Source organism: Ruditapes philippinarum, unplaced genomic scaffold (genome assembly GCF_026571515.1).
Source record: "Ruditapes philippinarum isolate M1 unplaced genomic scaffold, ASM2657151v2 ctg7284_1_1_1_1, whole genome shotgun sequence".
In the NCBI taxonomy this organism is placed as follows: domain Eukaryota; kingdom Metazoa; phylum Mollusca; class Bivalvia; order Venerida; family Veneridae; genus Ruditapes; species Ruditapes philippinarum.
In genome coordinates, this window is record NW_026862282.1 from 1 (window position 1) to 53489 (window position 53489).

The following is a 53489-nucleotide window of genomic DNA, read 5'->3' on the forward strand; positions in this document are numbered from 1 at the left end:
CATGTGTTCCAATAAAAATAAATATGATTAGTCCATCAAAATGATAATGCTCATACTTTTTCATTTTTTATAAAATAGAAAACTTGAATTGCACAGCTCCTGATACAGTTGAAAATGGTAGGTACGAGTGTGCGACGGGGACCACGCCCGGAAGCACATGTAAATACACGTGCAATGAAGGATACAAAATGACTGGAGACACACACGTCATGTGCATAATACAGGAATCGACATTTCCGGTTTGGTCAGGAAATCCAGCGTGTGAAGGTAAAAATGATAATACAAGTGCTAATGTTACTTTTTTCATTGCAAATTACAATCTTGATAAACAACAATGTTTGTTTTTCTCATAATGTTTATAACCTATAAATTTATGCATATGCATGCATTTAAAATAATAAAGCTACGTTGACATTTTTTTTCTCCCTTAAATGGATTCTTTCGTTAGATTTATAATCATCAGTATCTTCAATTCATTTATTTTCTCTATATATTGTATTCAATAAAGTGCATGAAAACTTCGTATCAATTGAAGTAAATCGATTTAATTAGTTTAGGTTGTTAAAATTCGGTCCGATGTTCAAGCTTTCCGATGATCCCTGGCCAAGTCATTTTTGCAATGAGAGCTTGATTTTTCTGATCAATTTAATGTTGGTGTTTTGATAAAAATGATAGAAGAACTTCTTTTACCATGTTGTAAGACAAAAAAATCTTTTATTTTGAACTTAATTTATTGACAAGCTGTCCTTTCTATGTGTGTTTCCACAACCTGTTTACACTTTAGAGGTCAATATTTTAGATATATTTATTTTTCGTGTCAATTCGACAATTACTTATCGTAGATCTAAATATACGGGTAAACGTTACGCACACTGTTTTTATGAGGCAAATACATAATCATGGCTGCGTCTGCTTCTTTCTAAAATATTGGTGATTTGATCGATTCAAATGTTTTTATAAAGCGTTTAATATCACTATTTGAACGCAGAAATTAATGCAAATTTACTGTTGATATATGTTTTATATATTATTAAATTGCATTTAACAGTCCCTTTAAGTCGGGTTTCTATAGGTCATTCTATAGGTCATTTTTGTTTTAGACAGGTTTTCAATCACATTTTCCCCGAACGAGAAATGTAAATATTTTTTCAAAATCCGAATTGGACATTTTCTCTGGTTAACTTTACATTTGCCGAAAAACAGTTCATATGTAAAAAAACAGGCCACCAATAGGACATATCTACAAAAGACCGTTATGGACATTTCAATTTCATGAATTCCCTATTTCATCTTCATGAATTCCCGATTTCAACTTCACGAATTCAACTTCGTGAACTCACGATTTCAACTTCATGAATTCACGATTTCAACTTCACGAATTCTCGATTTAAACTTCATGAATTTACGATTTCAGCTTCACGAATTCAATTACATGAATTCACGAAATCGTGAAGTTGAAAAGTTGAATTTATGAAGTTGAAATCGTGAATTCATGAACTTGAAATCGTAAATTTGTGAAGTTGATATCGTGAATTCGTGAATATGAAATCGGAAATTCTTAAAGCGAAAATCGTTAAGACGTGAATTCCGTTTGTTGGAAACGGGAATTCAGTAAAAACTGCGAATTCATGAAGATGAAATCGAGAATTCATGAAGTTGAAATGGCCCTACCGGTCTTTCGTAGATATCGGTACTCGTAAATACGTTTATATCGGTTCATTCAATAAAAAGTACCTTTTTAAAAATGACTCGGTGTAACTATATGTTGTATACATGCATTAAACGTATGTTGTGCCTTTTAGGTTACACAACTTAAATAACACTTAGTTACATAAATGATAACCCATAGCATGTGTAAACAAAAAATGCTGCTACCAAAGTAATGCTGCTGATTTGAAAGAAAATTACGGCTAGACTGACAATGCTCTTTTCTGATGGCAAAATTAAGTGAACTTAAGTCAATCTGTTTTAGCTAACAATAATAAGTTCAAACGATTAACTTTTATATCTGTATGCTGAAACATATATTGATTAATTTAAGTTTATATTAACTATATTTAAGGCCTCTAGAACTTACATGTAAGGTTGTATTACTGTACACAAATGGTTTATCTTACAATTAGTGTGATATGTAAATTGTGAACAATTCAAAGCTTATTATATATTTGCTGTTACATATGAATAAAAGACATGTGATAAAAATGTTTATATTTATTGTATATTTAATAACAAAGAAAAAATCAAAACAACACACACCCACGTTTTTTTTTTAATTTAAGCTATTCAGTGCGGCGAGCCAACTAAACCAATAAACGGAAATATATCTTGTTCAACGGAATCGTTCTCTTATCAGTCAGTGTGTAATATAACTTGTGAGACAGGATTTACAGCTGATGGACCTCTTATCATGATTTGTCAAGCTAATGGTTCATGGTCTAGACCTACATTTTGCACATGTAAGTAAAAAAAATATTTATCTTGTGCTATGGCATCAAACGCAGGCGCTCTAAAATATTTAGCATTTTTGATATAATTTAGAAACAAAATTGTTTTTTTTTTTGTCAGACAAGAGAAATTTCTTGATTCCGAAATCGAGCATACCATAAGAATGTTTATTAAGTAAAACAAAATTTGAAAAATCAATATTATAGATTTCGCACTTTATTACATAAGATTAGAAAAGAATATATTAAAATATTAAAGATATTTAAGTAGTTACATATTTTCAAAGACAATATGAATTTATATTTGATGTACTATTATCTTAACAGTTTATTGTTTATTTTTTGTTTCTTTTTTATCGTTTTGTTCATGTCGGGTTCAAGCTTAAAGCTTATGTTTTGTACTGTTAACCATAACCGTCTATCTCACTGTCTATCTGTTGAGACTTGGAATATCGCGATCGTAATTACAGCGACACGATGCGTTTCACTTTCTTTCTTGTTTTCGTTTATTTCTCTACACAAAAAAAACAACAACATATACTTGATACACATAAAAGCCTTTTCGAGTCCACATGGTTAAAAAATATTTTAATTAGTATCAAAATAAATACAATTTGACTTCTGATTGTTTTTAGGACACTTGCAGTTTGATATTAAGTTTCTGACCTTTTTTATGACTTATAAACACACTGCCATTTACGTATAAATCATATGTCCTGAATCGTGCTTTGTACAAATGGCCTTAAATAAACTAGTAGCCTGTAATAATTGACGTTTCGCACATTTTAGGCCTACACATAAACACATATAGGTATTACAGCTTCTTTCCTGATGCCATCTGTACAATAAACACATTGTAAAAGTATTGTTTGTCAATTTTCTTTAACGTTTAAAATGATTTCACCGTATCTTGTCAGTATGTTTCAATGGCGAAAAAAACTTAAAACTCAAAAATGAATATTTTACCAGGATTCCTGATATTTTTTCATTCTTTGTATAATTTTTTTTGGATAACACTGTAATGTATTTGTAAATCATGAAAAAAACAACTGTCTTAGGCAGGTATATCACATTAAGGATTCCTTAAATTCCCCTTTTGTATTATTTAGTTCCAGAACCCCTTGCAGTCCATTGTATTTCCCCTCAAGTTTTCTACACAAGTCCGCAGCAGACATCTGTACAAGTTCATTGGCAGGAACCGACATCATTTGCCTTAGATAGTAATCTAATGCAGATGCGTAAAATAAATGGTCCAATCCAGGGAGATATATTAGATGTAGGACTACACACGGTTACATATGAACTAACAAATGTTGTATCAAGAGAAACTGCAGAATGTGACTTACAGTTACATGTTAAAGGCATTTAAGTTTTAACCTTACGTCTATATATACCCACTTACCTCATTTTATATATGAAACATTAATACCACAGTTATGTAATTGTGTTAATCATTTTGTTTTTAATCTTAGAGAAAGTAGAAATATTGAAGACTTAATTTAAATTAAGCAGGTGCTGCTTTTAAATGTCTGTAAATGCGCTCTCTAAAATGTTTATGAGATGATTATTTTATTGTGTGTACAAGGATCTCCTCTTTTAGACATTTTTTTTAGATATTATAAAAAACTTATAAAATTAGTCATGAAAAATATCATATTAATTAATAATATGCTTCAGTTGTGTTGTGCGAAGAACCGTCAACATCATTGAATGACAGCTTTATGATACACCAATGTTCACTACCAACACTTATACTCGGCACAAACTGCATAATTTCATGTGAAAACGGCATGGAGTTGATTGGAAACTCTTCTGTTATATGTGCAGACAACGGTATGAAGAATGGCATTTGGGACTGGGGACACAGTGATAAACCATTCTGCAATAGTAAGTGATTAAACGTTATGTATCAATCTGAAAAAGTATTGACAAAAACATGTCTTATCTTCAATATTTTCTGTATATATTAATTTTTTATTAAACGGTAGGTTATTTTTTCACGTAAAGTTTTGTATTTATAAATATTTTCTGGTACCTCAGTACCAATAATTCTTGATCAACGAATTCTGTTTTGAACATTTTCAGATACAATTCAAAACTGCACACATAATATTAACGACCCAGGAAACGGTCAACTCGTTTACGGTGAGAACGACACGTTGCCAATTGTACAAGTTGTTTGTGATGCAGGATTCAGCTTACCGTTAGGATTTCCTAGAATCGTTTTCTGTTTGAAAGGGAAGTGGGAATATGACCAGATACCTAATTGTATTGGTAAATATCTTTAATATGCATACTACTCAAAAATAGATAAAACTCGAAAAGCAAAAAAAATCCCTTATGCACAGACTCAATCAAACCGAGTCTGCAATTTTCATGTATTTTTTATGCTTCCGAGTGATCACCTTTTCCATATATTTGAGGAATACATTTGAGACAAAAATAAATAAAAAATAAATTTCTACATAATTTTGCTTTCATTTCCCCAAAAAAGTATCTCAATACGCTTAACCAAAAAGGGAAATGATCAATTCAGCAATCCATCGGCGATTAGTTCGATCCTTGGGTGAGCGAAATGTTTCCATGTCATCGTGTCTTATGGTCATTTGTTTTTTCTCGAAAGTTAAAAAATCCTGTGTGATTAGGAATCGGTCATTTGCAGAGAAAGTGTTGTTATTAGTTCACTATCCGTGAAAAGGGTTAGGATGATAGACAACCGAAATATGGCCAAACATTGTAACATTATCGTCGGTGTTACGTTAAAAGAACAGAAAAGAACAAACAAGCAAACACTGATAATTATGTTTTCTTGATGTCATGAGCTAATTGAAATCACTCAATAAGCATAAAACAAAGAAAGCGGGTTTTAGAAATCACAGGAATCAATGTAAATGTATAAATATAGCTTCAATAAATCGCGCATCGATTGTTTCAATTACATAGTTTATATGTTAAAGCAATTTTAATGTTACTTTTTCAGCTGAGATGAAGCAAGATTACAAAATGAAAGTAGAGGTGACGTTTAATGGACAAGGATGCTCAGATAATGCGTTAATATACTTCGAGGAATACGAAGAAACATTTAAGTTGGAATTTGAAAACATTCTCATTCAGAATTGTTCAAGCGAAACATTATGCACTGTAAATGATGTACTCATAGAATGTTACAATAAATCAACTCAAAGCGCTGGTAAAGAAGGTAAAGTTGAATATGATGAATTATTCTTAACAAATTCATTTTATTTTTCAAGAAATCTGGTTCTCGAAAGCTTTTCCGTTTTACGTATACTTTTTAAATAAATTCCTAACGTATACTTTTCATATAAATTTCGTTACAATTTGTTAAATTTTGGCCAAAAATGTTGCAATCTTAGCGATGCATTTGAAGCCATTTTACGCAGGATTTAGAGACTATTATTGAGTGCGTTGCTGTAGAATAATACACGTCCGAGTTCAAATGCACAGGAACATACTCAAGTTTGCCGATAGGCTTGAGTGATTAATTCTAAAGCATTTGAACGATACACCTTTCATTAATGTGCTGCAACGTAGGAAAAGATATTTATTTTTATTTTGTAAATTGACGCCATATCTGGCGTCATATAAAGTGTAAGCATTCCTTTGTGATGCTGCATATTTATCTTGTAATAATGTACCACTTATTTAATCCCATATGTTTAATAAGGGATTAAATAAGTGAAAATATAAACTTTATAACATAAGAGATATTAAATTCTTAGCATTTAAAGAGAACATCAGAAAATTATCTATGATACTATTTTTATTTTTTCAGTTTCACATCTTGATGACTACAACCAGACGCTTACACAAATGGTTTTGCTTACTTTTACGCTAAGAGTTGAGGCCGCAGAAAATTTTTCAGACAATTTAGATATTGACATAGGAAATGTTGTTAAATCATTATGGGGGTATTATCCACAATGGGTTGAGTCTACCATTCTTGAGATGCTAGAGTTGTATGGCGACTTTGTATTTGAAAGTTGGAATATTGTCACTTTCACAATGCCGACATGCATTATGCAAGAACACCAATGCAGTAAGCATCAATTTTTACAAAGGACTAGGTCAACATTTCCGTAGAAGCACGGTTTACTTTATAATATGCCCGAAAGAATTTCGGACATATTATGTTATAACCCCTGACGTCCATCCGTCCGTTAGGAATTCGGTTGCGGAGCATAACTTAAGTTCCATTTGGCCCAAAATATTCAAACTCTATATGATGATAGTCTATACTTAGGAAAAGACTCCTATTGATTTTTGGGTCACATGGACAAAGGTTAAGGTCACATAACCTTTAAACTGATAACAGTTTCCGCTCAATAACTTAAGTCTAAATCAACCTACAGATGGTATTGTTTACGGTGTCCAATACATGACCTTTATTGATTTTAGGGTCATAAGGTCGATAGTCAGGGCCACAATGATCTTTATACACTGAAATGTGTGGTTTCTGGAGCATAATTAAAGTTCAATTTGGCCCACATTATTCAAACTTCATATGATGATTGTCAAAATTAACTTTAAGACCCCTATTAATTTTTGGGTCACAAGGTCAAAGTCAAGGTCACTATTACCTTAAAACTTTAAACGATTTTCGGTCAATAACTTAAATATTAATCACCCGACAGCTATAAAATTTTAAAGAATAAACAGCCATGTCCAATAAATACCCTATTGATTTTAGGGTCATAACGTCAAACGTCAGGGTCACAATGACCGTAACACTTAAAAGTGTGGTTTCTGGAGCATAACACAAGTTCAATTTGGCTTACAGAGTTCAACCTTCATAGGATGATTGCCTATATTGAATCAAATATCTATATCTATATTGGGGTCACAAGGGGTCAAAGGTCAATATCAAATGACCTTAATATTGTTAACAGTTTTACAAATGTAAAATTCATAGGATGATTACTTACGAGTATATTGAGTTCATTAATTATATGCCCTAAAAATTTGCTTATATTATGTTTTTCCTTGGCGTCTTTCCGTCCATCCATTGTAGCATTTTACTTAAAAGATAACGACTTTATTGTGATGCTTTGGAAACAGCAACTGTATATATATATTGTCATAACTACAATGGTGTAACCGATAGCTAGCCTTATTCAACAATTATAAGTTATAGTTATTAGATATTACATCTCAATATATATCTGATTGTAGAAATAATATTGAATAATTATACAGTAGCATATTAATAAACGTGGATTCTACATTCATATATCTTTTAAATAATGTTTGAAAGTAGTATAACTACCAATATAAAATCACTTTAATGTTATTCTCATTGAGCATGATTCGCCGTACACCGTGTTAATCGTGTTCGATTGACTTAACTTTGACTCTCGGTTCAATAATAAAGAAAAGAACGTCTTAATGTCTAATCAAATGAACAGACTCAATCAAACAAAGTCTGCAAATACCACCAAATGGTTTGTTATCATTGTTGTCGAAGAACATCCCCTTTCATCTCCAGCATTTTCAGAAATTTAAATTTGCACTTGTCTATCTAATAATCTAAAAAAGATCTTGAAACAAGTTCTGTTATACGGTCATTCGTAAATTTAGTATTTATGTTTAAGATCCTCTAAAAATATCTAGCTAAAATTTTATTCCATATTAAAGTTTGAAAAAGACTCCCTTTGTCACAAGAAAAGTAAAAGAGGTACTTAAATGTATATATTGTCTGCCAAATAAGCTTGCACAGACGTAATGTTTTCTCCTATAATGTATCAAATAATCAATATCCGATTGCTTCATACCAGAAGTTTTCAAATACGAATGCATCTAAGCACGTAAAATTTGATTTTTCATAGGTCTCACCCATTTTGTATTATTTTGTTCCTTTAAAGTTTTCAACGATAGTAAACTTTACAGTCTTCGAATCCAGTCTTTTAAGACATTTCATAGTATTTAAAGATATCCTTTGAAGTCATTGGAATATTGCATAAACGAGGTGTTTTGCGCTGAACAAATATTGAGCTGAGCTTTAGAAACAAGAAGAAGACACATCGGACAAGGTCAATTGAGTACAGAGGATGGGGAAGGAAAATGACATTTTCCTGCTTCTGAAAGTCTTACAATATTGAAGCCTTGTGCGATGGCGCGTTGTCATGCAACAATCAGAAGAGCCATGCCATCGGTCCTCGTTTACTTTTCGAAAACCTTGTGTCTCGAAAAAATATCGCATTAACATTTTGCCTTCAGAAACAGCAACCAGAATAACGGATTCCTGAGCTTGTTGTAAAGAAAACCTTCTTCTTACTGATGTTCCTTTCTTGCAATGATTGTTTTTTGCTAGAATTATTATCCAAAATCTTGAGCATTGTAATTTGGATACTATTTAAGCAACAACTCCTCTCATTGAACATGAGCCATTTTCTTTACCTATTTCGTTCAACATCTTGACAGACGTTGCTGTTTTAGGCCGGCATTGGGTGTATCTTCAGTCGAAATAAACGGATATTTAAAATTTTCAACGAATAAGAAAAACAAAATAAGAAAATATAGAATAGATTTTCAATTTGTTTACACCTTTTGCCAACAATTCTTAATTAAAAACCGTATTTCAATAGCATATTCTGATCTTCTATCAGACATTTTTGTTGAACACTATCCGAGAAGACAATGTGCAGCAAACTATAAACACAGCTAAAGTGACCGGATTTTAAATAATTTGGTATCACTGTAAAGCGAAGTCAACATGTAAAATTGTCTTCATTTTATTCCCTCGAGTTAAACGCAATATCGAACTATATAACGTTCCAGATGCATTTATTTTTATACACGTATCGTATTAAGAAATACCGGTTAGTTCGTATTCACGTTCAAAACCCACTACAGTAATATAATTATCTAATCTTAGTGTTTCCAAAAGACTAGTTCAAAAGCCATATTTATCCCTGGAGTCAATTTTTTTTCTGCATTTGAGTCAAGGTATTGACAGGAATTTTATACTCGGTAACTTAGTGATAAAGAGCATTGATGATTCACTTTCAGAAATTTGTATTACATTCTTCAAAGATTTATTATATTTTTTCTAGGATACAATAACACTGTTCTGAGCAATTGACTTGCAAGAAATCAGTCATTTACTTCTAAGTTTAAATTGTTTCTTTTCAGGAACTTGTTCTATTGGAACTTTTTTCAACGAAACACTCGGAATTTGTCAACCTTGTCCTTTAGGGTATTACAAAGATGAACCTGGCTTTAAACTCTGCATGCGATGTCCTTTTAGAACGTCAACAAAAAGCAAAGGTTCATATTCCATACAAGATTGTAAAGGTAAGGACATTTTTGTAAAACAGAGGTAACAAAAGGTTTAAAACTATGCAATTATGATCAAAGACCAATTTCCGTGTAATAGTTAAACTCTTAATGGATTTATTGGTGAATGATATTTTAGTAGTGAAACAATATATAATATTGGTACCATTCCTTGCATCATGTAATGCATGAGCTTGCATCTGACTGGAAGCACCAATTTCCTGCAAGCTTTTTTAAGTAACATCCGAATTAATATATAGGTTTTCTATTAATTTAAGAAATATGTCCACCTGGATCCTTCTCATCAAATGGCTTAATAAGTTGCCTTGTGTGTCAAAGAGGCTATTACCAGGACATGCATGGCCAAACTGAATGTAAAAAATGTCCAGAAGGAACTACGACAATTCTTCCTAACGGCACAAATGTAAATAATTGCACAGGTAATTTTAATTCTAAAGTACTCGAAAACAAAGGTTTCTCGGTCCCCCTTTTTATTTCCGTTTAAAATCAAATTTTAAATTTAATTGTATTTTACAATTAAGCGTGTCTGTCGTGACATTAACATGTATCAAACACACTATTTTTTCTACATTTCTCTTGCAGTTAAGCTTCCAAGCAGTCATAACTACTATTTTAATTAATTTATTAATATTGTATGATTGCATTTTTATAAAAGGTACAGGCGGATTCAAATAAGATATTGCAATTAATTTAAATTAAAGATAAGCACTTTTCAAAGACTAACATTTTGAAAACTGTTTAAATGTATATGTTTTCGTTTCTTATTTAATTTGTTACAGCCACAAATGAAAACAATAGATGCATAAGGTCTTCGTGCAATGGACATAGATGTATCAGCAGGAATGGGGAAAGGTTTTGTGTTTGTTCTGACGGTTGGTCAGGTGATTTATGTAATCATCCGCCGAATTATTGCTCTGATCATGCTTGTATGAATGGAGGCACATGTATTAATAACAATGATAGTTATATCTGTCATTGTCCTTCAAGTTTTAATGGTGTACTTTGTGAAGCTAAATCAGGTTGGTAAAATTTTGTCTTGAAATTTATCGCGGCTTTTTATTAAAATTGGCTGTACAAGATAATTAAACATTTCTTAAAGTGAGAATGGAACTGCCAGAGTCAATGATTTCCTAAAAAAATCCTCAATACACAAAACTTTAGAAGAGAGAGTCAGACCGCTATGAGCATCTGCATAACAAGCATTTTATATAAATTGGATTTGAAAGCAGGTTTGGAAATCCTTTTCAAAAGTTCTCGAATCGTCAAAAACGACGGTTAGAAAGTTCAAGGTGGAACCTGCAACCTAAAAATAGAAAAATAGCTTTAATCCCTTTTCAAATAGAGTAATTTATTATTTATTACCTAATTAACAAAACGAAAAAAGAAAATAAAAAGAAAACCAACTTTGTTTGCTGTTACAAAGTCTTGTTGATGACGGGAGGGTCACTTGTACATGTTGTAAATTAAACTGGATTACAATAAATAGTCGAAGTGATTTGTTTGCTTGTTTGGATTAAACGACACAACTGGTCATACCGCACTAAACACTATAAATGGCATTGTAGAAAGGGTTCACAAGGCTTAAAAAGTGCAAAAATATTATAGAATATTATTTAAAAATCAGTATGATTTAATAATCTCAAAGAAGCATAGTGTATAGAAAACGTAGTCAAACGTTATACTTTTCATATGAATCGGAAACAAGTAACTTTGAGCTCTCGGCATTTCAGCTTATAAAGATATAAATATATAACATATCGCAAGACATTAACAATTATGTTCAATAAAATTTGATCCCAAATTGATTGAATACATTTATTACCTATTAGTATCTTAAAGAAATGAATACTGCATAACTACAAATTATTTTTGATTATGGAAGTGGATTAAAAATATATACAAGAAACCAATCTCGTGAATAATTAATGAGGCATCACTTCCACCGTCAGAATACAAAATTTCTCGCAGTTTCAGTGCGAAACAAACGAATATTAAAAATGTTACAGCACTGTTATTGTGTATGGAATTCAGCTTTGTTAAAGTCGGGCTTTTGTGAAAATTGTTGAAAATTTCATGTCAATGTCAATTCTTAAATGTAGAAGGAGGAGGGTGGACAGAATGGTCAAGATGGACAGATTGCTCTGTAGCATGTGGCAATGGATCGAAGGTACGAACAAGACAATGCACGAATCCTTCGCCCTCGATGTCCGGAGACAAATGTGTTGGTATTTTGGCAGAAAACAAACTTTGTTTCATGGATATTTGCAAAGGTAGAAAAAACACATAGATGCATGAAACACATTGAAAGTACATTAAGTGAAAGTACATTAAGTTTATATTGAAATTGTTGAAATTATTTACGTTATTTTGTTTGATATTGTTGACTCTATTATCTAAAGTTGGGTTATTATTCTGATTTTTAAAATTAAACATAACAGGGCATCAAAATAAGAATGCAATGTCGTATTGATAAGTTTATCAATTCATATTAAATGATAAAGTGTATCATGTTTATGTACATGTAACATGTCGACATACGTGGCTTTTAAATTGCGTCATGTAATTACTTTAATTCAAATCAAGCTTAAGTATTAAATGTAAAATATTTTGTTTTAATACCTTAAAAAGCCCTTTTTGAATTTTGGTGTATTTAGACTATAGTTTCCTAAAATGTTATTGGCCAATCATCTTATTTGCTTATTGGCAGTTAGTACAGTTAAAGTGATTCAGGATTTTGTATAGAAATCAAATAACTAATAAATATACATTTTGCTACCTTTATGAAAATTATCGCCAATTTGCTACTTTCTTTGCGAGACAAGCATATTACATTGTCCAATACTATTACCTGAATGTTTAAGCCGTTCTATAGAAGTTTAAAGAAATAATATGTGTGCACAAAAACGTGAAGGTGAACAAAATATAATTTATACATACAATATTATTTAGAGGGTGATGAAATTCATATTTTCAACAACAGAATATAGTTAATAAATTTGAATTGATTTTAATTAATTAGAATGTTCGGCGCTCATCAACGGAATCAATTCCCTTTTCGAATGCAAAATTACCAAATCTGGATCGGAAAAGTGCCAAGCACGATGTAATGATAGTAATGTACTGGTATCAGCATTTAATGCGTTTTCAAGTCTTGAGTGTGGTTTGCAGACAGGCTGGCTATGGTTACCAGTGAATATTTCAGCTTCGTGTGTTGGTAAGTGTGACGAAAAGCTTGACTTCAAAGTTATGTAAAAAAAATGTTGTACACTTTGACTTTTTTGAGATAACGGCTTCAGAAGAACAAAATTCCTTTCACATGCGTAAAAATCACCATTGCCGTACTAAATGATAAAGTTTAGACAAATATCCTAAACGGTTACATGCAAAAATAATTCACGTTTTAGTAAGTGACTCAAGTTCCTTTTAAGCGGCGTCATTTCCTACGAGAGACATTGTAGCAGCAACGAGTCTAAGTGATTCCATTTGTTTGTCATTTTTTAAAAAAAATACTTTGGATCTCCTATAAAAAGCTTTTCTGATATTATGTTCAAAATGTGTGTATTAGCTTTAGTATTTTAAAAACACTAATTTCTACACCATACTTAAATAAAATATAGCCTCTTATTTCTACTTTTAACTTGTCTTCATACCTACCAATGTAAAAGATAAAACCCGATGTAACGTTCAAAAATTTGCTTTAAACATGTAACTCTTATTGTGTTTATATCGAATAATAAAAGATGACAGCGTTTCATGGATGTTCGTTGGTATCAATACGTTTTTAATAAATTAAATGTTTCAATCTTTTCAGCGAACAGCTAAATAATGATACTGGTACAAGATATCTTTCCAATAAAAGTAGTTTTCAACACAGTATGACATCGTCAACTAATAAAATTTTCTAATATGTTTACACTAGATGTTCTTGTAATGTTATTTTTATTATCATTTCAACAGAACCACATAATCCAGTGAGTCTTCATCTTGGATCTAGTATTGAATACGAAGAAAAGATACAGAATAAGTTTCACGAACATGCTACAAAGCAAGTTTTTAATAATTTACTTGCAAGTGACTGCTTCAAAACCCCGACTTGTGAGTTGAATGTGACGTTTCTAAATGACACTTCCCAAAATGCTGAAAATGTCGCTTTTGACAGATCTAAACTGTTAGTGTCTTTTGATAAATCTATACAGTATGAAGCTTGGAAGGTGACATTTGAAGATAATGGTATAAACTATTGATATTTTTACTACAACTGCAAACTGAAAATATTGTAGTCGCAAATGTATTTATATAACATATCAAAACAAACTAATTAGAAGAGTTCTCTAATAATATAAGTCTAAAAACGTCAAGGGAAAGTGTAAATTTATGATAAATATCACGCATTCTTTTCCTCTAAACTTTTTAAGACACTTCCGAAATTAATACCTAACATCATTTTCTGATAATATATTAAAACCACAAAGAAAAAAACCCGCTAAATGGAAAACTTCACCTTTAAAAGTATTTTAAAACCTTAAAATATTTTCGCTCTTTCTTTATATAATCTTGGTATTTAACTCGGATTAGATGACAAGAATATACATGTATATTTAAAGATAGATGCACAAATTGGTGTGTTTATACATAGCTCATTAAAAAGAGCTTTGTTTTCGGGAGCACATAATGCAGAAAACGGGTACGATAGTATTTTGGATATAGTATTTAACAAAATAAATAATATTGAAGTTAAAAGCACATAATTTTATTTTATTTCATAATTATATTGTCAAAAGCAAATGCCCTGGATAGTTGCCTACTTTCACATGGTCCTGGGGAAGTTGCCTTTTATAGTAAATATCATTGATTCTGTCTAAAAAATATTTTCAGGTACTACCTTTAAAGGAATGACAAGCCCCATTTTTTAAAATACAGATACCCCCGGAGAAAGCACCTTTTCCGGAAAATTGTCCCTTTATTAAGCATTATGAAACGTTGTTAACTATTCAACTCTCTTATACCTCTTATACAATCTTGGTAACTGTCCCAGGTATATATAGGCAGACGATTTTCTGCTGTTGAAATTAAAATTAATGTAATTTATTTCTAGATTCTATAAAAAAAATATTTTAACTATTTATTCAATGTCAGTTCTCTTGTTGTTTGTTTTTAACAATTTAAAAACGTTTTCAGTTAAATCACTTCAGATATAATGGTGTGTTTATTTTCTCCCATTGTGGCCAATTGAAAGGAAAAGAAAACATCACATGATTATTTTATTCAGTCTATACAATCCTACATATCATGTGATGCATGCATGACTCAGTGGAAAAAGAAATCATAGTGGTTCAAAATCTTTAAAAGACAATTGTCCTATTGGGGTAATATTCGGATATACCCTTTTATCAAGACATAAACAAGTTCATCGATAGAAACAAGTAAATATCAAAACGATTCATTTATAAGAACATCCCTCTACGCTAACTCCTTGATCCTTTAACATAACAAAGAATGAAAGAATGGAATGAATCATATATCAAAAAAGAACGAATCATCATTTTTTCAATACTGCAGTCATTTTACACATTATATTTGTATTATCCGAAGCAGCCAAAATAAGCCAATCTTTAATGTACTAGGAGAAAGTTATAATTAGAATATATCTTACTATTTTCATGTTTGAGTATTTATGTATCCTTAAGTTTTGTTCCACATTTTATGTGAATTTATACACAATATCTTAGTAGATTGATGCCATCACTTCGATGTAAATTTGTCGAAGAAGAACTTTATAAGAGTTCATATCTTTCTTTTTAATCCATTTTCACTATTGTATTATATTAAATGCATGTATATCATATACTTTGTATGATTTTGAATAAATACTAAGATTGGATATTATCTGAACTTTGCCCTCCCTTATTGACATGTGCACTCTTATCTCATCGGTAGCTTTGAGCTTATTTTTCTGATAAACGTTTCTTTATATTATATTATTATCAAACGCATTGACTTGTTACATTTTTAGTATTTGCTATATTTGAATAGGAATATAGATTTAAAATGGACCAATGCAAAACTGTTCCAAATGTATACGTTATGAATCATGTACTCAGTCAACATTTCTTTCAGAATATAAATTCCTGAATACAGTCACAGCGATAAGACGTATGGAAAGTACAGCAAAATACTTGATGGAAAATGCAAGTGATATCTTTGACATTTATGTAAACGATATTACTAAAAGAGCACTTGAAGAAAATCGCCGTTCATTTAAAGCAGATCCAGGGTCATTGACGATAAATGGAAGGGTAAATTGTTTGCCAGGCCAGGCACCAAATGACGGAGTTTGCAGTAAGATTTTGTTTTCTTTTAGAAATACTATAGGCTTTTCATCGTTTTCAATCATCTTTAGCTCTTTGTTTAAATACACCTCATTTAAAGGCTAGTTTTACCTCTGGTTAATCTTATTAAACATTTAGTACGAACAATTAACTGTAAATACCTATATAGATATATGCTAAATAACAACTGTACTACCATGTTACATACAGACTGCTGCTTTAATAATTCACTAGATATCTTAAAATCAAATATGTTCTTATCACTATACAATAAGTTTTTGACTTTAAAGAAATGACTTAAGATATGTCACAAATGCATTATATAAACTACACTTGTTGAAGTTCATTATGCTACATAAACTTGTTCAAGGTGAACTCCCGTTGTAGGATTTTGTAGTTCATGCTACGCCTTGCTTCTAAATTTTGTGTACGGCTTAGTAAGTACATTGTACTGTCAATATCTAAAGCATTAGTTCCGTAGATGTATCGCTAAAGACGATTTATCATCCCAGTAATGTCAATCATGGATAGTATTTTATTGCGGCAAAAAGTATATGATTTTATATCATCTATAGGTCTTCTACCAAAGTTGTTCAAATGTTGTCCCTAGTGTAAAGAATTTATATATATACTGTTTGTGAAGTAAATCGTATTTTCTGCAAATGCAATCTTGTTACTAAAACATGTACAAGTTTCAGTCGAAGCACTTTCGTGGTTTAAAAGGTTTTGAAATCTATAAAAAATTATTATATAATGTAATATAACGTATTAAGACTGACAGAACAAGAAAGCAATTGTCTATTTTTAAGGTAAGTTTGATTGTCTGATAGGAAGATTTGGTTTTATCATTTAGAATTTTTTTTAAAAAAAAACTGTTTGAATTTAATACGGACATTTTATGGGACATGAAAAATGGGACAATCTAGTATCGTGTATACAAATGGAGCTATACATTATTTAAATGGTTTGATGTAACATAAAAAGCTTTCAATTTCTTTTGAAAAGTTGTTTGTCCACCTGGAACTTATGCGGGGTATGACAGCTGCCATCTGTGCACGAAAGATACATTTCAACCGTTTCATGGACAAACAAGATGCATCGCATGTCCTTTAGGACATACAACACAATCTGTTGGGTCGAATCATGAAACACAATGTGGTTAGTACATAAATATCATTTTCAGATTTGTAGCTTTTTCGTTACTTACTAACCCTTAGGTCCTATAATATTGATTATCAGATAACTTGAATGTACAATGTTTTCTCTCGCTTAATTTAAATTTTCATGAAATTTTGTATTGCTAATTTGATTTTATTCTAATACATCTTCCTTTTTAAAGAACTAAATCTTAATTGAAAATATTATTTATATCAATAACAAAACGAAAGACAGAGCGAACTTTCAGGGTTGTACTTTATGTGTTTTTTTTTTGTGTATAATTCTATATAAGATTATGTAACATTTAAGTTTAAAGTGACATTATGCCCATCCATGGCTAGATATAGAGTGAACATGTGAAAGTCAAAATATGTTAACATTTTCTCATTATTTCTTTCAGTTTTTTAATTGACTTCACATGAACGATAAATAACTCACTATGCCTTGCGAAATATTAGTAATTATCCGTCGGAATGTATCTGTAACTTTCAATTTATAAAAAAGTGGAGCAGAATTTTTATATATTTAGGTAGATTTATTTTTTACCCGAAACATTTTCAAATATCATGTGTTGGTCAGTCACCATTATTACGACCAGTTTATTGTAATATATATATTCAATTAAAGCCAATTTGACAATGAAAAAATGAGCATAGTGTCACAAAATATCCAGATAACATAAGTTTACTAGAAATTCACGAAAAATGGTACCATATTTGACATTCTCCTATCAAATACGTCCAAAAGGTTAGGAACAAATCTGGAGGAATGTTTGGCTAGTTGAAAAAGGTAGTGTTATGATTATGAAGTCGAAAACTTCAAAATATATTTAATGTATCGTCGTGAGATACATAAAAATCATTTGAGACATTTGTGTGACTAAATTGTGGTTTACAAGTACATTTACTGGTCGGTGTGACGTAAAACCCAATAAAACAACACAAAACATGTAATTACTTTAAGCTTTTGTTTTACTCTAAATATATAAGGGACTGTTATTGAAAAATATTATGTTCACTCTTCTTTTGCTCATGAGTGAACTCGTCGTAGACATATCGATTGCATCATGACTAGACCCAATCGTATCTGTAAATCAAAGTGTATATGGAGCAAGACACATAATACTTTGTGTGAGAAAAGGTTAACATTTTTTCCAAATGTTCGCACTTAACGTGTTTTCTTTAAAAGCTAATGATAAAAACGTTAAAATCTTTCACTAAATGAAGCCTGTTGATATAGAATTTGTTTTTAAACTGGCCTGAAGACATAGATATAAGATTTTATATCTTTCGTTCTAATCCATTTCAAAATTGTATATTTTGAATGATTGTATAATATTTACTGCGTAAGATTATGAATAAAATATGTTAAAACTAAGAAAGAGAGAAATTAAAAGTGATCCACCTGAAAAGGTGAAAAGGTATCTAATGCAGTAAAATTCTGTATTCCGTTTCTGATAGTTTGGTGTCGTTGAAATTAATGCACAATTTGCAGAAAAGTAGTCCTTAGGGGTGTTCCTCAGAAACATTAATCACAACAAAATTACATGAAAATTGCAGACACGGTTTGATTGAGTCTAGATCTGTACATGAGGGAAAATAAAAAAGAGCAACATCCCTCACAGCCTAGGTTAGATGAGCTGTACTCAATTTTCAACACCTTTAAAGATGCTCGAATCAACAAGGGATTATTGGTGTTAAAAGCCATTATCAGTGATTGCATTTTAAGACAGGTTGAAATTTCAGGCAGTTTTATACATTTATTGACATTATTAGAAATTAACAATACATTTAGTCTTTTAAATGTATATTACTAATATGAGTGACATGTGTAGCAAAAATAGTATGAGTGCTTTGAAATATAATGATTAAAGTCCCAGCGAAACACTGTCAACTTAAGAACCTTTTTAAACATGATTGTGTTTCATTTTGCAGCTATCAGAATCTAAATTTGCTTATACCACCAAAACAAAAGTTTGTGATTCAAGCTGGCTGTTCTTGCTAGTCTGTGGTAAAGGACCAGCTTCTTAACACTAAATGAGTTCATAACACTTCGCTTGCTGCAAATACTATAAGTGCGTGCTTTGGTTGTACTAGCAAACAAATTAAGTAAACAAAGTAACAACATTCAAATAATATAATGATTGGCACTGAAGTATCAAGTTGTATAAACATCAGCCCGCCTGATCATGTCAATAAGGAACGTGTTTGAGTCCAAATCGCGGTCTTCCGTAAAAATGCTATAGGGGTGATGCCAGGGGAGGATGCCCTGAGCGTCACAACTTCTCCACTTATTACGGTGGGAGCCTGTGCCTGTTGTAGGGCAATGCGGTACCGGTAGATACTGATGCGATTATACTTTCTGATATGTCAATAATTAATATCATAATAATTGTTCAAGTTCCTTATATAAAGTTTCCAATGTTTTCTGTTAGTAAAAGATATTAAATCAGAAATAGATTATATATATATATATATCAATAGATTCCCTTCCACACGATTCTGCGTGTATTAAGAAACACTCAATTTTATATCTTACCTTATTATTGTATAAATTATATAATATTATCAAGCCCTTAATAAATGAAATAAGTAATTGATTAACCATTAAAAATAGAAAACTTTACAAATAAATATACTCAAATCAAATATTTTATTGGCAAAACATATACATTTATCAATGAATAAAACATAACTTGTAATACAGTGTTTATTACATAATTACCAAATATCCTACAAAGTATTTTGAATAGATAGCACTTAGACCAACAAGTGTTGATAAGAATCATTAGTGTTTAAAATTGAACAATCTCAAGTGTCAATGAGACTGACATAAGGATACTCTTTTTGGCAAATACTATTACAAGGATATTTTATTCGTTTTCCGTGAATTTAGGATTATATTTTCACGGAATATGATGGAATGATTCCATATATTTTCACGAGCGGATATATCGAGTAAAACAATAAAAGTTGTTCACAAAACCTTTTGCTAAATTTTAATTGTATGCAATAATATTTTGATTATTCAGCAGTGAGATTCAATTAAATCATTAACAGCGAACTTGCAGTTCTCATTACTTGCGAGTCTTATGAACCCCAACATGAAATCAGAAAGTCGTTTTGTAACCGGAAACGGAACTTGAATATCTCATTGTACTTGCAAATCCCATATGACATCGTAATCTTACCATGTGTTTAAAAAACATAACAAAATCATTATTTTAATTTCTTATAATGAAATGAATAACTGAAGCTATTGACTGTCAGAGAAAAAACATCTGAAAGTAGTCACTAAATATGAATATGAATTTTGACTCCGCACACTTTCGTAATAAAAACAAACAAACAAAACAAAACTAAACTAAACAGGTTTTGGCATAAATGAAATTTTAAGACAGTAATTCGTATTGTGAAAATGACAATATCATAAAACCGTTAAATGTGAAGATATAGGGAAAATGCGGACATACAATATAAAGTCTCAATCCAATCTTTCTAGAATTTGCTTCCAAGTATGTTATATTTATCTTCATGTTATATTTGAGCTAAAAACATCGGCACTTAAGTTGTAAAATGAAAACACGTATGTATCAACAAAGCCTATTCTAGCAGATAGATGGAAATCCCTCCACTTTTTTTTCAAATATGAACTAATTAATTATTGCTTTAATGTCCACCGTGGAAAGGCAGTATTTTTGTGGCGAAAAGTACATGATTTCTATATCATCTATAGGTCTTCTACCTAAGCTGTTCAAATGTTGTCCCTAGTGTGAAGAATTTATATATAATGCAGATGCAATCTTCTTACTACAAGTTTCAGTCGAAACACTTTCGTGATTTTAAAGGTTTTAAAATAAATATATAAGACTGACAAAACAAGAAAGCAATTGTCTATTTTTAAGGTAAATTTGATTGTCTGATAGGAAGGTTTGGTTTTATCATTTAGAAAAAAATAAAAACTGTTTTAATTTAATACGGACACTTTATGGGACATGAAAAATGGGACAATTTAGTATCGTGTATACAAATGTAGCTATACATTATTTAAATGGTTGTATGTAACATAAAATGCTTTCAATTTCTTTTGAAAAGTTGTTTGTCCACCTGGAACTTATGCGGGGTATCAAAGTTGTCAACTGTGCATAAAAGATACATTTCAACCGTTTCATGGACAAACAAGATGCATTGCATGTCCTTTAGGACATACAACTCAATCTGTTGGGTCGAATCATGAAACACAATGTGGTTAGTACATAAATTTATTTTTTTCAGATTTGTAACTTTTTCGTAACGTTCACTCACCTTTAGTTCCTATAATATTGGTTATCAGATAACTTAAATGTACAATGTTTTCTCTCGCTTGATTTAAATTTTCATGAAATTTCGTATTGCTAATTTGATTTTATTCTAATACATCTTCCTTGTTAAAGAAAACAAGCATATACACTGAAGATATAATATAAAGATGATAAACATATATGAATAAATCATTATAGAAATAACTTCTACTCACAGCTAGTGAATATAGTTAGACAAGATAAAACAGTTTCACTCTTATTGATTGCACTAAATATAATTTATTTAAGGTTTATTTCATTTCAATGTCTCTGCAACCGTATTGTCTACTTTCTGAATGTATACAAATTTTCATCAGACAAATTGACAAGAGTTTGCGTGAAAATATATATTAATAAAAAATATAATTGGGTCAAAAGAAAGTATTTTTTCTAAGTCCAAGAATGTTTTAAAAATTGTCGAAAAAATTAATAGGCATCTTTTACTTTGTTCAATTTGAAAATCTTACTAAATCTGTTATCAGTTTACATGTATATGTGCAAGCAATGACTCAAAGAATAACAAAGAAGGTAAAGAAAATGGGTCGTTGTTTCGCATGTAAGATGTTAATATAATACACAGATTGATGTATATAGTTTGCGAGTGGCTTCGTCATATTAGTTGGTGTTCAGGAATAAAATATAATTTGATCTTACTTACGAAGCAGACACATTTTATATATATTAATGCCGTTATTTAATGGTTTTCGGTCACTTTTACAAATTGGTTAAGTGTAAACTAATTCTGTAAAATTTCAAAGTTTAAAATGATATAATCAGATTTACATGTGCTTCTCGTTATCAAGCAAATTATTATTTTTTACGACAGGCTGTATTTCTGACAACACTTCCCTTTCTTTATATCAGGATTCAAAAATTGTCCGGCTATTGTAAAGATTAATGGTACATATAACTTATTGTGGCGCCGTTATATGTGGCAACCCCGATAAATGTCGCACTTATCTCTAAATGTCGCACCATTATCGCTAAATGTCGCAACAGCTGCTTAATGTCGCAAAATCGTATGCCGTTAAATGACGCAATTTTAACGTTAAATGTCGCACGATTTTCCCGTACCGTTAAATATCACAAAACTACCGTTAAATATTGCAAAATTGTAATACATGTTAAACAAGTAGCTTGCTGTATTATTTTAATATAACCATTTTGTTTGTAATATTGAGTCAAACTGTCTATCATGTAGGAAATAATTTGCTGTAGTATTTAAATAAATTGTTTGAAATGAAGTAATCTTAGTCGGTTTTATGAATTGACGACCGCAATTTATCCAAAAAGCCCCTTGGTGATTAAACACATTTGTATACGTTTTTGTCTCCCTTCTTTTCAAAGAAAAAGAGGGATTTATCAAAAGGCTCCGTCCGTTTGTCCGCTCCTTAACTCAGCCATTCATCAAGAGGTTTTGAAATAACATATGTTCACCAAATTAGGACGACCTGTTATGCGAACGAACCAGACCTCCACGGTGGTCTCACTTGGAGATCAGAGGTCAACATTATCTGATGGAAGGTACAATTCGTGTCAGGTAACTTTTTAGTCCATTAAGGAATTTGAAATAACTTGGCACAAATGCTCACTATCTAAGACATCTAAGACAACTTTGTTGATTGACAATGGTCACATGTTTGATTGGGAGCATATTTCTTGTCCAATCCAAAATGTTTTCATCTACACTGTGATTTTGAATTTATATGACACACATGTTACAAATTAGAACCACATGTCATGCACAACACCCAGAATCCTACCTCCAATGTCAAGGTCACATTTAAAGACCAAAACTTAAAGTGGTCTGTTATAATGCCTTTTTGTATCAGATCCACAACCTTTTCACTCATCAAAGTATTTTGAAATGAGTTTGCACAAATATTCACCATATTATAGACAATGAGTCATGCGCGAAACTCTGACCCCTATTAAGGTCAAGGTCACACGAGGTCAAAGCTATATATATGATCTTGTCCAGAAAAACTCAAACTGTCAAATAATACTATTGTGTGCTACTATGTAAAACTTCCTTTAGGCGGGGCACTTGATTACTCTGTTATAAAGTCTTGGAATTATAGGAATAGTACCATAGATAGTATCATATTGTTACAATCTGATTACAGTTGTATAAATTCGATTGATGCAAAAATCTGATTACCTTTTGGCTTTTTTTTCTTCATTGTCAGTTAAAATGTGTTTGATGACAAGTTTATGCTTTTGAACTTCTACACATAAATCATCTAAATATGCAAGAAAGGATGAATGGCAGACATTTTCCTTATTGGCCCTACCTTGCAAAAGGCAATGTAATAGGAAATTGATGTGCGTTTAGAAACCAGCTATAAGCCACATGGCAAAATTCAATCGCAAATTTGGCGGTTTAAGCATGTATGAATTCTAATAGCAATTCAATTTGAATGTACGGTGTCCCGTTAGGGTAATCGCAAAACAATAACAAATGTGTGAAAAGATGGAATAACGAAATTACGATGGTACAAAGTCGATGGTAGGATAATGAAAAGTTGAAATGAGTTCGTTTTTTTCAATATCGTACTTTCGACCTCTCACCATCGTGGTTTCGTTATTTCGAAACATTAACATGGAAACATTATTTTTCTAATGATCATATTTCGGAAAAATGTCTTATATTTCATTGCAACAAATGTGACCTACAATAGTCACATACATTTGATATTTACTGAAATTTATTGTTAGTTTAATATAAATTAAGTACATGCGACTGCGAATTGTCTCGATTTGTTGATGAAACCGCCTCATTTTGAAATTTCCACAGGCTTTTAATTGCGTTCACTATTAATGCCTTGATAAGTCATTCGCATAATTCTGGCATTGGGCGAGGACAAGATATGTGATTGAATTCATTTTACACGTCTCTGGCCGAGCGGTTAAGGTCGTTTACTTCAAACCACTTGCCCCTCACCGCTGTGGGTTCGTATCCCGACAGGGAATTCATGTGAGGAAGCTATCCAGCTAGCTAACGAAACGTCGGTGATTCTACTCAGGCGCCCGTTCGTGCCTTAAAGGGAACCTGAGGTCTTCCTCCACCAGTAAAGCTTGAACGTCGCCATATGACCTTTCCTGTGTTGGTGTGAGTTAAAACCATAAAAACAAAACAAAACATGCTATTACTTTAAGCTTTTGTTTTACTCTAAATATATTAGGGACTGTTATTGAAAAAATATTATGTTCACTCTTCTTTTGCTCATGAGTGAACTCGTCGCAGACATATCGATTGCATCATGACTAGACCCAATCGTATTTGTAAATCAAAGTGTATATGGAGCAAGTCACATAGTACCTTTTGTGAGAAAAGGGCACATTTTTTTCAAAAGTTCGCTTCGTGTTCGATTCTACCATGATTTCTTTAAAGAGCTAATGATGAAAGGTAAAATTCTTTCATAAAATGAAGCCTGTTGAATAAGGATTTGTTTTCAAACTGGCATTAAGAAAGATATATAAGATTTTATATCTTTCGTTCTAATCCATTTAAACATTGAATATATTGAATGATTGTATATAATGTACTGTGATAATGAATAAAATATGTTTAAACTAAGAAAGAGAGAAATTAAAAGTGATCCAAATGAAAAGGTATCTAATGCAGTAAAATTCTGTATTCCGTTTCAGTCTGATAGCTTGATGTCGTTGAAATTATTGCATACTTTGCAGAAAAGTAGTTCATAGGGGTGCCTCTCAGAAGCATAAACCACAACAAAATAACATGAAAATTATAGACTCGGTTTGATTGAGTCTGTACATGATGGAAAATAAAAAAGAGCAACATCCCTTACATCCCTATGTTCGATGAGCTGTACTCAATTTTCAACACATTTCAAAGTGCTCGAATCAAAGAGGGCTTATTGGTGTTAAAAGCCATTATCAGCGATTGCATTTAAAGACAGGTTCAAATTTCAGGCAGTTTTATAAATATCGCAATGGCATGTATATTGACATTATTAGAAATTAACAATACATTCAGTCTTTTAAATATATATTACTAATAAGATCAAAAATAGTATGAATGCTTTGTAATATATTGATTAAAGTCCCACTGAAACACAGTCAATTTAATAACCTTTTTAAACATGATTTTGTTTTATTGGGCAGCTATCAGAATCTAAATTTGCTAATACCACCAAAACAAAAGTTTGTGATTCAAGCTGGCTGTTCTTGCTCTTCTGTGGTGAATGACCAGCTTGTTAACATTCAATGAATTCATAACACTTCGCTTGTTTCAAATACCATAAGTGCGTGCTTTGGTTGTACTAGCAAACAAATTAAGTAAACAAAGTAACAACATTCAAATAATTTTAATGATTTTGTTTTATTGGGCAGCTATCAGAATCTAAATTTGCTAATACCACCAAAACAAAAGTTTGTGATTCAAGCTGGCTGTTCTTGCTCTTCTGTGGTGAATGACCAGCTTGTTAACATTCAATGAATTCATAACACTTCGCTTGTTTCAAATACCATAAGTGCGTGCTTTGGTTGTACTAGCAAACAAATTAAGTAAACAAAGTAACAACATTCAAATAATTTTAATGATTGGCACTGAAGTATCAAGTTGCATAAACATCAGCCCGCCTGATCATGTCAATAAGGAACGTGTTTGAGTCCATCCAAACCGCGGTCTTCCATAAAAATGCGATAGGGGAGATGCCAGGGGAGGATGCCCTGAGCGTCAAACTTTCTCCACTTATTACAGTTACACTTAGTGGTGGGAGCATGGCCCTCTTGTAGGACAATGCGGAATCGGTAGATACCGATTCGATTGTACGTTCTAATATGTCAATAATTAATATCATAATATTTTTTCAAGTTCTTTTATAAAGTTTCCAATGTTTTATGTTAATTAAAGATATTAAACAGAAATAGATTATATATATCAATAGATTCCCTTCAACACGATTCTGCATGTATTAAAAAACACTCGATTCTATATCTTACCTCATTATTGTATAAAGTATATGATATTAACAAGCCCTTAATAAATGAAATAAGTAATTGATTGACCATTGAAAATAGAAAACTTTACACACTTTCATATTCTTTCTTAAATATCTATCATAAACAGTTCGTGTATGACTGAAACTCTATTTTTAATTGTAATAAAAAACAAACATACAAACAAAACAAAACTAAACAGGCTTTCGCATAAATGAAATTTTAAGACAGTAATTCGAAATGTGAAAATGACAATATCATAAAACCTCTAAATGTGGAGGTATAGGAAAAAATGCGGACACACAATATAAAATCTCAATCCAATCTTTCTAGAATTTGCTTCCTCAGGTTATATCTTAGCTTAAAAGCTCGGCACGTAAGTTGTAAAATGAAAAAGCGTATGTATGCAAAAGCCAAGGAGGAATAAATTATGGTTTTAGATTTTAAAACCGAATAAGAAAACTCCTTTTTCAACCAATCATTTTTTAAGAAACATGTAAAATGAAAACACGTATGTATCAACAAAGCCTATCTTAGCAGATAGATGGAAATCCCTCCCCCTTTCTTTTAATATGAACTCATTAATTTTCGCTTTACTAATGATAAGTAACAAATAACTAACATACAAATAAAATGCAACACCATTAGCTACTGGTTTAAAAGGAATTTACATCTTACGACATTTAACGGTAGCGTTGCGAAATTTAATAAGACGTAAAATCGTGCGACATTTAACGTTAATATGCAACATTTAACGGCGATCGATTTTGCGACATATAGCGGCGGTTGCGACATTTAGCGGCAATAGTGCGACATTTAAAGGCAAGTGCGATATTTATCGGCGTTGCGAGGTATAACGGCGCCACACTTATATTTACACTGTAAAATTATCAAAATATTATTTTACTGTCTATTGAAATGCATATAATAAATTGAATTGTTGTTAATAGAAAGCATTATTTAACTTTATTTTATAAGACATTGTATTTTCAATGTTTAGATAAAAATAGACATTGATACGGTAATCTATTTTATGCTTTTGAGTCAATTACTTTTTTTAGTTTTAAATTATTCCACATGTTTCGATGAAGAGACTCTTTAAAAAACTAATTCTCCATGCGCCACCTTACTTTTAATGTGCATACACTTTCAACATTATCACCATGATTAGAGCTAAACAAAGTTATAATTGATAAATATCTAAATTTACAAATGTTTTCAAATAGATAAAATACTTTTAATTATTTATTTCAATTGTTTGTCTCATTCAAACAATCTGATAATAAGATTTCCTTCCATATGCAAAATTGCTTGTACAGACATTTGGGCATATGTAAGTCTATTTCAAGCAATAACTGAAATGCAATGAGTCCTCGGTCAGAAAGGTAAGTAAATAACCAACGTTCGCAAGCGTGTTTATCTTTTAGAAAAAAAAAGCAAATAAAAAAAACAACAAACAAACAATGTCTTCCAGTACCTAGTCGGTTTTTGAGTGTGTCCGCATCTGTCTATAATTATTAATTGTCTGTAATATTCATAGAATAGTTAACCTTTCATTCAAATAGGTTTTTAGCTATCAAATTCAAATTCAAATATTTTTCCTTGTGTCAAATACACAGCTTTGAAAATTGCGGAAGACTTGCCGCTTCGAATACTGTGAATATATATACCTCTGCCCCGGTTTCACGAATTAAGACTTCATTGTTTAACGACATATAGTAACGTTTCTATCTTCTTGAATTGCTTGATTATTTATTGAAGCATCGTTTGGATTATTAAGCTATTACATGTAAGTCTTACAATGTTTCAAAAGTAATCTAAATTCTGGAAACAAAGTGATCCGTCGGAAGCATTAATCACAACAAAATTACATAAGAATTGCAGACTCGGTTTGATTGAGTCTGTACATGAGGGATAATGAATAAGTGCAACATCCCTCACGCCCGCTAGCACCGGCTTGAGCGGTACTCAATTCTCAACACTTAATAGTGCTGGCATCAATGATCCCGAAAGACCAGAAAATATAACAACACTGAAGTGAAGTACGGGGCAACTTTTTACGGCTGCCACACGGCACTTGACACCTGCTATTGTGATTGATCATTGTATCCGTTGTACGGTCATTCATGTAAAGATATATTAACAATTTCTTATGAAAGTGAACGTATTTATACCGCTTACATGCTTTGGAACACTTTATGTAAATTTAATGCATTTTTGTAAACATGTTCAAAATTGTTAAATAAAACATGTTTTGCAAAGAGACGAGCTGTAGGGTTTGTCGACATTTTATTTGAACTGAACCAGGCCTTTAAAAGACCCTCTACAAAAGTAAAATAAATTGGTTCATAAGAAAATCACAATCGAAGTTAGAGCTCAAAAAGGCTTTATAAATGTTCCTTTAAATCATTCTGGCAGAAACTATACTGCCGAGCCGAGAGCATTAATATTTGGCATGTAGCATATTAAACTTCAAGTTTACCAAAGTGATATAAACTATGACCCAGGGATCAAAATTGGGCCCGCCATGGGGTTACTTGGTTATAAAGAATTGTAAATAAAAGTGTAAAAAAGTCTTCTTGGCATTTATCATTTCCCAGCAAGTATCCACAAATACCAGTTATGCAGCTTGGTATGAAATGGCACATCAAAAATTAACTTATATTTTACTACTGCATTTAAAAATTGTGACCATTTCTAACAATGTATTTAAGGTGAGCGATTCAGAGCCATCATGTTCCTCTCGTTATATTTTATTTTTGTATACTCATGTATGGGCCATAGGGGAACATATTTTTTGTCGATATCTTATCATGAATACTTTTAACATGTTCTTAAAATTGACCTCTTAGATAAAATACAAAATGAATGTGCTAGAATAGTGTCTGGTGCAACAAGACTAGTTTCAATTGAAAACTTAAATAATGAAGTAAATTGGGAAACATTAGAACAAAGACGTTATAAACATAGATTAACATTATTCAATATAAAAATCAAACATGGCATTGCACCAGAATACTTGTCAGAACCAATACCGTATCAAACAAACACTCGTTATAACTTAGAAATTCAAACGACACTATTGGTATTTCAGCAAGGACATCATTATACTTTAGTTCTTTTTCCCATCTTCAATTCGTGAATGGAACAACTTGCCCCTTAACATAAGGAATCTACCTACCCTTTCAATGTTTAAAAATTATCTATCACGTGATAAGAAAAACTACACCAAAATACTTTTATTTTGGTGATAGAAAACTTCAAATTCTTCACACCAGGTTACGCACAAAATGTAGCTCCTAAATTATCATTTGTTTCTTAAAAATATATCACCATCGCCGTTATGTGAGTGTGGTCAAATGGAAACTAACTTTCATTACTTCTTTGAATGCAATCGCTTTCGTACATGTAGAGAAAAAATTATTGGGAAATCTAAATAATTTCGATATTACCCTCAACACCCTACTTTTTGGCAACCCGGACATCTCAGATACTGATAATGCCAATATCTTTAAACATGTTCATACTTTGATCTCAGAATCAAAGCGATTTCTCTGAACTTAAAGTGAAACAGTGAAGCAATCTTTCTTTTCTCTTTCTTTCTTTTTTCTTCCTATTATATTATTTGTTTTCCTTTCTTCTTTTTTCGTTATTATAATTTCTAATTCTTATCCCCATGATTACTTATAAATATAACGTTTACTTCGTCACAAATATTTACATTCCACTTTTTTGATAATTGTACAAAATATTATAAAATCGACTTGTTTATCATATTTCATTATAAAGTTACACTAAAAGGAGAAGAATTTTATAAGACTTAGTCTTTCGTTCTCATCCTTTTCTTTGAATATATTATATATTTGTATTCTGATTGTATTGTATTATGTATATCATGTAAATATTCGGGAATAAATATGTTTAAACTAAAATTGAAGTGTGATTTCAATGATATTATTTAGCTTATGTAAAAATAACACAATATAAAGTCATATATGATTATAAATAATCTTGTATAGGTTTTATTTAATCTTTATTTCCTCTGTTTTCTTATCCGGTTCATTTAACAATTTAACTGTCATTTGTTCCACAATCCAGCTTAAATAAATACATGTATGTTTAAACCAACTGTCATTTGCTTTATCAATCGTTGTTGATGCTTTAAATATATTATTATTTATTAATCTTTTTCATTAATATTTAAAACAAACAACAACAAAAAAAACAATTCTCATATGTTTCCTTTCTATATATTTACAGGAGTACAGAAGTTGCAACCAGCTGAAGGAAAGGATGAATTAGAAGGTTGATTTACATCAAAGTTTTTTTTTTTTTTTTTTTTTGTATGGACCTTTTATCGACGTGGTTCGTTTCTATAAAAAAATAGACTGGATGTAATATTTTCTCGCAAATGTGCAATCTGCGTAGGAAAACAGATCATCGCCCTACTTAGAAATAAAGAAGAAGTTCCTAGACAATTCTGATTAAATTGACAGTAAAAAGTTAAGCAAAATAAGTAGATTCAAACAAAAAAAGCAGAAGATGCCTTTATTGCTTTGTGGCCAAGATTGCTATAAAAAGATATAGAAAAGATGCTTGTATTAAGCATTCCCTTGGCCACCACGCCGGACTTGAAAGTCATTGAGATTATTGTTGTGGACAAATGTTGAAATAAATTTGTTATCAAAAAAGATCTACTATATTTTATAGTAGAATACTAAATTAATGCGCAAATGAAGAAATATTTACGTAAATCACTTAAATGAACCATTGCTCCAGTATTTATAAAAAAAGTCATAAGATGTTAACTTTATCGTTAATCATTAAAGTAGTTAAAAACTGAAAAAATCTATTTATACTTTATTTGTCATTGTTAATTTCAGTTTCTCTCTCTTTGGTCGCTATACTTAGTGGATTAGCTGGAGCTATTGCATCGTCGGCTGCCACATATGCTACAGTGTAAGTTTGTATTCTTTCTATATATTACATTCTTAAATATGAAATTGATTTCTATTACTTTCTGAATAAATAACATATGTAATCGCCACATTTTAGTTTTCAGATTGTTGTTTTGTTTTGTTTATTTTTCAAAGAATATAGCCCAGGCATTTCTATACACCCAAGTTTTGAGAGTATTCATTTGACCACTGCAACTATCTTTTGGTTTAAAAGAATTCTATTTCACAAAATTATTTATTATTATTTATAAATGATTATTTTTATTTTCATATCACAAAGCTGTTATTATTTTCAGGAAACAACTGCAACGCAATTCTAAAAGCTTGGATGGTAAAAAAAATCAACAAGGTAAAGGCAACGCTTAACCTTCATCATAGAAAAAGTTTTTATACAAAGATCCAATTAATTTGGTATAAATATCCGATATAATTTTTAAAGGTACATACAGACAGAAAGCAGAATATACATTTTTTATTTTTGCATGATCTTAAAATATAATAAAAGAAACATTTTTTTTCTACCTATATATCTATTGAGTTTTGGTGACGAAGCTTGAATATGAATTATCAGTTTCAAACTTAGTCACGATGATTTTGAACATGTTTCTAACCTACGGTGTCCTTATTATGTTAGATAGTATGTCGCCCGTCGCGTAAAAGGGGTTTCACATGATAATGCGAAGTGACATTGTTACAATGCATTACAACGATACGACGATCGAGGCGACGATCGACAATGCAACACGTTATATCGCACTGTTGTTTGTTAATGTTGCATTAAAAAGGGAGATATTCGAAATTAGTAATTACTTGAATGATCCCTCCTTCAAAAGCGGCCACTGTTTTGGAAATAACGGTGCAATATTAAAAATTATTTTCATAATATTTATGTTTCAGAAATTATATTTTTATTTTAGTTCACATCTATCACCTAAAGGTACGTCTAACACCTAACAATCTTGAAACATTTACAAAACCTTGTTTGACTTTCCCTTTAACGTTACGTACATGAATATGATTGAAACAAGTAGTTCAGTTATTGACTGCATAATTAACTGTTCATGAAAAACTTATGTCTCTCATCATAATCCCGAGACAATTCAGCATTTTTTGTCACTTTTTGTATTATATCTTTATCAGTTAAGTGTCCGTTTAACACTAAAAGACAAAAAAATGTCCAGTACAATATTTTGTATAAGGAAAAAATACAAACTTGACGGAATCCAAACACAATTTGATGGATGTTGTAAAATCGTCTGTATTGGTTATCTGGCACTGTCTGGCCTTGATATGTAGATAACGGTTTTGTTACAAGGTTGAATTGGAGAACGGTGGCCGATATTTACAAATTTCATTATTTTTAGGGATCTTTTAAACATAATTTAAAGACATTATAATAAAGTTAACATGCTAAGAATTACTACTATTCAACAATTCAGAGCACATTTTAAACTAAAACAAATAAATTTGATGAATGATTTCCTTTTCCTAACATTATGTTATCAAATGTTTGTTATCATTTACATATTACGTAGCACTAGAAACATATTTTCTGTGTCGATATTTTTTTATGGATTCCTTTAACATATTCTTAAAACTGAAGTGTGATTTCGGTGATATTATTTAGCTTATGTAAAAAATAACACAAAATCAAGTCATGCATGATTGTAAATAATGTTGTATTGGTCTCATTTAATCTATAATTCCTCTGTTTTCTTATCCGGTGCATTTATCAATTTAACATTTGTTTCGCAATTCAGCTTAAATAAATACATGTATGTTTAAACCAACTGTCATTTGCTTTATTTATAGTTGTTGATGCTTCAAATATATTATTATTTATGATATTTAAAACAAAAACAATACTGACAAAGTACGCTCATATGTTTCCTCTCCCTATATTCACAGAAGTACAGAAGTTGGAACCAGCTGAAGAAAAGGATGTATTAGAAGGTTTATTTACTGAATTTTTTTTGTATGGACCTTTTTACGAAGTGGTCCGTTTCTAAAAAACATAGACCGGTATTATATATTTCTCGCAAATGTGCTATCTGCGTAGGAAAAAAAATCGCCCTACTTAGAAATATAGAAGAAGTTCCTAGACAATTCTGATTAAATTGACGGTAAAAAGTAAAACAAAATAAGTAGCTTTAATCAAAAAAGTAGAAGATGCCTTTATTGCTTTGTGGCCGAGATTGCCATAAAAAGATATAGAAAAGATGATTGTTTTAAGAATTCCCTTGGCCACCACGTCGGACTTGAAAGTCATTGAGATAATTGTTGTGAACAAATGTTGAAATATGTTTTTAGGGATCTTTTAAACATAATTTAAAAGCATCATAATAAAGTCAACATGCTTAGAATTACTACCCTTCAACAATTCAGAGCACATTTTAAACCAAAACAAATAAATTTGATGGAAGATGTCCTTTTCCTAACATCAAATGTTTGTTATCATTTACATATTACGTAGCACTGACTTATGATTACTACGAAAGTTATAAATCTATGTCAATTAATGTTTTTAAAAAGCCGACAAATGTAATTAAGGCTTACTGCAATAATATGCATCAAGTTATTGGTAAAAACAGAAAAAGGAAAACCCCAAACGTCACACTTGAGGCTGGTGCAAGCTCGTTTTGATTGAGTCTATTCATGGACAGTTGAGTAAAGTGCAAGCTACCGTCCACGACTTCAGCTTTAAACTTTTAAACATTGCCTTTTTTAATTTTGTATCACAGATTGCAACCGAAACCATGTAAACAACTTTTGTGGAAATTCATGTAAATTTCATCAAATTTAGTCAGGTAGCGACTGAGCGGATGAGATTGGACACACATGTGTACGACAAACGGACGAATAGCCATCGGGTCAATAAGCTGACCAGTTGAGTTGAGATTTGAAAGTCTATGAATCATTCATACATTTTACCTAGCATTGATAGAAAATATCGAGGTCTAAGCTGTAACCGAAATCTGGGTATAAACTGCAACAAAATCGGCTAAGAATTGCTTGGTCTATGCTGTAATCCTGCACAAATCACATCGCTCTATACTGTAACATTATTTATTTTTCAAATGCATTTAACGAACAGAAAAAAAAGGTTCAACTGGTAATTTACTTTTATAAACGTTTCTAAACACAAAGGACTAACGTTTTGTAGATTTATTTTTTCTTGGCATAAATAATGTTGGAATGAATGGGAGAAAAATGCGTTGGTTTCTCGATTTTCAAACTGTCAAATCTGCATATTTATGAGACAATTTAGAGATAAATCTGCGATGCAGGGTCTGAAGAAATATATGACTAGATACCGGGTCCGGTTCCTTACAAGCAAAGGACTAAAACCACTTTTTAGAAACTAAACTTATTATAGTATGGACCTGAATAAAAATCACCTACCTCTCTTCCCCATAAATAAGCTCCATCTTGAAAATTCTATACTGTGACCCGAAAACGCAATACTGTAACACGGTCTGTAATACAACCTGTAAATTGAATTTTGTTCAGCGTAGTCACATTTTCAATAACGAACTTTGTGAAGCTGGCGGAATGAATTGTTTCGGAAACTTATGTAATAATAATAATTTCTGCTGAGCAACCACTTAAATTGTATCTTATGTAAATAGTTATGCATCATAAAAGGCATCTTGAAACTCTTAGACCCTTTGAAAGATATGGTACTAAAAATGACCATTAAGAACAAACGGTTATAAGTTCATCTGTGATTTCACAGCAAACCAAACTACACTCAGACCGCATGGGGCTAAAAAATCGCGAGAAAAAAGCCACTTTTAGAATGATATTCAAAACGAAATCCACATTTATCTTGTATGATAACAGATGTAGAAGTTAAAGTAGCCTTCAACTAGATAAAGGGACGATTTTTTTGTTGCGCTCAATGAATGAAATGAAAGTGATTATTTAGAATAAACTTACATCCTCTAATATGTATCCTTTTTTATGGTTTAATATCATAAATATAATGCTCAAATGAAGATTGACCAATATTGTAAGTTCCAAAGGCATTATTTGTGAAGATATATGTATTACCGAATTTACAGTTCATGTTATTAAAGGGAGGTAATTAGAAATTTATTTTCTATAAAGTCAACAAAAAAAAAAATTCCAATAAGAAATGAGTGCATACATTTTAATGATTACATATAATGTGGACAAATATTTGCAGTACATATTTAACATATTCTTCTATGTTTGAAAACATTTTAAGGCGCATAATTATATACATATATAAAATTGCATTTTAATGTGGTAAAAACCTTAACAACAACATACAGGATCTTTAAGAAAGTGCTGATCATGGATATTTCCTTATAATACTTTTGCCATTCGCCATTTTTAGTGGCGTATGGCAAACTGGTAAATAAATCTGGTGAAAAAATATGCGGGATTTATTTCAAAGGAATTTGGACAGGTGTCCAAATTTTTTGTAGTTTGCGTTTTTAGCTTCATGTGTTAAATGTGAGAGCACGTTTAAATGACAGACAGGAAACATTTTAGTTGTGACGCTGGAGGGAAAATGTTGCATTTATGAACAAAACATTGTTCAGTCACCTTGTTATGCTAGCTGATATATGTCAACAAGTAAAAAAACGAAAGAAGTAAGGAACAGTCCAGTGATTCCCAGGCAGACCAAATGTGTGTGATGTATATGCAATATTGTTTGAATTTTACTATACATACTCTCAAGCCTTTTTATAGAACCAATTATTAAAATTTAAATATTAAGTACAAATGAATATATTATTTAAACTATTTTGGCTTTAGATAAAAGTAATTTACTGTTTCAGAGTGTACATTTACGAAAGATAAAGATGCGTTCACTGTCACAGATGACATGAAAGCGAAATTCGACAACTACGGATGTATTTTAGTAAGGTAAACCAGTTTTTTTCCCATAGACTTATAAATTTATTTTTTAAAAATTGATGTCTATCAAATTGGTGAAGTGTAAATCACTTTTTGCCCAGAATCTAGAATAAAGGCTGAATGTTCAAAAGAAGGATTTCACGTTATTAAGATTATAAAGACATATAAGAATAAATAGAGTTATTACATTTATACTTTTGAAGCTTGTGATAAGTTAAAAAAATTCAAGAAGGTTCTGCTTAAAACGCTTGTGACTGAAATAATGCAAGAAGAATCGCTAAAAAATCGCTTAATGACCTTTACACTGTCGGTATGTCTTAACACTCTACAAAATAAACATATAATTTACAGGAATTTCCTTTCGAAGGAGGAAGTGACACACATTAAAACCAGTTTTGAGTCAGACGAATTCAAGGCATATATGTACGCGGTATGTTATAGCATTGTTTATCAATAGTTTCTTCAGAGTTTTAACAATATCAGCATATGGGTTGCTAGTAATAGAGCGTTTGAAACAAGGGAGAGAAAAGATAGTAGTATTGCTGATCACAAGGCTAGAACTTTCTAGTTTTTTTACTATCCGTTTAGCATAAGATGTGTAATTTCATTGTTTAATAACATAGTGGCAAATAAGTCTGTTATCCTGTACCAAGATTGAATGATTAAATTGATTTGAAGTTGTACTTCATTTTTTCTCTATTGACCTCATTAAAAAAATTACGATAAATTACGGGGAAAAAACTGAAAAATAGTTATAACAATACATAGTTGGGTTAATGAAACATTGAAAGAAAAACCTCAAAAATATCATGTTTTAAATCTATCATCTTAACAGAAAATCTGGGAAGAGTGATGATAATGTATTGTGATAAGGCAATAGAATCATAAAATAATATACATCTCGTTTTTTGTGTTACTGTTGTTTCATTTGCATTTTTGGATTTTCTGTTAATGAACTGTATAAATAAATTTTAGCTCGACAATAGCGAGGGAAGGGAAACTCATATGATTATCTGGAAGCAGCCTGGGGACGATATCACGGGTATATTGGGCAGGTGTGAAAAAGTTGTCACTACATGTGAAAATCTCTTAGGAGGAGAAGTTTATCATTATCACTCGAAACTTATGGGAAAACCACCAAAAGAAGATGGTCGTCATCTGTGGCACCAGGATGACGGGTAGGATTTAAAACTGTGTATCATGTTAACGTCTTATTTCTTACGAGTCAACTATGTGTTTAAACGTTCTATACAGACATTGATCAAACGATTGATATTATCAATATAGAAATATCACTTAAGTTTTGCTTTGAAGTGTGTTTACTGACTGTACATGAGTATTATATGTTGCACTGTTCATAATGATATTAAACCAGGAAAAAACTTTCATTTTATCATGCACATAAGCAAATTATGAAAAGTTTCAGTAGAAGGCTTATGTTTCAACAAGTTTCGCGGAACCTCCTTGTTTCAATTTGCCAAATGTGCATTTTTTGTATTTTAACATATGTTTTATTAGGTATGGGTATGAAAACGGATGCTTATATCTAAACATGATAACAGTGTTCATTGCAATGGACAAATGCGAAAAGGCAAACGGATGCTTACAGGTAATTCGGCTGATTTCTGGGGTGTATGAGAATGTTTTACATGTATTAAAAAACAAAGTTTAAAATTATTTGAAGTTTTGCCTTATATATTATGTACGTTTCTTCTTCTTTCTTCTTTGTAATTAACTTAATTCCAATGTTTACAGATTAGTTAATTTTTAAAAGAAGTGTTTGCAAGGAGATAAACATTTTGCATCTGTCAATGTTATATTCGCGGTATGACTAAACGGCGGATATAAAATCTAGTATTAGGAAATTACACTCCCACAGTAACCTCTCTTCCGACTCGTTGTATGACAAGCTTCATATCGATATAAAAAAGAAAAACTGGAAGGGGAGTCAGTTTGCCATTTTGCACATGTACATATTCAGTCGATGAGCCTGTAAAAATAAAATTTTAGGCCGACAATGGCGAAGAAACGTTCACATAAAAAAATTAACCAATATAGAAACTGAGTAAAACCAAATTATTGGCATTCACTTACGTATTGATATTTTGGCCACCAACATTTTCAATTTTGGTGTTTTTTGACGTTCTTAAGGGATTTTGTCTTTTGTTTGTTTTTATTAGTTTGTTTTAATTGTTCTATTATATTTTCTCACATGTTTCTTTTCTATTATCAATATTACGCGTCTTGCAACAGCAGCATATAAGAATTTTCCACTTTTTTAATTACTTATTACAACTATGTGTGTACTAGTATGATACTGTACGAGAGTTTTGTAACATCTAACTACTAGGAACAGCACTGTCTGCACTATTCATATCTTTCTTATCAGTATTTACCAGTGACACAAAAATGTGGTATAATTGAGCACCATAGATTGGGCGATCAGTTCGAAGCTGACAGAGAAAGAATTAAAGAAATTCAGAAAGAGAAGAACGGTATTCCATTACTGTATGCAGAACTTGAAGAAGGTTTGTTATGTATTTGTTTTGATTATGTTGATGCTTGTTTTACATTCATTTTGCATCTGTGTAATAAAAATTCTGATCTTACAGAAGCATTTCTAGCGTTTCGGTTAAATACGAGGTGAGACTTTCACGTATATCATCAGTCATGGAATTAATCAGTGAAACATGGTAAAATTTGAATAATGTACATTTTGTGTGTTTCTTCAAATCATAGGTGACGCTTTGTTTATGCACTGTAATGTCCTGCACTTCAGTAGCGCTAATCTGAGTGACAAATGGCGTTGGGCTTTACTTTGTTGTTATAACAGAGCAAATAATAATCCGGTTCATCACCATTCGCAATATACTCCGTTGAAAAAGGTAAATAAACAAATTTCCTATTAAACGAATCAATATCAAGATTATAAACAGTTTTCTAAGTGTACATCTATATAAACAATGTGTATATTATAAGATTTGTTTGATCTTGCACGACATGAGACAAAGGTTTGGTGAGCGTTTCTCTGCGTTACTGTTGAAATGATGCATCGTCCCTATTTATAGCATTGAAAAGGTATTTATAGTCAACAAATGATTGAGTTACCTTAAGAAACGTAAAACACAAAAAAATACTTGTCTACGTGCAATATCAGTATCTATGCTATTGCTCTGGCATCTTTGATTTCCTGACTTCGAATCGCCTGTCATTCCTAGCATATATGAACTATTGGCATATCTGCAGATGTTCTATCACCCAAACTAAACACCATTTCAATTTAAATGTTTAGTTTGAATTATGCCGATGCTAGAGATATGCATTGACGGAGGTATTTTTGAACAATTAATGCTCATCAACAGACAGGCACAAACCGAGCCTGAATCATTTTTAATATTTCGTGTTGTTAGAATTCCTAATCTATTTTCGTTTATGTACATTGAGTATGTTAGTAGACAAATGTACATGATGGGGCTGTTTTTTTATAAGCACAGTGCTTACAATATATTATGTTTTTTTACTAATTTTTGTTATTATTTTTGGACACGTGACTAATTTTTCTGATGATCAGATGGATGTCTCTAACAGAGAGAAGAAAGTTTAAAATGTTTAAAAGTTATATGGTTCCTTTAAAGAATTTGGTTTGTATCTGAAAACATATTTGCATCAATGTTTTTAAGAATTTTATTGTTTTATGATGAAAAAAAATAACAGTCAATGTTTTTCAGGTCAATGACAGTAAAATACTTTCCTGTAAGAAGTTGATCGATATAGAAGGCAAGTCGTTCATGCCTCCTCTACAGAAAGAAGAAACGAGTACATATTTGTGACCTCGTCAATATAACAGGAAACAAAGCATCTTCAATCACATTTAAATGAGTGTGTCATATATGTATCTGCTGTTTCTTCACATGAAAGTTCTTCATTTGAATCACGGATAAATTTAGAAAAATGAAAACTATGTTGCTAAATTTGGTATCAATTGAGTCTAGAAGACTACCAATATCTTTTCTTAGCTGAAAAATTTACATAAATTTGATTGTGTCTTATATAATGTGACATTTTCATGCATACTAATCAGATTGATGCTGTTAGTCGAATTCTCAATGGTAAAATTCAAATAACAATTTTCGTTATTTTTATTCATGTATCACTTTAAACAAACTGTTTTATTATACATGAAGAATGTATATTCATGGTGGTATGTGTTACTCTTCGTGTAAAGGAAGAACACGGCCAGGACGCTTATCTCTGATCGGATCTATAAAACGTTCCCCTTCCAATGTAAAACAATGACATGCCAAAATCGCTGAATCGGCAACCTGAAATAAACAGAATTGTTGAAGACTACTATGTTATAACTGAATTTCAAATAGTTTTAATCAATAGGGAAAAATGCGGGTCGTGTTAGAATATTTTATAGTTCATACTTGTTAAATGTTAAGAAAAACTAGTTCTATATCAAACATCTATGACCTTAAAAAATATGCTCTGAACAGAACTCTATTTTTTATCATCTGCAGTGACCTTGAACTTGGATATATTAAACTTAATTACATATTTCACGCCCGTAGGCATGATAATGTCCATTTGCGTTTCAATCCCTCAATAAATGTTGACTTAATCGTCCGAATACACATTTTCATAATTTTATCTAAATATTCAACACCTACCTCTGCCCTTAACAATCACAAAACTCTCCCCTTAACTCTACACCCAACTCTCCCCTTAACTCAACACCCAACTCTCTCCTTACTCATCATCCAACTCTCCCCTTAATTTACATCCACATCTCCCCTAACTCATTACCAAACTCTTCTAATTCAACACCCAACTCTATCATAAGTTAACACCCTACACTCTCATAACTCATCACCAACTCTCCCTTAAACTCATCACCTAACTCTCCCCTTTACTCAATACCAAACTCTCCACTTAACCCAACACTCCCTTATTTCAACACTCAACACTCCTAACTCATCAACCAATTCTCCCCTGAACTCAACTTCTATATCTCCCCTAACTCATCAACCATCTGTCTCCTATCTTACCACCCAAAGCTCTCCTAAATGATCACCAAACTCCCCCCTTAACTACACACCCACATATCCCCCAAAACTCAACAGCTAACTCTCTCTTAATTCATCACCCAAATTCCTAATTATCTTACCCCCAAACTATCTTCTTGCTTATCACCCAAAATCTTCCCTTAACTCAGCACCAAAATCGCCCCCTAACTCGTCACCGAATTGTCCCCGTAATTCAACACCCAAATCTTCCCTCATAAATCAACCAGTTCTATTCTTAACTCAACACCAAAATCTCCCCTTAACTCAACACCTTATTCTCCCCTTAACTCATCGACCAACCCCTTTAAATCAATACCCAAGTTTCCCCTTAACTCAACACCCATAACACAACACCAAACTCTCCTCTTAACTCAACACCCAACTCTCCCCTTAACTCATGACGAAACTCTACGTTCAATTAAACATCCATCTCCCCCCTTACCTCAACATCCAACTTTCTCGTAACTCAACACCCAATTCTCCTTTACATCAACACCCAACTTTCCCCTTAACTCAACATCAACACTCCCCTAAACTCAACTTCAACTATCCCCTTTACTCAACATCCAACCCTCCCCTTAACTAAACATCCAACTCTCCCCTTAACTCAACACCAAACTCTCCACTTTATTCATTATGCAACTCTCCATTCATTATGCAACTCTCCCCCAAACTTAAGACCAACCCTCCCCTTACCTCAACACCCACTCTCCCATTAACTCAACTTCCAACTCCCCCATGAACTCAACACCCAACTTTCTCTTTAATCGACATCCAACTCAATCCTTAACTCATTTCCAAACTATTCCCTTAACTCAACACACAACTCTCTCCTTAACTCAACACTCAACTCTTCCCTTACATTAACACCAAGTATCCCATTAACACAACATCCTACTCTCCCCTTTACTTAACACCCACTCACACCTAAACTCAACATCCATTCCTCCCCTAAAAAATCAACACCTACTCTCTCCTTAACTTAACATCCAACCCTCCCCTGACCTCAGCATCCAACTCTCCACTTACTTCAATAACCAATTATACCCTTAATTTAACATCCAACTCTCCCCCAAAACATAACAAACATCCAACTCGCCCCTTATCTCAACACTCAACTCTCGCCTTAACTCATCATCCATCTCCCCCAAACTATACACCCATTCCCCCCTTAACTCAACATCCAACACTCCCGTTAACTCAAAATCCACTCTTCCCTTAACTCATCATCCATCTCTCCCCAGAATTAAAACCCAACTCTATCTTTAACTCAATATCAAACTCTCCCCTTAACACGAAACCCACTATCCCCTTAATTCAACACCCAACTTTCCTCTTAACTTAACACCCAGGCTGCCCTTAAGTCAACATCCAACTCTCCCCATAATTCAACATCCAAGTCTTCCCTCAACTCAACACCCAACTTTCCCCTTAACTCAAAATCCAACTCTCCTCTGACATCAACACCAAACTATCCCTTATGTCAACAGCCGACTCAATCCTTAACTCATTTCCCAACTCTTCCCTTAACTCAACACCCGCTCTCCCCTTAACTTAACATCCAGCTCTCCCCTTAACTATACACCCAACACTCTCCTTAACTCAACAACCAACTCTCCCATGACTTAACAACAATCTTTCCCCTTTACTCAACATCCAACTCTCACCTTGACTCAAAACCCAGGTCTAGCCTTAACTCAACACCCAACTTTTCCCCTAACTCAACATCCACTTTCCCCTTAACTCAACACACAACTATCCCAAAAACTTGACACCAAATTCTCCACCTAACTAAACACGCAACTCTCCTAAAACTCAAAACCCAAGTCTCCCGTTTACTCAACACCCATTCTCCCGTTAACAAAACATGCAACTCTACCCTTAACTCAACACTTAACTCTCCCCTTAACTCAACACCTAACTGTCCACTTGACGCAACACCAACCTCCCCCTTAACTCAACACCCAACACTTCCGATAACAAAACACCCACTTTACCCTTAACTTAAAATCCTACTCTTTTCGTAACTCAACAAACAAATCTCCCCTCAAATTAACACCCACTCCTTTACCTCAACCTCTCTCCTTAATTCATCATCCAATTCTACGACAAACACAAAACCCAACTCTCTCCTTTTCTCAGCACATTACTCTCCCCTTAACTCAAAATCCATGTCTCCATCATGTAAACTTTACACCAAACTCTCCCGTTAACATCTAAGTCTCCACTTAACTCATCTCACACTCTCCCTAACCTCAACATCTAACTCTCCCCTTACCTCTACAACCAACTCTCCTCTTTACTCACCACCCAACTCTTCCACTTAACTCAACACTCTCTCTCCCCTTAAATCTACAACCAACTCTCTCTTTACTCAACACCCAACTTTCCCACTTAACTCAACACTTACTCACCCCTTAACAAATAAATAAAGTGTAAACAAAGCCATAGCCCAAGTAAAAGATCCGTTTCGATCTCCACCTGACATGGTCAATTTTTTTGACCTGCGATTCGATCATTCGTAGGCCACTTTCGTCAACACCATTCAACTGATTTCCTTCCGGATTCTATATTGTACATTTTTAAAGGGTCACATTTACAGAAATATTAGCCAAAGTAAAACATCCGTTAGGTCTCCGCGTTTGATGGCGGCAATTCTTTCTATCTGTATATAAAGTGTATATATTTATGTAAAGAACACAATATTTGTAGGCAAACTGTTTCAACACCATTTGTTTGATATGTTGCGGATTCAATTTTTTACAACTTTGAAGGGTCACCTTTACAAAAATAAGGTTAAAATCACAAGCCAAAGTGAAACAGCCGTGAGATCTCGTGGCATGATCGTTTTTATTATGACAGGTCGTTATTTATAACAGGCAATTTGTTCTTTCTGTAAAGTGTTTACATTTACGTAAAAAACAATGTTCAAAGGCCAACATCATTTTCATGTTTAAATACATAATTCTGCTAAAGCCGGTGCTAGAGGGAGTGGACGGTGACTTACACTTTCTAGTACCGTCCATGAACAGACTCAATCAAACCGAGCCAGTATTCTCAATTTTGTCGTTATTAAGGGATTCCAGTTGTGTCTATTTTACTCAATACTTTCCTTAAAAGGTAAATATTTACTGCCAAAAATACCAATAAGTCCTAACTATAAGTTTGTTCAGCCAATTAGAGATTCACTTATCTTGATAATATTTTTTATTCAAAAATGTATTTTGTTTTTCCACATAGATATCCATTTAATTAGCTGTAATAATTAGAACTAAAAAATGTTCAAAGTCTCTGCTTAGAAGCTTTTCTGATTGGGTACGCACTTTTAATATTAGCAGACGCCACAATTGCTGAACTGGGAACTAAATGCAAGAACAAATGTTTATAGTAGTGCACCATTGATTTCCATTCTGCATGCCTTTGTTATTGATGTGGAATGACATAAACGGTATGTCTTTTATTTTTCCCTTGTTAAATTTTAAGAAAACAAATAAAGATGGCATCTTATCGATGAATCAGTATTTTGATTTCGTTTCGATTGATTTTGAATTTCAACTCGTTTTTAATGTAAAACCAATGTGTGAACTATATATCAGGTAAATTGTCCTAAATGACAAGAAGAATCAGACATTTTTGTCAGATTTTCTTTTAATTTATGGAAAACTGTTATTTATTTTTGTATTCACACAGTCTTTAATTTAAACAAAACTGAAAAAAAAAAACAGATCAACAAAATCTGTTAATTCATATTTTATCTCCTTTGCCATGTCTTTTCTGACTAAATTTTAACCTTAATCAGCGTGTTTTTTTTTTCCGATTTTATTTTAATGAAACCTCCTTTATTTATTCTAAATCTGTGGAAAAATGGACTGCCTTGTGACTCATTTTAAGAAGTACTTATAAAAAATACCTAGTATGTTATTGTATTATAACAACAAAAATGCAAAAATAATTATAAAAATTAAACACACAGACTCGACTCAATAAGTACAAATCAAGATGCTAATTTAAATATTTAACCCAGAAAAAAACAATTACCGAATACAATTTTTCTCATTAATTTTTAGTTAATATGATTTATCTTTTTAATCTGATAATTTATCAACATAGGTTGTAACTAAATACTTTTAGAAAAAAGTCAATTCAATTTTCAGATATCTGTAACACGATGGGAATTACGTGTATCCCACTTTACTCTGTCAAAGTGTGATCCATCAGAAGCATTAATTATCATAAAATTATATGAAAATTGTAATTGGTTTGATTGAGTCAGTACATGAGGGATAAAAAAATAAACATCCCTCCAGGCGGCCCTTAGCACCGGCTTGGGCGATACTTAGTTTTCAGCATTTTAAAGTGGCGCTTTTCGGAAAATTATTTGATTTTTGTACAAGAAATGTCACAATAAAAATTCATAGTTAATGGTGCTTTCTATTCCAATAGGCTGTTTGTTTCTTGCCACTGGCCAGAAAATGTTTTATTTTTTCCTTTGTATAGAATATAAGTGAAGGGACCTAGACTTCGTGACGTATAATTGTTTAACATAGGGATGATCATAATTTAGACTTTGAACTTGTACTATTTCATCAATAACTGGTGCCACGATGATTGCATTTGCTTGTTTTCTGTTTGTTGTGTTCAATGATATTTTACTTTCTTATAACTTGAAAATCACAAGCAAAATCTGTTGAAGAGTCTTTCTTTAAAGGTTCGAAAACTTTTTTTCACTATCATTGAACTGTTACAACTTGTCCATGAATTTTGGATTTGTTCGCGTCAACATTTGTGCTTCCGTGCATTACCTTGTGGGTGAGATTCAATCGGATGATTTCCCTGCTATTCATACAATGCAGATATATGAAACGGTTTGTATTTATCATTAAGATATATATTATTAGTGCCGTAAAGTTGATTACTTGATTACACCTACAATGGCATGTGTAAAATAACTCTTTCCAAATGGGAGATAAGTAATTGTGTACTTGTTCGAGAGAAAACTCACTTAATGACTTCCCGTCAATATTGAAAATCAAGACAGGGCAATATATAGGTTTGACAAGTATTAGCATTACCGAAACTGATAGGTTTCGCCGTTCAGCCGGGTATTCGATTTCTTTTCATCAAGCATTCACACTGCTTTCGAGCTTCGTACATGAAGATAGCATTTCATTTCTATATAGGAAACCAGACAAAAACACAAGCGTCCCTTTTAGAGGTCCTTTTTCGTCCATTTTCTTGTCATATGGTATTAAATTCTCTTTTCTGGTTGCCTTAGAGCAGGCGGTGAAAGGGTAAATATAAACAGCGACAATAAACTATCATCACTGCATTTAAACGTACATGGGTACATGTCACGCACGTATTTAAATTGTTTTAGGGTAATTAAACCCACCGATCTTTTGAAAATTATTTTAACAGTCCTTAGTTAAATAATTAAGCGACAGTTATAAGAGGTGCACGGTCAAAATGGGATAAACAATTGTTGTTGCTTGTAAATCAATGACAAACACCTTAGCAGGTGACGAGAATACGGGTACGAACATTAGACCAATACAAACATTATTTTACAACAGGCTGTAGCTAAAAAAATGTAAATTAGAATGTAAAATTTACAATTAAAAAAAGTTTTATTTATATATCTTTACAAATAACTTCTTTGTTCTTTATTATTTTTTTCCTGTTTTCTACACATATCTAAATAATTACCTTGGTTATGATACAGTATATCTGAAAGATGAATTCAGACCAAAGATCAGTATCAGCACTTACCTTCCTTTAAAACAATTGTATCAATTGTCTACATAAATCTTTCAAAAACAGTTGTTGACACTTGTTGATTGTTTTTAAAGGACAGATTGCTCCAAAGGATCAGATAAATAAAAACATCTTAAGGTATTCAATCCATTTGCAAACAAATTTTGTTAAAACTAGCAATATTTTACTTTTTAAGAAGAATAATAACTTATAAATGAGAGATAATACAAAAGAAGTGGATACATGATAAGTTGATACTGACCTCTTGATTCTGTTTATATCTTGAAATTTGTTAGATTTAAACTATATGTATTGTTATGGTTTTGAACATGTTATTAGCAAGCATGAATGTTTACTTTGACCTTAACCCAAAGAAACCATGCAACATTCCAGATATTTAGAGAAGATGTTATGAATTAAAGACAGATATCTAAGATATTGACCTCTTCCAAGGTGGGTTATACTGTAACATAAGTATTACTGCAAGTTATGTAGCTCGTATTACTAAAAGTTATGTCCACATTATATCTCAATATGCGATTACTTGATTCTCCGCCAAGCTGATGACCACTTAATTTAGTTGTTTTCAAGATATAACCCAAAAAATACTTATCATTGTTGATCTTTAATTGCACATTAAAATACATTTCAAGGGTGTGTCCAACATGTCAAGCATGAGTATGGCAGGCTGTTAACAAGGGAGTCAAAACACCATGATTTTAAATGAAATTATTGTGTTCTGGCCGATTTGTGCCTGGCAATTACTTTTAAAATCTGGACAGAGAGTGATTCTCGGAAGCATTACGCACCACAAATTTGCATGAAAATTGCAGAGTCTGTACATGAGGGATAATGAAAATGTGAAACATCCCTGATGTACTTTAGCACCGGTTTCAGCGATAAAATAAAACTTATAATTAAAGCACAACACATGTTTATCATGTTTCACTAAAGCAAATTACAAATAATTTAAAATAGGCCGTTATGATGTCCGTTTGATGTCTATAGGAAATGACGTTAAATGTAGGTGTTGAAAAATGAGTATCTATGAAATTGCATTAAAATATGTTCAACTTGGTGTTTGATGATATGTCTTTCATTCTTCTATTACTTTGATTTGTTCAAAACTTAATCTATCATTTGAAATATTTTCTAAATGAACAGTAATAAATCATTAATGCAGTTAGTCGTTTCATTCCATGTTTGACATAGATTCGTATCCAAGTCAAATATGATAAGTATTGTGCCGAAGAAATACGTGGAAAGCAAAATGAAACAAAAACATTCTGATTTTTCAACTCTAAGACTGTTTATAAGTTTTATATCCTGATTACAAAAGATTTAAATGTTAAGACTTTGGTAGAAAAATAATGTTGAAAGAAAACAGACTGAGTGCATAACAGGAAAAAACAGCTGATTTACAACGTTTAGACAAAGATATACGCCCTAAATATGTTTAAAGCTTCCTTTTTGTTTTCACGTTAACAACCCATTTCTTAAGCATTATCTAGATAATGATCATTAAAACTCAAAACTACTAAAAGAATTTAGACTAAAGAACAGTATTATCAGTTGACTTTTAACTTTAAAGCTATTGTATACATTATTCACATACATTCTTCAACAGTAATATATCTTCCTTCTGTATTGTCTTTACTCACAAAAAACTTAACAAATGACACAGATTAAAACTTCTTAAGATATTTCCATCCACATACAATAGAAAAAATGGACTCCCTATGGAACGCCAAAACGACAAAATTGTAAATGTTGCAGGCTCGGTTTGAATTAGCCTATTCATGGACGACACAAGTGTGCAAACTTGAATAGAATGTACATTATTATATGATTTATAGTATAAAGGAGTTTTGACAAATTTTATTTCCATAAATTATTCATTGTCATGAACGCCATCATTAGGAGAAGAATTTCATAAGACATGTTGTCTTTCATTCTAATCCTGTTTTTTAAGAATATTTGAATTGCATCTGTATATTGTGAATTATAACATGTATATATATTCTGAGAAATAAAATATGTTTAAACTAACGCCATCATTTGTATTAATATCTTTGAGCTCTACAAAATCTTTTGCAAACTTACTGACATCTTTTAAATCTGTAAGAAGTAAAAATATTATTCAAAAATTAAAACGAAATATGTATCAAAGTAAAGTCTTTCGATAAAAGTTTAATAGTAATAACTTTTTAGATACTGTATTTCGGAAACTTTTGCGGATACAAGTTCGCGCTTTCGTGCAATCATAGGCATCGTGAATTTGGCGAATATTTAGTTGAACATAATTATATAACTAGTACATGTATTACAATGACTTTTCTAAATTTTCAAGACACGAGTACAACATATGATACTTATAAAAAGCGTTCAGTACACATTCAAAAACGTTCAAGTTTTGACAGGAATTTAGATTTTATATATAAATAGTCAATGTGTATAAGATTATCAACCATTTTCATATACGAGAAAAATGAAAGTACATACGCACTATGTTTGAGTATACAATGTAAATTATACTTAGAATATATCCCCTGTTTAAGTTAACAATCTTTTTCTATGTCGTCGCCTTAGTGCGATAGCATGTAAAACTCCTATTAGATTAAGAAAGACTTAACCCGTTAGTGGCACTAAGGTAACGAATTGTGGCAACATCTCAATTAACCACACCTTTACTGAAAGAGACCAAATATATTTTCTATATTCAATATTGAACATCATTTATTATAATTACAATACTTTACGGTGTGAACAGAAATATTACATCAAGGCGCTTCCATACTACAATATATACGTATCTTATATTCATTTAAAACCAAGGCCAACATCATACAACCCAAGCGTTTGTAAGGAAAGGTTTAACATAATTTGTTTTTGATTTCAATTCCAAAAGAAAATGTTTTCACTAAAAATTGTTCAAGGATTTTATCTTTGGGTTTTATTTATAATTTCTCTAAGTGAAAATTCATTGGGTGTTCTTTATGATATCAAGACTGTTGGCCACGCTTCAAGTTTGAACTATGAAAATACCTTGATGCAGATTTTGTTGGAAATGAAGGCTGAAGTGTCATTGCTGACGAAAGAAATAAAGGAATTAAAGGAGACAAAAATGGGTAAGTGCAAACTCATTTCATGTGCTATTCCAATTTATTGGCCCCTCTTTTGTTTAGACAAGAATTTGCCCATCCAAAAAGCACATTTGAAACAGAAAACTAAGCGAAAGTTTAAACACTATCATACTTGCTAATGTAACTTTGCCATCATTGGATCCAACATGACTTACACTAAATATTTACATGTATATAATAGGTTATCAACTCAACGCACAAATAAATAGAGTACTGTTGAATGTGAATAAGGAGATCATATTAGGAATGTACAATATTTTATTTTTCAATTTTACATTAAGTAAACCATAACCATTACATACACAAATGTTAACATAACTTGTGGTGTTAGCAATCCAAAAGCACTTATTTTCAGCAACATTTTCATTCTTTTGCGCCATTGAATTACATGATCAAACCATAACACTTTGATCATAATCAAAATGTATATTAAATTCTCTTTCGAATTAAACTGATAGTTGAGCGAAGAGCTATGTCCCTTTTCCATTTGAAATTTCAAATATTTGTAATGTTTCACGGATTGTTCTGTGTAGGTCTGTAATTTCTCATCACATATCAATGAAATACGCTTTAAACTTGAAAGAATTATACATATACGCCACTATTGTATTCCTTAAATAAATGTATGAGACAATAAGACTCACAATTGTCCTCCATAATGGACTCTGACTTTCCTTTTAGGGATTCTTTTTCAGAATATGTTTTTCAAAATGTATTAAGGGAATTCCCTTCAAATGAGTACTTATCAGTAAAGTACTTATCAGTCGACAAAATGAGAACCTGATTCGAAAAGATGATTTACATTACTGTTATGTACCCTTTTACAAATTACAAACATTCACAAAGCAAATTAAGTTTTCATTATAGTTGGAAAGATGATGCAAAGGAAACGATGTTGTTACTTGGAAGGCTATGGTATTATAACAACGACATCAATCTATTGCCAAACAATATTTTTCCGTCACCTGACAAATATTTCTAATACTTTGACATTTAATGCTATATCGATACCTTTGTTAAAACATGCATCAATTAAAATTGAAAAAAAAAAATCCCCATGAATTCAATAAATTTAATAACTTACTTTTTCTGACACTATTAAGGGACTATACTGTTTTAATGTTGTTTTTTTTTTTCAATATTGATAATTTAAGAGTAGTTGCAAAATAATGTGCATCATATTCTGACTTAAAATGTAGTTATACACCTGTTAATAAATAAAGTCCTTCATTTTTGTTTTGATATAAAAATTCTAGTTTTTAAATGTGTAATGTCATATCATTTTCCGTTTTTTGTTAGATGAAAACGGAACATACTCAGCGTTTCTACAACAAATATTGTAAAGACTTTGCTTGAATTGAAGAATGGTATGGCAGCACAGGCAAAGGAAATTGATGAACTAAAACGCAGCGGTATGTAAACAGCAATGAAAGTAATGATTAATGGAACATATCAAACATGAAAAGTGTGAATAATTGAACATATCAAACAGTAGAAATATAATTAATTGGACATTTAAAATTATAACTCAATTTTAAAGTGTTTATTTTGAAAAAGTAAACAGCAAATTTTTGTGGGTAGTTTTTACTGTTTTTTAAGTGCAATATTGCATGCAATATCATATCCATGATCATAATAATGATACAAACAAGAAATAAGACAGGTAAAAAATTTATTATGTTTCATTTGATAAAGGATTTTGTTTCTTTTTTTTCTTTTCGATAAATGTATTGTATGTCAAAAAGGAAAATGTTGGTGTTGGTGAATGAAAAAGCTACTGTAACAGTACAATTTTTTAGTATTTTGCAGAATTAAGAAAAATATATGCAATATAATGTCCTGAAAAAGTGATCTTTTCAATGTACTGGCCACTATTTGTTTTTAGTTTCTATTCTAGTTTTCTTTTTCTTTTATTTTGCAACTTAGAGGCTGTATCAATAACGTTGATACTTAATCACAACCGTGACTCATAATAATACAATGTTACGTGACATTCACAGATACTGTAATTTTATGCTATTCCGTATGTCATAAATAGTATGACTTGGTTAATATGTCTATAGATGAAACTCTGAAATAAAAATGATTATCAAAAGGTGATAAGAAATTTATATGAGATTGGGAAATGTGATTCCATTCTTTCTTTATTAGACTATACGCCGCATTTCATGAAATAGCGAACGTGTCACATTCAAGGTTTCATGATAAAAGTTGGGTGTTTCTAAATTCAAACTTTCACATTTTTCATGTTCAAATGTCAAAATTTTGCCGGGAGTGTTGATTATTTAATAGAATACATCTCTGTTTATGCAATTATAATTAATAAATGCTTATGTTCAATGAACATTCATTTTCTTAATTGTAGTTGAAATTATTTTGTTACTGTGAACAGTGAGAAAGGAAGTAGAATAAAAAATGTCTATTTCAGACGGTAAATCAGTGGCATTATGGCACAGCTCTCTAAACACATGGTGAATCCACCACAACACACAGTCGTTGTATTTGATTCGGTTTTAACAAATGTTGGGGGTGCATACAAATCAAGTTCTGGCGTGTTCCTCGCACCTGTTAACGGAACATACACAATACATCTTGTTGCAAGTTCAAGTCCAAAGACAACATCTGACTATGTAAGTTCTATTTATGTTATCAAAATCGTGTGACAAACAAACCTACTCACATTATTATATAATAATTCGTAACATAATATTTAGCTGATTTTTGCTTCCGATGTTATTTAAGGTATTAGATTTGTTCCCGAATTTAATCACACTCATAAATTACTGTTTGTTTGTTTGTGTTTGGTTTGTGTCTTTTGTTACCATGTTTTGGAAAATCCATAATACGTTCAATATTTTACGTTCTCTTCTTCCAGCTTCACTTGTACATCATGCACAACATGCTGAAAGTTGGTTACATTTTCATGGACCAAATTCCTGACCGTGCGTCAATTAGATCCACGTCTATTGTCATACAACTACGTGCCGGGGACACCGTGTTTGTTAAAATTGGAAACCCTAACCCGAAAGGAACGCTCTTAGGTTCTAACTTTCATAGCAGTCTTCAGTGGTTTCCTGATCAATTGATTTTTCTTTCAAAGTAAAACTTTTCTAGAAAAAATGC

The 53489-nt window shown here is 31.6% G+C and overlaps 2 protein-coding genes across 2 annotated transcripts; both read left to right on the forward strand.

Moving 5' to 3' along the window:
- Nucleotides 1-62: 62 nt before the first annotated feature.
- Nucleotides 63-40230, forward strand: LOC132718541 (sushi, von Willebrand factor type A, EGF and pentraxin domain-containing protein 1-like). The gene is made up of 27 exons (XM_060702255.1): nucleotides 63-267; nucleotides 2280-2456; nucleotides 3554-3805; nucleotides 4122-4331; nucleotides 4530-4718; nucleotides 5425-5643; nucleotides 6238-6501; nucleotides 9594-9755; nucleotides 10016-10177; nucleotides 10538-10777; nucleotides 11858-12028; nucleotides 12778-12972; nucleotides 13716-13988; nucleotides 15876-16097; nucleotides 17093-17245; nucleotides 21340-21492; nucleotides 30813-30857; nucleotides 31436-31511; nucleotides 31807-31859; nucleotides 33419-33463; nucleotides 36322-36409; nucleotides 36752-36830; nucleotides 37376-37578; nucleotides 37919-38009; nucleotides 38790-38928; nucleotides 39140-39285; nucleotides 40129-40230. The coding sequence occupies exons 1-27, from the start codon at nucleotides 189-191 to the stop codon at nucleotides 40228-40230; spliced, it is 4188 nt and encodes a 1395-aa protein (XP_060558238.1). The 5' UTR covers nucleotides 63-188.
- Nucleotides 40231-51683: 11453 nt separating this feature from the next.
- On the forward strand, nucleotides 51684-53435 carry LOC132718542 (uncharacterized; the record flags this gene model as incomplete). Its single annotated transcript, XM_060702256.1, has 3 exons — nucleotides 51684-51778; nucleotides 52795-52996; nucleotides 53242-53435. Coding segments are annotated over exons 2-3 (377 nt in total), but the record flags the coding sequence as incomplete, so codon positions are not given.
- Nucleotides 53436-53489: the final 54 nt, after the last annotated feature.

Coding starts and splice junctions, on each gene's coding strand:
- LOC132718541 (XM_060702255.1), top strand. CDS start 189: ATGACTGGAGACACACACGTCATGTGCATAATACAGGAATCGACATTT. Junction 12,973..13,715: donor TATTTCAGCTTCGTGTGTTG/GTAAGTGTGACG, acceptor TCATTTCAACAG/AACCACATAATCCAGTGAGT. Junction 16,098..17,092: donor ACCAAATGACGGAGTTTGCA/GTAAGATTTTGT, acceptor TCTTTTGAAAAG/TTGTTTGTCCACCTGGAACT.